The following is a 72,089-nucleotide window of genomic DNA, read 5'->3' as shown; positions in this document are numbered from 1 at the left end:
TTTGTTTCTTCTAGATTATATATTGCATTGAACTGCTGCTGCTAAGTTAACAAATTTCACGACACATGCCGGTGATAATAAACCTGATTCTGATTCTGTTTCTGATTCAAAAATTATCCATTTTCTGCCAACTACAAACTGTGGACGATATTACCATCATCCACAATATTATCTTTCCAAAACTCTCAATAGTTTATTGAAACAAACCCCAATTGCATATTAAATAGACCCCATTCTCTGTCAATTGTGAATTATTTTCAGCAAATGGGAGAATAACAGTAGGTCCAGAATTCTATTCTACATCAACACAGTGACAATCAGCAATAGCAATTTCTCATCTCTCTCTCCAACAGCTCAACAAGAGTTTACAAAGCTAAAAAATAGTTTTCAAAGTCCTGAGGACAAGAATCTATAAAATTATCATCTGATTCTTAAAAGTGGTCAAGCCGTGTCTAGTTATAGTATTTGAAATGGCCTAAAGCCCTGAGAGACAGTGAGGTGCATAATACATTTTCAATATATAAACAGAGTGGGAAAATCATTTTTAGCAATTTCTAAAATGCACACAGTATCCACAAAGGACAACCTACTTCATTTTGTTTCAATGAGTTTTATGACTTGGAAACAATTGCCTAGATTTTTTTAGATTAAGGTTTGCTATGTTCATATCACCCAATACTTATGCTATTTTTATATGCTGTACTATCAGTCACACACTAAAATTAATCAAATTCCACTTTAAAAGTTTGCAGGGAATACAAATTCACTACCCGAGCTCCAACCTGTTCCATGGTCATTTAACCTGTGAGATAAGAAAAGCCCCCTGACTTCCAACTTACGGCTATACTTACATAATGTAGAATAAGCTCAGGTAGTGTTGGATATATTATGCTAGTCAGGTTAGAAGGATGGAGAGAAAATTGAGTGGAGGGTAAAAGTTAATGATCCTTCATTATTCATGGTAAAAGTTGAATATATTTAAGCATTACACTGCAAGTAAATGGCTGACAACAGCTAAGGGGAAGGTCTATGATCAGGTAGCATACAAGAGGGATTGCACAATAAAAGAGGTGATATTGTAAGAAAATACTGATAGTAATGGTGTAAATAAGGAAACAAGAGATCAGTTATGCGGGAGTGAATACACCTTGCATCTTCCTTCCTCTTTGAACCAGGACTGATCTGGAGACTTGATACGAATGGTGGAAGGAAGATATGCCAAGCCATAGGGTTACAGATGGCCAAATAAACCTGTATGCCAATTTTCAATGATTGGTGTGCAACAATCCCTAGATCTGTTTCAGTATCAATATTTACCAGTCTCTTAATTATTTAAGAACTTTCTACTGTTTTCTGTAAAATGATTGAGCTGCCAATATTCTACATTATCTGCTATATACTATTCAGTGAAAGCCCATCTGCTCCCTCCTCCTCGATCATACCATCAGCAAACATGGTGCATCACCTTTATTCATCTCGTTTAGATCAGTGATATAGATTGACAGCAGCTGGGGCCTCAACACCGACGCCTGTTGTACCCCACTAATTAAAGGCTTTCAACATGAAAAATGCCCCCTCTTACTCGTATTTTCTGTTTCTTGTACTGTAAACAATCCTCAATCCATGCTAGTATATAAACTTCATCCCCATACCTCCCAATACCATCCACTCTGAGTGCGACCTTACAGAGACCTTCTAGAAGTCGAAACAGATCAGAAAAACTAGCTTACCATTATCTTCTGCTAGTTAAAACTCATGAAAATCCAATAGATTTGTCAGATAAGTATTTTTGTTCAGTAATCAAAGTTGGCTCAGCTGTGTCCTCTTGTTATTTTCCAGGAAACACTACCTTACTAGTAGGTTCCAGCATTTTTGAAATACTAAATGTAAATGAACATAGAAAAATCTAAAATTTATTTCATGATATGATGCAGTATATTTTATCGTAAGGTGGAAAAGAATTAAATGCCAATTATCACCTTAAGGGATGATTTGTAGTACTCCTTTCCCAATCCTTCCTTTATATGATAATTACGACTTCAACAATCTAATCTTGTAAGATACTGTAAAACAGATGCTATCTATAACCCCTACATTAATGAAGTTTCAGCATATTCACCTTTACCTGACAGAAACAAGGGAGAAGTTAAATTTTATTTGGTGTTGACTTGTCCAAACAACATACATTTTTGCACTCTTGCAAGCACAAGGCCCAGAATAATTTTGTGAGATTGCAGTAATTTAAAAAATCCAGTTATAAACAACTAGAACAACTTCTTTCAATAAAAGCAAAATAAATTATAAAGCAACTGTAGTGAGTATGGGATGACTATGAGCAAAAAATCATTCGCAGTCACTTACAACTGCATATGGTTAACTGGGAAATTAGTCTGTTTTGGAAGAAGATGGTGTCACCATATCCTGTTCCATCATTAAATTGTCAGATCAAAGTCAATGAAAGGTTCTTTTCACTTGGCAGTGTACCTGGTTGGTCTAGCCTTATAAATGGTAGTTCCTTTATGAAATGTGTGAAGATACATCTGTCTTTAACTATCCTAAGAATCTAAGTATGGTACATATTGAGATCTTAATGTAACAAGTGAATCTTCCTCTCTAGGTAAGCATAGACTGCTTTCTGTGTAGATTCTGATGTGTATTTCAAAATAACAAGTTATGCTTTGGTTAATTGCTTTTCATAAAGTAGTGAGTGGTATTTACTATAATAGAATAGCAGCATAATCTGTGTAATTCCTTATTGTGCTCTCATCTTATAAAATGATCATCTTTGCGTAGGGAATTCAGCATAGATTCTTTCTTATCAAGCTATGGTATATGAAAATGCTGTTCATAAGAATGTCTGAAACAGCAATTCAAATATTTCCATTATGCATAAAGTTAGACAATTTTTATGGGGTCACTTATGTATTTTTCATTGTGCTACTAATATAACCTGTTTTTGCCAACTTCTTCCCCAGAGTTCCCATCTATCACTGTGCAGCATCCTCCTGTTTGGTCTGAAATCTGTAATCTAAACAAGTATTTCAGGAATGAGGTTTTCTGAAATCCTGATGGCAACAAAGTGAAACTAGGACCAGGTAAATGTCAAGAAAACCTTGAGCCTGGTGTTGGGTATTAGATCTATCAGCCTTGTGGGTCTAAAGCATACAGACACACTAGGTAAAATGGACTCACATCTGCTTTGTTTTGGCCATGATGAAGCAACCTCTGAGCACTGGGAGTAGCAGGCCTTTAGAATTGTTATTCTCATTATTTTAAGTCACATGAGAAACATTGACTCAGTCTTAGAAGGAGTTTTTAAAGTTGCAGCAGGGTACAATTGTGATAGTAGATGAGCAACCAGAACTCTGAATCATTGATCCGGAGACGCAAGTTTAAGTTCCAGCAGGGCAGGGGGAGAATTTAAATTTAGTAAACAAATCTGCAATCTTTTAAAACAACTTGTACTAACAACTGTGGAATTATTGGATTGTTGTTAATAAAAAGTTCCACTAATTTTGCTTTGTGGATCCAAACTTACCAATAGCATTAACTTTTAATAGGCACCTCACTTCAAATGAGGATGGATAGTAAACGTTCCCATTGCCAGTGATGTCCACGTCCTTTCAATAAGTAAAGATAAGAAAGGTACTGGTCTAAATTTGGCTGAACACTCCTTAGGTAATAAATGGGCACCGTATATCCATGACAGACAAAGGGACATTGTGGCTTTGGAGCTGTGCCAGTGGAACATTCAGAGTCCTGCCATTGGAGGTAGATGATGGAGTTAAGGCAGCTGGTTCTGTTATTGACTTCAGTGTTGAAATTCCTGACAAGATCACAAGTGTCCATGTGGTTCCAGAAGCATAGATCTGCATATAAATTTTGCAACGATAATGTCAAACTTGCATTATACACCAAACCACATCAATACTGTACACCCAGAAACCTTCGTACATGGATCCATCAAAATACAATATAATTTCCCAATGTACATGGAGAATCACTGTTCACATTTACTCTTCAAATCTGTTGCTTTGGGTAACAAATACGTGATAAAACTTCCAGGACTTCAGATTCTCTCCAGCCAAACAGCAATAAATCGATGTTCTTCATAGTGAATGCAGTTCTGAGAGAATGGAATTGATTGAAGAATTCAATTCCTAAAGGAATAATCCATAAAATTGATACATGTGTAATGTTGTGAATGGGAATACACACTGAGTGTATGTTCATGGTCTTCTACTACTAAAGCACAACCACTTTAATGTTCACGTGATGTGCGTGCAGAGATGTTCTTCTGCACACCACTTGAAACTCCTGGTTATCTGAGTTTTTTTCGCCTTTCTGTCAGCTTGAACAGTCTGGCCATTCTACTCTAACCTCTCTCATTGACACGGTGTTTCCATCCACAGAGTTGCCACTCACTCTTTATTTTCTCCACTCCATTCTCTGTAAACTGGTCAAACTGCTGTGCATGAAAATCCCAGGAGACAGCAGTTTCTGAGATACTCAAACCACCCCATCTGGCAAAGTCATTCCATGGTCAAAGTCACTTAGATCACATTTGTTTCCTATTCTGGTCAAAACAACAACTGAACTTCTTGACCGAATCTGCTTGCTTTTATGCACTGAGTTGCTGCCACATGATTGGTTGATAAAGTGGCCACTGTGCACGTTGGTAAGTTGGTTCATTATTGCTCTGTGTACTGAAGTACAGTGAAAAAAGCTTAACTTGTATATTGTCCAAATAGATTAGTTAATTACAACAGCGCATTGAGGTAAAACAATATCAGAATGTAGTATAAGTGTTAGAGGACAAAGATAGTGCTGTGCAGGGAGGTAGTAAGGTGTGAGATCAAGAGTCCATCTTATTGTATTAATAATAATAATAAAGGCATCCGTTAGTCTTGTGAGACCATGGACCTGCGCCTGGAAAGTCTTCACTCTCCAGGGCGCAGGTCTGGGTGAGGTTGTATGGAAGACCAGCAGTTGCCCATGCTGCAAGTCTCCCCTCTCCACAACACCAATGTTGTCCAAGGGAAGGGCATTAGGGCCGATACAGCTTGGTACCAGTGTCGTCGCAGAGCAATGTGTGATTAGGTGCCTTGCTCAAGGACACAACACGTTCCCTCGGCTGGGGCTCGAACTCACGACCTTCAGGTAGCTAGTCCAATGCCTTAACCACTTGGCCATGTGCCCACACTTATTGTATTAGTGAACCATTCAATAGCCTTATAACAGTGGGATAAACATGGTCCTTGAGCCTGGTGGTATGTGCTTCCAGAGTTTTATAACTTCTGCCTGCTGGGGGTTGGTAGGAAGAAAATATGCAGGGTGGATGGGAACTATGATGATACTAGCTGCTTTACTGAGGTATGGAGAAGTGTAGGCAGAGCCCACGGAGGAGAGACTAGTTTCTGTGATGTGCTGAGCTGTGTCCTTGGTTTCTTGTGGCAACAAGCAGAGCAGGTGCTATACCAAACCGTGATGCATCTGGATAGGATGCTTTCCATGGTGCCTTAGTATAAATTGGTGAGAATCAAAGGAAACAAACAAATTTCTTTCACCCTCCTGATGAGGTAGATACACTGGTGAGCTTTATTGGCCAGGGTGATTATATGGTTGGAACCATGGTCACCGCTCAGAACTTGAAACTCTCAACCCTCTTACCCTCAGCACACACAATGTGTGCATTGGTGATCCGTAAGAGGGCTGTAACTTTATCATTAATAGACTTTTAATTCCTCCTGTCTTTAGCTCCATCACAAATCTTCCCTTTCTTTTGTTCTTCCATCCCCACACTTCCTTCCTCAGTGTTTAACAAACTGTTACTAGTCAAACATTTTCTTTGAATGATGAATGAACACAAATCTGGCCTAATCTTTGGAGTATTCAGAGGGTTTTCTAATTTTTATTAAACACAAAGAATCCTTTGCAATTATATCTCAGTAAATGTTCAGAAACATGGGTAAAAGCTGTGATGAATATAACCTCACAGGAACTCCAAAAAATGCCTAATAACCAATAAAAATTCTTTCTAGAAGTATAATTCTGGATCTTATATAGTTCTTTGTTCAAATTTCACTTGCTGGTTTACGTTTCTGTAGATTTCACCAAATGCTTGAAAATTCAGCTGCTTGCCATCACTTTTTCTTCTGGAGTGATAAATGACAATAACCATTTCCCAGTGGTTTTGGTTAGGGAATTCAGAAGGGCATTTCATGACATCTGCTTCATTGTGCCTCTGCCTCTATTTCCTGCCAAAGGATGCAGAGTGATGGTTTTCCCTGTGCAAGCTCCTAGTGCCACACAGCCAGAGGTTGGGCCCTCATGACAGGACGTTGAACAGGAACACTGACAAGTGGATGTCACAGATTCCATTCCATATGCGGATGAGGTGTCCCTAGTTTCCAGTCCAACATTTATCCCCCTATAATTTCAGAATCGGATCTTTGTCATACTGTTGATTTTTGGAAGGTCTCTGACTGCAAATTGGTCGCTGTGCTTCTGACATTTTAAAGAGGCTGACACTTCAAGCAGTGCTGTAAAGTGCTTTGGGATTCCAGTATCTATGTAAATATGACTCCTCATTTCTTCACCATTCAAGTTAACAAACAGGCTACTTAGGAGAAAGTACTGTAGGTTCTATTTCTGTTCCAGCCCATTAGGTGGTACAATGAGCCTGGATTCTCCAAACCAAAGATCATTACACGAATCTTATTATCGTCCTCCATTCTGGAGGAGGGTCCACTGAACCAATGCATTGACATAGTCAACTGGGAAGGCAAATGTTAAATTGTAATTATATTCTTATCATTAATGAGTCAGACTATGTCCTGCTGCGCACAGTAGACATGGAAAGCTTTGGGCAAGTTAATGAGCTTTGATGATCTCATTCTAATATGTACCCAGTCTCATAAGGCTCATTAAAGACAACTGAATTATTAGAAGTAGCACTGCAAGAAGTATGTTTAAATTTTCAATTGAATTTTCTTTCCTTCACTTATGAAGGGATGTGTCAAACTGGGAATCAGTTCCATAGAAGCTGGCTACTGTCCAGTATTTAGCAGAAATATCCATTGTCTTCCCATAGAAGGAGTATTCACACATTATTCTGCTCTTAAAGACCATCACATTCAACTCAACACGACCTTCATTTGACAGTTTTCTCTGGGGAGAAGAGAAGAATTCATAATTCTTCCTGGGGGATATTTTTTACTGGAGAAAGATTACAGTGTAGACAAACACTGCCACCAAGTTTCATACAGCAAGGCTTCACACAAAAACGAATGACCAGATGATTTGTTTGCAGAAAAGTTGGCGAGGGGAAACTGATGAATCTGTTGTAATGCTGTCAATCAAGCAATGCATGGGGGTTTTATGTGCCCATCTGAGCAGGCTGACAAGGCCTCATTTTAAAGTCAAAATAAGTTCCTAGTTAACAGCTTGTGTGACAGACACACAGACTTCCCCCAGGTCCTGCACCATAATGTCAATCTAGATTACATGCTCAAGGCACCGGTAAAACTTAATCCCCCAAATTCTGAGTCATGACTGCTACCTGCCAGGCCAAGTTAATATTACGAACTGGCAGTGGGATATCAGGCTGAAATTTCCAGCTTATTTCTGCTCCATTTCAGTGCCACTGTTTCCCTTAGAGCTGAGATCATCAGCACGGTCCCGGTGTTGAACAAAAGTTTGTCTGAGGTTTGTTTTTATTAGGTTAGTTGGTACAAAGAGCATCCAAAGAAAAGGATATAGTCCTTTGCAATAGCAGGCCAAAGAGAGCAACAGAGAGGTTGGACTTGAGCTATGAAGTGTGCTGAGCAACCCCTCCTCCAGGTGAGCTGGAGACTGAAGTTGCAATCGGATATGGAGAAGGCATTTCTATATGGCCTGATGGCAAATCCAACTGAGACTGATGAGATGTGCTCCCCTTTGATCCTGTAAACTACAAAACTGTGGGATGAACTGCTGCGTAAGCAACTGCTCAAATCACACGTACTGTATATCCAACAATTTAAAAATGCTTTTGATGGATCATTGTATTCATGACATTTGCACTTGCATATGCAGCTTGAGGTTAGGAAGACACTTAACCCATCACTGGGTCCACAGGTTATTCCATATCATCAAGAGCTGTAGGAGTTGGATTTACAATGCCTATAAAAAGTATTCAATTCCCCCCCCCCCTTGGAAGTTTTCATGTTTTATTGTTTTACAGCATTGAATCACAGTGGATTTAATTTGGCTTTTTTGACACGAATCAAGAGCAAAAGACTCTTTCACGTCAAAGTGAAAACAAATCTCTACAAAGTGATCTAAATTCATTACAAATATAAAGCACAGAATAATTGATTGCAACTGTATTCACCCCCTTCAAGTCAATATTTAGTAGATGTACCTTTTGCAACAATTACAGCCCTGAGTCTGTGTTGATGGATCTCTATCAGCTTTGCACATCTGGACACTGCAATTTTCCCCCATTCTGCTTTACAAAACTGCTCAAACTCTGTCAGATTGCATGGGGATTATGAGTGAACAGCCCCTTTCAAGTCCAGCCACAAATTTTCAATTAGATTGAGGTTTGGCCTCTGACTTGACCACTGCAAGACATTAACTTTGTTGTTTTTAAGCCATTCCTGTGTAGCTTTGGCTTAATGCTTGGGGTTGCTGTCTTGCTGGAAAACAAACCTTCTCCCAAGTTGCAGTTCTCTTGTATCATGTTTTCCTCTGGGATTCCCCTGTATTTTTCTGCATTCATTTTGCCTTCTACCTTCACAAGCCTTCCAGGGCCTGCTGCAGTGAAGCATCCCCACAGCATGGTGCAGCTACCACCATGCTTCACGGTAGGGATGGTGTGTTTTTGATGATGTGTGGTGTATGGCTTATGCCAAACATGCATTTAGTCTGTTGGGCAAAAAGCTCAATTTCGGTTTCATCAGACCATATACCCTTTTTCCAGCAGACTTCAGAGTCTCCCACATGCCTTCTGGGCACCACTAGCTGAGATTTCATGAGAGTTTTTTTCAACAGTGGCTTTCTCCTTGCCACTCTGCCATAAAGCTGTGACTGGTGAAGCACTTGAGCAATTGTTGTATGCACAGTCTCTCCCATCTCAGGCTCTGAAGCTTGTAGCTCCTCCAGAGTTGTCATAGGTCTCTTGCTGGCCTTCCTCACTAGTCCTCTTCTTGCACGGTCACAGTTTTTGAGGACAGCCTGCTCTAGGCAGATTTACAGCTGTGTCATATTCTTTCCATTTCTTGATGATTGACTTAACTGTACTCCAAGAGATATTCAGTGACTTGGAAATTTTCTTGTATCCATGCCCTGACTTGTGCTTTTCAATAACTTTTTCGCAGATTTACTTGGAGTGTTCTTTTGTCTTCATGGTGTAGTTTATGCCAGGATACTGACCCACCACAGTTGGACCTTCCAGATACAGGTGTATTTTTACTACAATCAATTGAGATACCTTGACTGCATGCAGGTTCATATATAGCTAGGACACCTTAACTAATTATGTGACACCTAAAACCAGTTAGCTACACCAGTGATGATTTGGTGCGTCATATTAAAAGGGGAAGAATACTTATGCAATCAATTATTTTGTGTTTTATATTTGTAATTACTTTAGATCACTTTGTAGAGACTTTGACACGAAAGAGTCTTTTACTGTGATCAGTGTCAAAAAAAGGCTAGATTAAGTCCACTGTGATTCAATGTTGCAAAACAATAAAACATGAGAACTTCCAAGGGGGTGAATACTTTTTATTGGCACAGTATTTTAGAGATACAGGGCTCAGTAATGGTGTTATAACAACAACATTTTCCCCAATGTCAGCAAAGCAAAAGAAGCTGGTCATTAATTTCAGGAAGGAATGTGAGGAATATGCTCCTGTCTACATCAGTGCTGTTGAGGTTAAGAAGGTTGAGGCCGACCATGTAGATGCCACAGCCAAGAAAGCTCACCGGCGTCTCTACTTCCTCAGGATGCTAAAGAAATTGGCATCTTCTCATCAATTGTTACCAGTTTTTATCAATGCACCATGAAAAGCATCCTCTCCAGATGCATCATGAATTGGTATGGCAACTGCTCTGCCAAAAATCACAAGAAACTCTCAGCATATAATCAAAGCCAGCCTCCCATGAATGGATTCTGTCTATGCTTCGTTCTGTCTCTATAAGGGACCCAACAAATCAAAGACCCCACCCCAGGCATTCTCTCTTCCCTCTCTTCCCATTGGGCAGATGCACTTACCAGCAGGCTCAAGGAGAGCTTCTATGTCAAAGACTATTGAATGGTTTCCTAGTCCGATAAGATGGCCTCTTGATCTCCCAATCCACCTCATTATTGTCTATCTGCACTATATTTTCTCTGTAGCTGTTATACTGCACTGTTACTCTATATTCTGCATTCTGTTATTGTATTACCTTGTACTACCCTTGATGCACCTTGCAGTGAATTGATCTGTATGAACAGTATGCAAGACAAGTTTTCCTTGTATCTCTGTATATGTGACAATAATAAACCAGTTCCAATCCAGATGCAATTCCAATGTCGATTCTTAGTTTGATCTTCACTACCAAAGTACATTTTTATTATTTTTATTTGTCTCAATAATTATGCTTTTAATTAATTAACACCTAACAAGGCACAATGTCTGTGTCCAGTTCTAGTTGCCTCACTATAGGAAGGATGTGGAAGCATTGGAAAGGGTACAGAGGAGATTCACCAGGATGCTGCCTGGTTTAGGGAGTATGGATTATGATCAGAGATTAAGGGAGCTAGGGCTTTACTCTTTGGAGAGAAGGAGGATGAGAGGAGACATGATAGAGGTATACAAGATACTAAGAGGAATAGATAGAGTGGACAGCCAGCGCCTCTTCCCCAGGGCACCACTGCTCAATACAAGAGGACATGGCTTTAAGGTAAGGGGTGGGAAATTCAAGGGAGTTATTAGAGGAAGATTTTTTACTCAGAGAGTGGTTGGTGCATGGAATGCACTGCCTGAGTCAGTGGTGGAGGCAGATACACTAGTGAAATTTAAGAGACTTCTAGACAGGTATATGGAGGAATTTAAGGTGGGGGGGTTATATGAGAGGCAGGGTTTAAGGGTCAGAACAACATTGTGGGCCGAAGGGCCTGTATTGTGCTGTACTATTCTATGTTCCATAAATAATTTTATGGTTATTTATTTATGTCTGCTTCAATTGTTTTAAATGCCTCTCCTCAGACATTTTGTATCAATTAATGAGACCTTCGATAGCAAGCCTTTGGCAATCTTAGGGTCGGCATCTAATTCTACTGCCTGCAGTACAGTTGCAATTCATGAACCTCTCTACTTTGTCTGTCAGCAGGAGCTGTGTAGCTGCAACAGGTAACTACAACCACCCACAAGACCATCACTGGGCTGATACTTGAGACATGGGCTGTCCCAAATAGTATTCAGGCCATTGCGATTAAGTGTAATAAATTCTATGTATATGTCCCAAATATGCGATTAAGCGTAATAAATTCTATGTATAGGAGCTGCTGAAGTTATATGGGGCCCTATTCCACTTCTCATTGAATTGTTAACTTGTTCTTTCTTCTCTGAGTGCTATTTATTTCCAATATTATAACGTTTGTGTAAGACATACACTTTTTTTAGCATTAGGTAACCCATTGTTGTCTTGTTCTTATTAATGATTTGCTGTTGTTCTTCAGTCATTAATTTAAGTCCAACTCTTCATGACCTCATGGGCCCCTGTACACCAAGCCTTCCTGTTGGAAACTGCCTCTCTGAGATCCCCCAAGGTCATACGCATTGTCTGAGTAATATTATCTATCTATCATAGCCTCTGTCGTCCTCTCCTCCTTTTACCTTCTGCTTTACCTAACATGAGAGTCTTCTCCAAGAAATCCTGTCTTCCCATGATGTGGCCAAAATAGTTGAGCTTTTGTCTCATAATTGATCAAGGCTCCTAGTGAGCAGTCTGGCTGTATTTCTTCAAGGATTGACTTTTTGGATCATCTTGCTGTCCAACGAACTCTTAACACTTCCCTCCAGCATCCAAGTTCAAAGGTGTCGATTCTTTTGTATTCAGCCTTACTAATAGTCCAGCTCTCACATCATACATCACAACTGGAAATACCATCGACTGGGCTATACCGATCTTCGTAGGCAATGTTACGTCTCTGCTCTTCAGTATTTATGATTTATTAATGATATATGCATCAAATGGGAGAATTGTCTTGCCTTATGATAATCCAGAAGTAAGTAAATGAAAACAAGATTTTTAGAGATTCTAATTCTCTTGGGCTACTTCTATCATTAATTGTATTGGGATGGAACAGTATCTTCCTTCAATGCACAATGTCTGATCAGGTTATTGTGTGGTTGACTAGCAACTGATCAGAATTTTCATTTTGCCTCGATCTTGTGGTTTGAATTTGTAAAATATTTAAGTGCTTGTGGACAGCAGATGGTTATTACCCCAGACCCTGGATGAATTTTAAGGAAGGCCACATATGAAATATTTAATAAGCTGCAATATTCTGTAAAAAATCTTCTGGCAATTTTAGTTCCTCGTCTGTGCTGAGAGTGTGATAAAGCTGCAATTTCATGAAGCTGCTTCCTCCAAAACATTGTCACTTAGCAAGACATTCTGATCAAACTACCAGATTAGATTGATTTACTCTCTAAAGTACTCTGTTGAGCAGGATATGTTTGGAGAAGCTGTTGCAGGAGTTTGCTAGAGAGACAAAGGCTTACCATGTTTAAATTTTCCTTTGTTTAGTGCAAATTGGAAGGTCCCACATAGCTTCAAGGAGGTGATATGTAAGTCCCCACTATGGCCTAGTGTCATGGAGCTAAAATGCTTATTTCTCATTCACTATTCAAAAACAGTTGGACATCAGTTGACAAAAAAAGTCTGATTGTAGATTATATGTAGGTTTGAGAATAACACATTGTTCACTGAAACACTATCCCTCCTTTATCTTTTCCAGCCTTGCTTTATTCTTACTTTTCAAAGTCATGCATTAAGCATTGAGTTTCATTATTATAATAGAAGTACTGTTCTTCTAGAAGGAATACGCTTCCACATTCCGCAGCAATTGGCTGTACAGGCAGCAATTAATTGCAAATGTGCTTTTTAAAAAACTACAGATGCTAGAAATTTGAAAAACAAAATGGATAGTGGTAGAAACCCTCAACAGGTCAGGCAGTATCAGTAGCAAGAGAAACAGAGTTAACATTTCCGTCAAGATCCATTTGGGAAAGAGAAAAAAACAAATTATTTTGAAGTGTGAGAGAGACTGGAGGGGACAGATGTGGCTAAGGAAAGGATATAGGCTACTGTTTGGGTAAGTTGTTATGGTATCTCAGATGGTGTGGCATTTCAAAGCAATAAACGCCAAGAAAAGAGAGTGAGAACACAAAAAAGGAGCAATCAGGTTGTGAATTACAGAGCTGTGGGACATGCTCAACAGGTCAGAAGAGAGAAATACTGAGCCAATATCACAGATGGATGGCTTGTAGCTGAACTGGACAGAAATAACCGATTACACAGATAGAGTAAACATGTTATTAGAGTTGTGGAATTTGATATTGAGCCCAGAAGACTGCAACATGCTGAGGTGGTAGATGTTTAAGGATCAGCTTTATTCACCACATGCATTTACTTGTACTCAATGTGTTGGTCAGGGAGCAACATGAAACAAAAAACAACAACATTCTACAATTATAAAGATTTCTGTAAAAATAAAGCTCAAGGTTCAAGTATGGATGTGGAATAAAATATGCATAAATGCATAAATACCAGCATGTATTTACAATGTGAACAGCATTATAAAAAGTAGTTTTAAGTGCTTACAGTGCAGGGCTGTGACAGGGGGAATAGACAGAGGATGGGAGGGGGGGACTAAATAGACTGGTTGATTAGGTTAACTGTCTGGGGGAAAGAAGCTTTTAAAATGCCATGTGAAGTTTGTGTTTTAACACCCCAATGGTGGTCTCCAGAAGGGAAATGTTTGCTGGGTGTCTGTCTGCTTGTTTGCCCTGGACTTACAATGGACCTTATTAAAATGGACAGTGCGGAGGCCGGGGGCGGGGGGGGGGGGGATGGAAGGTGAGAACTAAATGAGTTCTCCCCTTGCGCTGCCCAGTGCAGAAGGTCACAAACAGATAGGTCAGAGTGGGATGGAGAACAAAAGTGAGTTAGCAGTGAGCTCTGAATTGCCACTTTAGACTGAATGTAGATGCTCCATGAAGCAGGCGCCCAATCAGTGTTTTGGTTTCTCTTATTTAGAGCTCTCGGTTTTGCAAGCACCAGTTGCACTGCACCAGAGGGAAGAAGTGAAAGTGAATTACTGCTTCACTTGGAGAGGGATTTTTTGGATCCATGGATGGTGGAAAAGGAAGAGATGGAAGGAGAAGACTTGGATTCCTTCTGTTGCATGGGAAAGAGGTGTAAGAAGGGAAGTGATTAGTGAAGTGGACCTGGAAGTTCCCACAGCAATGGTGATGCTAAGAACACAGGGGAAGGAAAGATGGACCTGGTGGTTCAATTTCAATGAAGCCATTGCAAGCATAAACATCAACTTCTCTAAGTTATGGTAATTTCTCCCCCTCCCCTTTCCCTCTTTTTCCATTCCACATTCTGGCCCCACTGCAAAAGATGATCTGTTCAATTCAAAGGCTGGTGGGGTGGAAGGTCAGGATAGTGTCCCAGCTGAGGTGCACTTTCCTTGCTCTGTCCAGGAGGAGAAGGAATGAGAGCAGATATAAGGGAAATTCATGAGAATGCGACAAGTACTCTGTCAACCAACAGGGAGGAGAAGCCACCGTTCAGGAAGACACCTCAGAAACACCTAGTGGAAAATTGCATTACCAGAGCAAATACAGAAAATACAGGGGAACTGGGAGAATGGAACAGACTCCTTACAGGAGGTAGGGAGAGGCAAAATGGAGTCAGGATAATCCCGGGTGTCTGTAGTCGTGTTTGTTACTAGCTTGTCCTCTAAAATGGAGACAGGAAGATGGAGATATGGAAGGGAAGAAGTATGAAAGCTGGGGGAAAACTGACAACAAAAGTGGTGAAATTTTGGATTTCTACATGCATGCAGGAAGCAACAAAGATACAGTCACTAAGAAAACAGTGGAGGAAGTGGTCTCAAGTAATTCTGAAAGAAGCCCACAAATCCCACAAAACATCAGTAATGTTGTGGGCCCATGAAAATTTCCATTGCTATACCTTTGATTTGGAGAAAGTAACCGGATTTAAGGGGAAGTTCTTCAATATATCATAAGTTCACACGTAAATGTGTGTGCTGGTGTTTGAGATCTGGTTGGGCACTCTAGGAAGAAGCATAGGGCCCTTAGACTATCTTTGTGTGGATGGAATTTAGAGGGATTTTACATCCATGGTTTAAATGAAGTGGTTGCGATCAGGGAGTTAGAAACTGTCAAAGCTTTAGAGGGTATTAGAGATGCTGTGGATGTGGGAAGGGTCTAAACCAGAGAGAAAGAATGGAATCAATGTAAAAAGAAGAAAGTTTGATGGGGTAAGAGCAGGCTGAAATAATATTTGAGAAACAAATTAAGCCAATGTCACAATATAGCTTCTTATAGACAGAGAGAGTAAGTTACCTGAAGTTATAGAATTAGATATTGCATCTGGAAGGTTGCATTGAGTAATGACAGAAGATGAGGTGTTGTCTCTCAAACTTATGCTGGGCCTATTTTGACCATGTAGGAGGCCACAGACAGATTGGTCAGAGTGGGAGTGGGTGGTGAAATAAAGTAGTAGGTAACTGGGGATTCTCTGTCAGTTTGGTAAACTGAACACAGCAACAAAACAGTGATCCAATCTGTATTTGGTGACCACATCATTTGCACTGAACACAATGCACTAGGTTGTAAGCACTGTAAGGTGTAGCTTAATCCCTGTCATCTTCCTGAAGCCAACAGCACATTCAAGATTCATTTGAGAAAATCAGTCTCGGGAGAAGCGGACTTAACAGTACATACTTTGAGAACCAAGGTTTCTTAAACTAACCAAAAGGCAAAATGTAACACACACATCCAATGTCAAGTTCACCAAATGCTATGTTTGCAAAGTGATTTGCATGTGCACCAAACTACAAGTACAACGTATAAAGCAAGCAGACTTTGGGTGTTGTTCCATCATTGTTCAAAAATTCAGTGGACTGCAGTCGTGATTTGGCTTATGCTGCAACTTCAAGGATGCAGAGGTCAGTAGCTTCCAGACATGGATGACGTGGCAGGTGTTACCTTCCACATTGACCATGACAATAGATTTTTTTAATCAAAATAAACTTTGTTCATAATAATATGTTTACAAGAATAAACTGTGCAATGCCTTTTCATTCTTATATTCATTGACAAAGAGTTAGTAGTGTTCAATTACATTTTGTAAAACTAATAACTCCATTGCCACTCATGGGACCCCTTTGGGTGGTGCATTACTGCAATAATTAAGGGGCTTCCTCACCCAACCCAGCCCTTTCCTGTCCAGTAGTGGAAGAACCTTATAGTGTAGTCCTTCCACACCGAGCCCTTGCGGTGGCTGCTCCCAGCTTCATTGCATCCCTCGGCATAGACTCCTGCAGCCTGGAAAGTGCCAGCCAGCAGCATTTTTCTATGGACCTCTCAATATCTGGCAGACCGACAAGCTTTGGGTGGACCAATGGGTGTCTTTCACTGAGTCGATGATCTTCCAGCAGTAGCTGAAGTCCAAGGGTGTAGCTATGGGCACTCGCATAGGCCCTAGCTATGCCTGCCTCTTCGTTGGTTATGTGGAACAGTCTGTGCTCCAAACCTATTCTGGTACTGCTCCCCAACTTTTCCTTCGCTACATTGACGACTACATTGGTGCAGCTTCCTGCATCCATGCTGAGCTCGTCAATTTCATCGACTTTACTTCAAACTTTCACCCAGCCTTCAAATTCACTTGGTCTATCTCGGACACTTCTCTCCCCTTTCTCGATCTCTCGGTCTCCATCTCTGCAGGCAGTCCACTGACATCTTCTACAAGCCCACTGACTGTCATAACTACCTCAACTATACCTCTTCACACACTGCCACATGCAAAAATGCCATTCCCTATTCCCAGTTCCTCCATCTCTGCCGCATCTGCTCCCAGGATGAGGCTTTCCGTTCCAGGACATCTCAAATGTTCCCTTTAAGGATCGTGGTTTCCCTTCTGCTGTCATCAATGATGCCCTCACCCGCATCTCCTCCATTTCCCGCACTTCGGCCCTCACCCCATCCTCCCGCGACCACAACAGGGACAGAGTTTCCCTTGTCCTCACCTACCACCTCACCAGCCTCCAGATCCAGCACATTATCCTCCGCAACTTCTGCCACCTTCAACAGGACCCCACCACTAAGCACATCTTTCCCTCTCCACCTTTCTCCACCTTCCGCAGGGATCAATCCCTCCACGACTCCCTGATCCACATGTCCCTCCTCACGGGTCTCGAACCCGGCACTTATCCCTGTAAGCATAAGTGCTACACCTGTCCCTACACCTCCTCTCTTGCCACCATTCAGGGCCCCAAACAGTCCTTCCAGGTGAGGCAACACTTCACTTGTGAGTCTGTTGGGGTCATCTATTGCATCCGGTACTCCCAGTGCAGCCTCCTCTACATCAGTGAAACCCGACGCAGATTGGGGGACCGCTTCGTCAAGCACCTCTGCTCCATCCTCCACAACAGGCAGGATCTCTCAGTAGCCACCCACTTCAACTCTGCTTCACATTCCCATTCAGATATGTCCATACATGGCCTCCTCTACTGCCATGATGAGGCTCAACTCAGGTTGGAGGAGCAACACCGCATATACCATCTAGGTAGTCTCCAGCCCCTTGGTATGAAGATAGAATTCTCCAACTTCCGGTAATTCCCTCCCCCTCCCTTCCCCTATCCCTATTTCACTCTGCCCCCTCCCCCAGCTGCCTATCATCTCCCTCATAGTTCCGCCTCCTTCTTCTACCCATTGTGTTTTCCCCTATTCCTTCTTCACCTTTCCTGCCTATCACCTCCCTGCTTCCCTTCCCTCACCCCTTTATCTTTCCTCTTACTGGTTTTTCACCTGGAACTTACCAGCCTTCTCCTTCCCAACCTCCCCCCACCTTCTTTATAGGGCCTCTGCCCCTTCCCTCTTCAGTCCTGACGAAGGGTTCCGGCCCAAAACGTTGTCTGTTCGTTTCCACAGATGCTGCCCGACCTGCTGAGTTCCTCCAGCTTTGGTGAGTGTTGCTTTGAGCCCAGCATCTGCAGAGTATTTTGTGTTTACGAGTAGCTGAAGTCCGCCTCTGGGTATGTTCCTGGAAAGTGTTAGATCAGAGAGTCTTCTGTTATGCAGCTGATTGGAATGGGCTATGACACATGCCCTTGCATCTTTCTGCACACCCTCAGCGAAGTGAGCAGCCACCTCATCCCCATTACAGTCCTCTCAGAGGCAGAGTACAATAAGTGTGATGTTCTAGGTGTGATGTTCCAGGTATGAAGGAGGAATCTGAATGGCAGGGCCCCCCTCACTGCCAGCCAAGCAAGGTCTTAGTGCCTGTTGGTGAGATCTGGTGATGAGGAATTCTGCCAGATGGTTTGGACAATCTGCTCAGGGAACCACCCCACTGTATCCATTGAGTCTATCTCCTGCGGAGTCTGCAGGATGTTCTGTGCTGACCACTGCCTGATGGACCTGTGGTCAAAAGAGTTATGCTGAAAGAACTTTTCCACGAAGGACAGGTGATGCTGGCTGGGATGTTGTGTGGCCACGGGGCCAAACCTTTCCTTCACAATACCGGGGACTGATAGAACCCCGGCACATAGTGGTACTCGGTGCCCACACAATTCGGTTCCTCACACAGTCAAAGTGGTCATCAGGACGAGGGTGACTTTGGGTACATTGTTGTCCCTAGGATCCGGAGACATGGCTCGTGACCCAAATTATTTGCTCTGTCTTGGATCCCCAGATGAACCAGAAGACTGCCCAGGTGATTTCTAAGCTGCAGGAGTGGGGAACAGGCCACGTCTACGCCAAGTACAGCAGCTCTGAGACACCTCACAGCTGATGACTAGTTCTTCCCATTATTGTGAATCTTTGTCAAAATATTAATTGTTACGAACAGTGAAAGGAGCACTAGCTGTCTGAGGAAATTGTGGTTATTGCTTGGGAGGCAAAAAGTTGGCACATTTTCTGCTTGATAATCAGTAGTCAAAGATTAATTGAGTATTGCAGTCCTGAATAATTATTGGCAATTATTCATTTTAGCACCTGCCATCTAATGCAAAAGTTTAACAACTCGAATTAATGAGCCTGTACAAGTTATACTTGTCTAAAATTTTCCTGTATTTTCTGGGTGCAGTTTAATTTAAAAGCTAAATAGTGCCCCTTAGTGGTGAAAGAAAAGAATTACAAGGATGTGAGAAATAATTCAATAATCATCAACTTGTTTCTAACAATTTTTAATTCAAACTTGAACTCTTAACATGTTACACTTTATATAAAATGAATTATTCTGAAGCACAGTGTGAGAGGGATTAGATTACATTGGAAAATGTGCACTCCACTCTCAATGCACAAGAAATGCAAACCTGTTTAATTTGAAAATTGCTTCCGCAAGTCAGGCGCATGCATTGCACGATTGTATCACTAAGTAACTGCATTGCTTATTGCATTATCACATTTTCATAGGATGCATTTTCAGGATAACTGGCACTAGTCAATCCACGATTACAATACTTAGAGTGGAGCTAATTGCTTCCAGCCGCTGCTGGGAGTTATTTCACGGGTTGTTGGAGGTAGATTGGGAATGAAAGCACATGCACTACTTTCACAAACAGGACTGGACATGTTTGTTGGAGAGGAAGAGAGATGCCCTCTCTCCCAAAGCCCCTGTAATATCCCCAGACCCATTATGAACAGTCATTGACCAGTGGCAAATAGTAAGCTTAACACCGGTTATAATCCCAGCTGTAACGTATAAGAAAGATTAATGAATTTACTCACATGGTCAAGATTGAATTGAATTGAATTGACTTTATTTCTTACATTCTTCACATACATGAGGAGTAAAAATCTTTATGTTACGTCTCCATTTAACGTGCAATGTGCAATCATAGTAATTTATAATAAATAACAGTCAACGTAACATAGAAATGCACTCAGATCAGTGTGAGTTAATCAGTCTGATGGCCTGGTGGAAGCAACTGTTCCAGAGTCCATTGGTCCTGGCTTTTATGCTGCGGTACCATTTTCCAGAAGGTAGCAGCTGGAATAGATTGTGATTGGGGTGACTGGGTCCCCAATGATCCTTCGGGCTCTTTTCTCATTTGTAAATGAATCACCTGAATCATGGGAAGTTCACAGCTACAGGTGCGCTGGGCTGTCCGCACCACTCTCTGCAGAGTCCTGTGATTAAGGGAGATACAGTTCTCATACCAGGCAGTGATATAGCCAGTCAGGATGCTCTCAATTGTGCCCCTGTAGAAAGTTCTTAAGATTTGGGGGCCCGTACCAAACCTCCTCAACTATCTGAGGTGAAAGAGGCACTGTTGTGCCTTTTTTACCACACAGCTGGTGTGTTCAGACCACATGAGGTCCTCAGTGATGTGAATGCAGAGGAACTTAATACTGTTTACTCTCTCAACCCCAGATCCATTGATGTCAATAAGGGTTAGCCTGTCTCCAGCCCTTCTGTAATCCACAACCAGCTCCTTTGTTTTTGCAACATTGAGGGAGAGGTCGTTTTCTTGACACCACTGTGACAGAAAGATGACTTCTTCCCTGTATGCCACCTTGTTATTGTTTGAGATTAGGCCAATCAATGCGGTGTCGTCAGCAGATTTAATTAGCAGTTTGGAGCTGTGGGTGGTGACACGGTCATGGGTATACAGTAAGTAAAGGAGGGGACTCAGTACGCAGCCCTGTGGGACTCCTGTATTGAGAGTCAGAGGGGCGGAGGTGAGACAGCCCACTCTTATCACCTGCCGGCAACCTGATAGGAAGCCCAGGATCCAGCTGCACAAGGCAGGGTGAAAGCCGAGGTCTCTGAGCTTCCTGTCAAGCCTGAATGGAATTATAGTTTTGAATGCTGAACTGTAGTCCAAGAACAGCATTCTCACATAAAGCATCCTTCTTCTCCAGATGTATAAGGACAGTATGTAGAGCAGTGGCTATTGCATCGTCTGTTGATTGGTTGTGCCGGTAGGTGAATTATAGGGCATCCAGACTGGGTGGTAACAAGCTGAAGATGTAGTCCTTGACCAGCCTCTCAAAGCATTTGCTTATTATTGAGGTGAGTGCGACAGGACGCCAGTCATTCAGGCATGTTACCTTGGTCTTTTTTGGTACAGGGGCAATATTGGATCATTTGAAGCAAGAGGGCACTCTACACTGGGAGAGGGCGCAACTTAAAATGTCAGTAAACACACCTGCTAGTTGTGCTGCGCACATCCAGAGTACCTGCTGAATGTCCAAGCAACTTCTAAGTGTACCTCTTCTGAATTACTCTTACTGTGATCTGCACTGTAATTCCCATTAAGCAAAGTATTTTAAAATCAATTTAATTATCTACAAATTTGAGGATCTTCTGAAGACTTGGCAGATCAAGCAGATACTGCACCTTGAAGGTTCATCACCATGGCAGGAGTGGTGGACACCAAGTCAGGCTGAAATGCAGTGGGAAGACGTCCCCTTTACCCAGCATCTTGTTAGCAAATGTGCAGTTGCTTGAGAAAGAAGTTGAGGACCTGAGGGCAAGATTGCTATATCGGAGGATAATGAGAGATTGTTGTATTCTATGTTTGAGCGAGATGTGGTTATCTCCTGGTTTGGTGGATAGAGTGGTCAGACTTTGAGGCTTTTTGATTTATCGAATGGACCAAACTGCTGACTCAAAACAGGCAAAAAGTGAAGGTGAGTGTTTCATGACAAATTCTCAGTGGAGTTCCGTTATGGCAATTTTCCCCCGACCTTATACACCTAATGGTCAAATACTGTCTATTCTATTCACCAAGGGAGTTCTCCTCTCTAAGCCTGACACAGTTTACCTACCACCAGCAGCTGACTATAATCAAGCTCCTGAGATACTGCATGATGCCATCTCCAAACAAGAAACTGTCCATCCCGACGCATATCATAGTGATTTCAAACAGGCTTGAAGAAAGCCCTGCCCAGTTACCATCAGCATATAACCAACAGCACCAGAGATCCCAACACACTAGACCACTGTTCTACTAAGATGAGGAATCCCTACCGTTCCATGACCAGACCATGTCCTTCTCCCACCTGCAGGCAGGCTGAGGCGAAAGAGGAAAGCTCCAGAGATTAGGACAACAAAGGGGTTGTCACCGGAAGCAGTAGAGTGATTACAGGATTTCTTCGAGTTGGTGGACTGGGCCGTGTTCAAGGACTCACCTGTGCAACTGAATGAATATACCATGATTGTCAAAACTAATCAATAAATGCCAAAACCTTGGCTTGAATACCTCTTTGTGCAATTGGATCTTCCATTTCCATACTTGTGGATCCCAGTCAGTTTCAGTTGGCAACAACATTGCCTCCACATACTCCACCAGCACAGGTGCACAGCTCAGCCCCCTGCTCTATGTATTTCACATTTATGACTGTGTGGCTAAGCACAGCTCCAATGCCATATTCAAGTTTGCTGACAACGCCACTGCCATAGGCCGAATCAAAGGTGGTGATCGATCAGCATATAGGAAAGAGACTCAAAATCTGGCTGAGTGGTGCCACAACGACAACCTCTCTCTCAATGCCAGCAAGACCAAGGAAGTCATTATAAGCATCAGAAGGAAACCAGAAGTCCATGAGCCAGTCCTCTTCGAAGGATCAGAGGTGGAGAGGGTCAGCAACCTTAGATTCCTTGGTCTTATTATTTCTGAGGACCAGTCCACGGCCCAGCACGCAAGTGGAATTATGAAGAAAGCTTGGCAGCGCCTTCCTCAGGCGTTTGTGAAGATTTGGTGACATCTAAAACTTCGACAAACCTCTCCAGACGTATGGTGGAAAGTATATTGACTGGCTACTTCACAGCCTGGTATAGAAACACCAATGCTCTTTAATGTAAAATCCTACAAAAAGTAGTGCATATGGCCCAGTCCATCATGAGTAAATCCCTCTCTACCAGTGAGCACATCTACCTGAAACACTGTTGCATGAAAGAGGCATCCAGCATCAGGGACCCCCACCAACGGGTCATGGTCTCTTCCCGCTGCTGCCGTCAGAAAGGAGGTACAGGAGCCTCAGGACTCACACCACCATGTTCAGGAACAGTTATTACCCTTCAACTATCAGGCTCTTGAACCAAAGGAGGTGACTTCACTCAGCTTCTCTTGCCCCATCATTGAAACATTCCTGCAGCTTATAGACTCACTTTCAAAGACCGTTCATCTACGTTTCCTCAATATTTTTTGCTTATTTATTATTGTTGTTATTATTTCTTTCTTGTTGTCTTTTGTACAATGGTTGAATCCTCAAGTTGGTGCAGGCTTTCATTGATTCTGTTATGGTTATTATTCCATTGTGAATTTATTGAGTATGCCCACAAGAAAATGAATCTCACGGTTGTATATGCTGATATATATGTATTTTGTTAATAAACTTATTTTGAACCTTAAACTATACACTAAATATTCTCGCTACTCATGAGGGGGAATACCTTTAGACAGAGTATAGTGAATCTGTGGAATTAATTACCACAGATGGCCGTGGAGTCCAAGTCATTGGATATACTTAAAGTGGTGGTTGATAGGTTCTTCATTAGTAAGGGTGTTAAAGATGACAGGAAGCAGCCCAGAGAATGGAGCTGAGAAGAAAAACATATCAGCATGGCCAAATGGTGAAGACTTGATGGGCCAGATGGCCTAATTCTGCTTCTATATCTTAGGGCCTATGCTTGATCCTACTCACATCCAACACTTAACTAACAACAATCTCCGTCTATCGATCAGTTCATATTTACCATTCATGTGCCCCGTTTGACTTGGACATTTACCATTAGTGCAGCACTCACCCACACAACTCAGCTTACATACATTTCCAGCTATTCACACAGAAACCGCAAAACACTCAGTAGTGCACATTTATCTCTCTTTCAAGACAGTCTATCAACAATAATAGACTGGCATTAATCAATAGCACGTCTATTGTGTATTTAATTTTAGTAATATTTGAGTAATCTTGTAACTATATTGTTTGATTAAGCTTTCTTTATTGTTTATATAATTCATTATGGTTATATGTAAAAATACATGAATTGTATGTCATTACACTATGTGATAAATGCACACCTTGTTTAAAGTAAACATGAACTAAGACTCTCATTTCAGACTTCCATGTCTTCCTTTGTATTTGTTTAAGGTTTTAAAGTTACAAAACGTAACAGTGGTGACAAGGTATTTTTAAAACGAACCCGAGACAGCTACCAATCTGTTGAAGTGCTGTGAGACGTTCAACTTCTTTTAAAAAGCAGCCCAGCATTTATTACTTGGAAGGGAAGGCACAACAGAGTTTTTAAAAAGGTAGTAAATGGAAACCTTCACAGGTTCATAAACAATGAGTACTGGGTGATAATAATCATAAAAAAAGAGCAGAATTGGCTGGCTACATCGGGAAGATGGATATGTTTGATTGCTCAATGGGCAATTGTCATGTATACTGAACTAATTGAATAGAACTTTGAAGCAAAAGAAATAGCCAATGAGAAACAATGATCAATTTTGCTGAGTGTATTAGGTTGAAAGGCATACAGCTTGCTTCAAAGTTTAACTGCTCCAACCAAACCAGGCCAAATGAATTTTGCTGGTATTGTGAAAGTAATAGGTTCATTTAAAACCAAAGCCATAAATGATTGCAGAACGTTTTAGGTTTCATAAGCAGAAATGTAAGGAAGGGGAGACCGTTTCAGTGTATGTAGCTAAATTGAAGAAGTTGTCCGAGCATTGTCAATTTTGTCATGGTCTTAATGAAGAACTGAGAGACCATTTAGTTTGTGGAATCTTGCAAGAAAGCCTTCAAAAATGACTCCTAACTGAAGCACAATTTACATTTAAAAGGGCAGTTGAAATAGTTGTGTCAGTGGAAACAGCAGACAGAGACGCAAATGATTTGCAGTCGGGAATAAAAGTGAGTGTGAACAAAATTGCAATGCCTAAACAGAAACCTTCCTGGCCAAAAGAATTGCTTTCCCATTGTAGCAGGGGCTCACAATCACCAAGCCAATTCAGATTTGAAGATGAAATTTGCAGAAAATGCAACAAAGTAGGACAGATACAAAAGCATGTCGGGCAAACAAAAATAAATGGACTGCTCAGAGAAGAAAAGAAAATTTAAAAAAGTCAAGTTGCAGTTTCAAAAAGAGCACTAATCTGCATGCTTTTGATGAGAAATCTGATAATGAGAGACACGGGACTTGGTAGCCTTGAGATTTTCAGGAAGAAAACTAATAATAGACAAGCAATATGGTTTACGGCAAATTAACTAAAATGGAACTGGTCACAGGTTCACCTGTTTCAGTCATTCCACAAAATGAATTTGAGCAGCATTTCAAAGATACTGAACTGAAGCCTGCAGATATCCAACTAAGAACTTACAGTGGAGAAAAGATAACTCCTGTGGGAATGACTTTCTTAACAGTGAAATATAACAACTAACAAGCCATATTAGGCTCATATATGGTAAAAGCAGGAGGACCAGCATTGTCAGGGTGTGATTGGCTGGATATCCTCCATCATTTGCATTCCACATCACCTGCAATAAACTCAAATGAAAGTGAATTAAAAAGGTATTGGATAATGCCATATCTGTCTCCATGCTGTACACCATGAACCGTTGTCCAACAGAGGACAAACAGGTGTTGGTGCTAACCTCTGTGCCTGTTTGGAAAGCATACTGAACCAAGGAAGAACCATGCTGGTCAGAGGAAGCATTATAGAGACGAAAGCAATGGTCTGACTACAACAGTTTTGTAGGCAACATATATGAGAAAGCTTCTGATATATTAATCAGGCAGTTACTTGAGAAATGTAGCTTGGTTTTAAGCTGGAAGAGAGTTCAAGGAGCTTCAGGTCAGTTACAAGTATTCAGCTTTTGTAAATATAAAGAACAAGAATCTACTCTGTGTGCATTAAAGTTATTGCATGAACTTTACGTGGGAGACAAAAAGCTGCTTGTAAAAGTAGATGCAAAGACTAAAGCCCAGATGGATGAACGGAATGCCAAAAAGAAAGCAGACACTGGAGATACAAAAAGAGAGGATTCATCAACTTATGTCATAGATGAGGAAACCAAGAGGGGAGATCAGATTATAAAGGGAGCAACAGAAGGATTAATACTCCAGTGAACTAAATGCACTTTCCCAAGGTCAAGATGCACTAACTAGAATAAGAAAAAGGAAAAAGAAAGGTGTTCAGAGCTGTCTGAACCACCTCCTGCAGTCTCAGAGTCAACTCCTGCAACCACCAGATGAAACTCCAGAACCTGAGATGGTCTTCACAGCCACAAAATCCCACCTCCCAAGCAGAGTGATTCCCCCTCGTCAGGAAAGATGTTATCCCACAAGAGTAAGAAAGCTTCCACAGTGAATAAGTCCTCAGGCCTGAATGGGACAATTTAAAAATTGACTATGCTGTGGATATCTCTATAGAAGTTGCATTATATTGTATACTGTGTGTATAGTCGAGATGCACTCTCTATTGAGCTGGAATTTACAGCTAAGCAGGAAGGAGTGTTGTACATTTAATATTTCAGTAATATTTGAATAATCTTGTAAATATACTGTTTAAGCATTCTTTGTTGTTTATATAATTCATTATGTTTAGATGTACAAATAAATGAATTGAGTATGTCATGACACTACCACATGATAAATACACACCTCACTTAAAGTAAATATGAACTAAGATGCACAACTCTTCATTCTCTTGTTTTCCTTTGAATTAGTTTAATGTTTTTGAAGTTACAAAACACAACAATCTCCATCAGTTCAGTGGCCAAGTGGAGAAAATAGTGGCCATCATTGGAATAGTTATCAGAGTCAATTAACCCGCGGAAGATGCTTAATTTTCAATAGTTCGGGTAACATCAGTGAGAAGAGAAGTGGTGTTATCTGTTATTTATTTATTATTATTAATTTTTTTTTCTCTCTCCTTTTTCTCCCTCTGTCCCTCTCCTTGCCCATCCTCTGGGCTTCCCCCCTCCCCCTTTCTTTCTCCCTAGGCCTCCCGTCCTATGATCCTCTCCCTTCTCCAGCCTCATATCCCTTTTACCAATCACCTGTCCAGCTCTTGGCTCCATCCCTCCCCCTCCTGTCTTCTTCTATCATTTTGGATCTCCCCCTCCCCCTCCCACTTTCAAATCTCTTACTATCTCTTCTTTCAGTTAGTCCTGACGAAGGGTCTCAGCCCGAAACGTCAACTGTACCTCTTCCTAGAGATGCTGCCTGGCCTGCTGCGTTCACTAGCAATTTTGTGTGTGTGTTGGTTAACATTTCAAGCTGACCGATGAAAGAACTTCAACACTGTTTCTGTCTCCATAAATGCTACCTGACCTATCAACTATTTCTAGTGTTTTTCCAGACTTTGAGTATCTGATGCACGTAACCCATCTGGTTACATCCTCTCACCCACAGTCTCTTGAATTGTAAAATGCAGATATTTTAACCTCTTAGCCCTTTCTGCTTTCAGAAAACCAGGAATATACATTTTGATTTTATTCATTTGTGGATCAAACAACAATGGTATGTGTAGATTGAGAGATTGTGACATTTTTTGCCCTTGGGAAGGTGGGAGTGAGATCCCTTCTCTACGTGCTGTGAACAACTGAGTGAAGAGTCTCCCAGGTTGATATTTTAGTTCTAGTAATGTTGAAAGAACAGTAGTATAGAACGAGTCAGAATAATTTGTAACTTTGAAGATAAATTAAAAGTGATAGGCTTGCCATATGCCTTCTGCCTTTGTCCTTCATAGCAAACCTAACCCTAAGAGGAATACTGTGTTCAGTTCTGGTCACCTCACTACAAGAAGGCTGTGGATATGATAGAAAGAGTGCAGAAGAGACTTACAAGGATGTTGCCTGGATTGGAGAGTGTGCCTTATGAAAATAGGTTGAGTGAACTCAGTCTTTTTTCCTTGGAGCAACGGAGGATGAGAGGTAACTTGATAGAGGTGTATAAGATGATGAAAGGCATTGATCATGTGGATAACCAGAGACTTTTTCCCAGGGCCAAAATGGCTAACACAAATGGGGAAGTAGGTGTAAAGGCCAATTTATACTTGTGCGTCAAATCGACGCCGTAGGTACGGCGTAGCCGCGTACCCTACACCGTAGCCTGACGCGCACCTCCCCAAAAATGTAACTACGCGTCACAGCGACGCAGGCCGCAACAACTGTGATTGGTCCACTTGGTAGCATCACATTTCCTCCTACGCTGCAATAACTTCCCATTGGGCGACTGAATGGCAGGGAAGGAACTCTGGCTGCAATGCTTTCCGTAAAGCTTTACAGACCTCCGAAATTATGGACAACCCTATGCTTGATGCCAGTTTGTAGCTAGCTGCTACAGCCTGTTGACTTCCACCTAAAGCTAAAACTCGAATGGTGATTGCCAGTCTCTGAGTATACTGTGCGTACGCTGGTGCGAAAGAAATTGTTGGAGACGATGAACCAAATAGTTAAATCTACCTGCCGACATCAGAAAATATTTCAAATACATTTCCTCATCCATAACAGCAGTTATAATGGGTGACTTCAATCTACATGTAGATTGGGTGAACCAAATTGGTAAAGATGCTGAGGAAGAGGATTTCTTGGAATGTATGCGGGATGGTTTTTTGAACCAACATGTCGAGGAACCAACTAGAGAGCAGGCTATTCTGGACTGGGTTTTGAGCAATGAGGAAGGGTTAATTAGCGATCTTGTCGTGAGAGGCCCCTTGGGTAAGAGTGACCATAATATGGTGGAATTCTTCATTAAGATGGAGAGTGACATAGTTAATTCAGAAACAAAGGTTCTGAACTTAAGGAGGGGTAACTTTGAAGGTATGAGACGTGAATTAGCTAAGATAGACTGGCAAATGACACTTAAAGGATTGACGGTGGATATGCAATGGCAAGCATTTAAAGGTTGCATGGATGAACTACAACAATTGTTCATCCCAGTTTGGCAAAAGAATAAATCAAGGAAGGTAGTGCACCCGTGGCTGACAAGAGAAATTAGGGATAATATCAATTCCAAAGAAGAAGCATACAAATTAGCCAGAGAAAGTGGATCACCTGAGGACTGGGAGAAATTCAGAGTTCAGCAGAGGAGGACAAAGGGCTTAATTAGGAAGGGGAAAAAAGATTATGAGAGAAAACTGGCAGGAAACATAAAAACGGACTGTAAAAGCTTTTATAGATATGTGAAAAGGAAAAGACTGGTAAAGACAAATGTAGGTCCCCTGCAGACAGAAACAGGTGAATTGATTATGGAGAGCAAGGACATGGCAGACCAATTGAATAATTACTTTGGATTCTGTCTTCACTAAGGAGGACAAAAATAATCTTCCAGAAATAGTAGGGGACAGAGGGTCCAGTGAGATGGAGGAACTGAGCGAAATACATGTTAGTAGGGAAGTGGTGTTAGGTAAATTGAAGGGATTGAAGGCAGATAAATCCTCAGGGCCAGATGGTCTGCATCCCAGGGTGCTTAAGGAAGTAGCCCAAGAAATAGTGGATGCATTAGTGATAATTTTTCAAAACTCGTTAGATTCTGGACTAGTTCCTAAGGATTGGAGGGTGGCTAATGTAACTCCACTTTTTAAAAAAGGAGGGAGAGAGAAACCGGGGAATTATAGACCGGTTAGCCTAACGTCGGTGGTGGGGAAACTGCTGGAGTCAGTTATCAAGGATGTGATAACAGCACATTTGGAAAGCGGTGAAATGATTGGACAAAGTCAGCATGGATTTGTGAAAGGAAGATCATGTCTGATGAATCTCATAGAATTTTTTGAGGATGTAACTAGTAGAGTGGATAGGGGAGAACCAGTGGATGTGGTATATTTGGATTTTCAGAAGGCTTTTGACAAGGTCCCACACAGGAGATTAGTGTGTAAACTTAAAGCACACGGTATTGCGGGTAAGGTATTGGTGTGGGTGGAGAGTTGGTTAGCAGACAGGAAGCAAAGTGGGAATAAACGGGACCTTTTCAGAATGGCAGGCGGTGACTAGTGGGGTACCGCAAGGTTCAGTGCTGGGACCTCAGTTGTTTACAATATATATTAATGACTTGGATGAGGGAATTAAATGCAGCATCTCCAAGTTTGCGGATGACACGAAGCTGGGTGGCAGTGTTAGCTGTGAGGAGGATGCTAAGAGGATGCAGGGTGACTTGGATTGGTTGGGTGAGTGGGCAAATTCATGGCAGATGCAATTTAATGTGCATAAATGTGAAGTTATCCACTTTGGTGGCAAAAATAGGAAAACAGATTATTATCTGAATGGTGGCCGATTAGGAAAAGGGGAGGTGCAACGAGACCTGGGTGTCATTATACACCAGTCATTGAAAGTGGGCATGCAGGTACAGCAGGCGGTGAAAAAGGCGAATGGTATGCTGGCATTTATAGCGAGAGGATTCGAGTACAGGAGCAGGGAGGTACTACTGCAGTTGTACAAGGCCTTGGTGAGACCACACCTGGAGTATTGTGTGCAGTTTTGGTCCCCTAATCTGAAGAAAGACATCCTTACCATAGAGGGAGTACAAAGAGGGTTCACCAGATTGATTCCTGGAATGGCAGGACTTTCACATGAAGAAAGACTGGATGAACTGGGCTTGTACTCGTTGGAATTTAGAAGATTGAGGGGGGATCTGATTGAAACGTATAAGATCCTAAAGGGATTGGACAGGCTAGATGCAGGAAGATTGTTCCCGATGTTGGGGAAGTCCAGAACGAGGGGCCACAGTTTGAGGATAGAGGGGAAGCCTTTTAGGACCGAGATTAGGAAAAACTTCTTCACACAGAGAGTGGTGAATCTGTGGAATTCTCTGCCACAGGAAACAGTTGAGGCCAGTTCATTGGCTATATTTAAGAGGGAGTTAGATATGGCCCTTGTGGCTTACGGGGATCAGGGGGTATGGAGGGAGGGCTGGGGCAGGGTTCTGAGTTGGATGATCAGCCATGATCATAATAAATGGCGGTGCAGGCTCGAAGGGCCGAATGGCCTACTCCTGCACCTATTTTCTATGTGTGTTTCTATGTATGTCTCTCAGTGGCCGGACAAGCACAGAAAATTCACCCTCCTTCAGTTTCAGTCGCCATTGTTTGAAGTTTGAGTTTCTTCGTGTTGAGTTTCAACACAAGGAAACTCAACACAGTGGCACAGAAACCCCACCGCCAACTAGCGTTTTGGTGGCAAATTGCAGAGCGACACAGACACAAGTAAATGCTCACAATGGCGCAGTCCACTTGCGTAGGCTACGGTGTAAGCTAGTATGCACAAGTTATAAATCAGCCTTAAGGCAAAAGACAAACCCTGCTCCTCAGTGTCTAGGGAAACCCCGCAACCAGCCAACTACGTAAGCCAGTTTGTGTGGAGGCTGCATAAACGCCCCATTCACAGATCAGACAGAACACCATAAGCCGTTAAATATGTACACTTTATAAATCTTACTGCAAATATCTGTTAACAAAGAATACACTCTGAAAGAATAAAAGAAAGAAAGGCGCCAAAGATCGAATAGAGTTTTAAAAGTCAGCGCACTTAAGGTTTCATTGGAGCTCAATATCCCGCAGAACCTCAACCCTCTGTCCTTGGCCTCCGACGACCCGCACGGGACCACTCCTCGGGTGGTCGACCAGAGCACTTCCGAATGCAACCTTCCTCCGTCTTCTCCACCTGAAAAACCCGCCAAACAACATGGGCCCCAGCCATATGAGACAGAATATCACCCACATAAAGAGTAACATGGACACTCATTGGTTCGTTCTCTCCCTTATCAATAATATAACCCAAACAAGCAGGGACAGACGGAACTCCTTACATTGCAGTTATTATTACAGAAAAGCCATTTTATATAACATACAAAGAAGCCATTTTAGACACCTCAGCAGCCAGTGTAACCAAGACCCAGTTACATAGGTATGAAGGGGACGTCAGGGCTAAGATTTTCACATGGAGTGGTGGGTGCATGGAATGCACTGCCAGTGACAGTGGTGGAGGTGGAGACAATAGGGTCTTTTAAGAGACTCTTAGATGGGTACGTGGAGCTTAGAAAAATGAAGGGTTATGCAGTAGGGAAATCCTAGGCAGTTTCTAGAGTAGGCTACATGGTCGGTACAACATTGTGGGCCGAAAGGCCCGTAATGTGCTATAGATTTCTATATTCTATGTTCTATGTATGAACAACTATTAAAGAGGTTTTAGTGAATTGCTAAATGTAATGCATAAATAGTTCATACTGTAACTGCAAACAACCAAGGAGAAGATGCCAATCAGGCTGCTTTGCCTCGATATCTTCTTGGCCTGCACTCATCCAAATGAGCAATACATTCTCACTCCTGACTTGTGTCTTGTAGGAGATGGCAAAACCTCGAGATATTAGGAGGCAAGTCATTTGCCACACCTGCTCCTGTAACCATTCCATTTATGTGGCTGATAACCCCAGGATATCGACAGTGGGCACTAAGCAATGACCTACACATCAGGTGGTTAGACTCCGACTTGCCAATTATCAGTCCATATCTGAATGGCATCAAGATCTTTTATTGAATAGACTACATGATTATTTGAGTAATTGCCAGTAGATTTAAAACTATTTAAAGATTTTCACTATAGGAAAGATGAAATTGGATTGGGGATAGACTAGGAATTGAGTGTTTCTTTACAACGAGGGCTAAGTCCGTTTTCCATTGGGAAGGACCTGAAGTATATATTAAAAATAAGATAAAGCAAGGTACTTAGACCTTGGGTAAGGGGAAGAGATCTAGAAGGGAATGGCAGGTATCTGAAACACACTGCCTTGGAGAGTGGTGCAAGAGTCTAGATGAACATGCAAACTGCCTATCTGTAGAAGGCTGTTAGTCAAGTGTCGGAAGATGAGGTTAATTCAAGTGGATCACCGGTCAGCATGGCTGTGGTCGACCAAATAGCCCACTTCCATGATGTACAACTCATTCTTTCAAGGCATTCTGGCATTGTTGTGCTGGGCATGAGCGAACTGACCATCAGTGGCCTCTTTGATTCGCACAAGGCTTGGAACTGTTTCTATGGATCGGAAAAGGTGGTGTGATATGTTTACCAAAATGTGATACACGTTTCTTGTCCTAAATAATAATTCTAGAATTGACTACTAGATTCCTATCTTGTACAATAAAGCATAGCACAATTAAAAGAGCAATGAACTGAATCCATATAATTGAATCTTCTGGGTTTTATTTAGTTAAAAAAACAATTTTGAACCACAAAATATTTACAAGTGAGCTTTCAATATGGAATTTGGATAAATGCCTTGAAAATACAGATAAACATTAGTGTTTCTCTGTGATAAAATGGCACATTGCAATTACAAACTTTGGAATAATTTTTTATGTTCTAAATCTATTTGGTTTCACAGAATAGCCTAGAAATTATGCTGTGCAGTATGATTATAAATTGGGTATTCATATCATAATTTCCTACTTGCATTTAAAATATGAATCAAGAATACATTTTCAATAAAGCACTTTCATGGGTTCAGGATATCCTCAAATGTTTCACAGAAAATAAAACTCTTGGAAATAAAACCACTATTGGAACCTATAAAATGTAACATTAACTTTCACACTACAGATACCTACAAAAAACAATGGGGAGTAAGTGACCTTTCAGCAAATGATGATCTTTCCTGGGATTTTCACATCATCCTAATCCTACATCTCAACTTTAAGACGACATCTTTCACAGCTTTGATAATATGCTTAACTGCATGGTCTAGATTAGACCCTACATTAGTACCTGAAAGCCCTGGAAAAATTACCACCAAAAATCCTAACAAAGGACTTGGAAGATCAGCTGGAAGGATAGACACACTAACACCAGCGTACTGGAGGAGGTCAACACAAAGAGCATCTCCATGTCATTCGGATGTCCAACTCACATCTTCCCAATCTCCCAGTTGAAGGAAAGTCAGCAAGCCCCTGGTGAAAACAAAGGAAACAATCCAGTTCGGCATGGGCCAACAAATCCTCAAGACCTTCTACAGGAGCACCATTGAGAGCATCCTGACTGGCTGTATCACCATCCAGTCTGGGAACTGCACCAACCTCGATCGCTGGGCCCTGCATGCAGAAAGTGGTACGGACAGCCCAGCCTGCAAGATCATCAGGGACACCAGTTACCCCAACCATAAACTGCTTCAGCTGCTTCCGTCTGGCAAATACTACCACAGCATTAAATCCAGAACTAACAGGCTATGGGACAGCTTCCTTCTACAAGCCATCAGACTTTTAAATTCACTTGTCTGTACATTGCAATGGAGTCATAACGGAAAGATTTTTACTCCCTCATGTTGTGGGATGGATGTAAGATTTAAATAAATTCAATTCTATTAAAATCAGCCTGAAGAAACTGAACATTACATCTGAAAACTGGGAAAATGTTGCACTCAATAGATACACCTGGAGGAAATCTGTTTAAGAGGGAGCTGTGCTACAGAGAACGACCAATGTTGTGTCGCACAGAACAAGCAGCAGCTGTGAATGGAGAGACTGAGTAACCAAAAGACTCAACCACTAACCACAGCCACCACTTACCCTTCCTCACACTGCATCAGAATATGTGGATCCTAGACTGGCCTCTACAGCCACCTGAAGACTCAACAATAGACAGCCCCTTAGCAGAGCATCATACTTAACTTGATGGATCGCACTCCTACTAGATTAGACCCACATTATTTGACAAAAGTGCGTGATTAATCTTTGCACCACAACTGGTCACATTAATATTAAAAAAAAAATATTTTAAGCAATCATCGGGTAACATGGCATTGCGTAAGTTCGAAGTTTAGCACCACAAGACAAAATAATAAGCTTAATAAGAGAGTTCAATTTGTGCAGTAGTCAGTATGTGCTAGTTCCTAGCCATTATTCAGAGCACACGGTCTCACCTGGTGAACACGGGGAAACATTTCCTGCTGGTGCTTCATGAACCCCACCATTAGGGAAGATGCGTCTATAACTGGAACTGCTTGAGGTTTGGTTCTCATCTATGGGACGATCTCTTACCTCAGAGGGTGCTAGCTGGCCTCGCCATTCCACGGCTAAGGAATGGAGAAAGCACTGACAATCCTACATCCAGCAAAGTAATCATCGGAATAGAAACCAATTCAACCATGACAATGCCACATCAAATAGTCTGATAGTTCCCACTACTTCATTTGGCAAGAGGCAACACCATCATTCATGGAGGTGTACCCCATGAGGAATAAACATATCAAAATAGCTTATGATTTGTTTGTAGCAACAAATACTTTTCCTTCCCCAAAAAAGTGATAAGTAAAACACAGCTATCAATATGATTAATTTAACTGACTTACTCTATTTAGACAAACATTTAATTGTGATAGGATTAAAATCTACGAGCTAAACATAACCAGGTGTACCATTTTTCTAATATGTCAGGCTGACTATTTTACCATACACTACTTTCAATACTTTTTCTTTTGTCAATTAAATATCTATGAGTTCATATTTAAACAATCTGAAGTTCTATTCGACACTATTTGAAACACATTTTATAGGTAAGTTGCACTGGCATAAGATTCATTTTCTAAAAATTAAAATACAACTTGTGCTTACAACACATGAGAATATAAAATAACTACGTGATAACACTTTAGTTTCCACAAGTAACGTTGCCACATTTAAACTTAAGTCATTTTGTGCACATTTCTATCAAGTTTTTATTCGTCTTGTTTTCTCTTGGGTTTCTTAGGATTACGAGACCGGCTTTTTGCTTTGCAAAGAGGGCAGATAGGAGCATTCCGATGGATTTGCTGATGACAAGACAAGCAAGCCTAAGGATAGAAATAGAATGGTTAGTAATATCTCATAGATCAATCTAGATAGTACTATCAGAGAATCATCACTAGTACATTGCTGGGCTATTACTACGCACGTCACAAAAATGCATTGAAAAAGACATGAAATATAGGCAAAACTCTCAAATTGTCCCCACTACTCATAGCACTTCCAAGATACGCATAATTGCAATGTTTAATGTCATCAGGTCTAAATGGTCTCTTCAGACATTAACTAAGTTACCAAAAATAGAAAAACCAATAACTCTATCACTAAGTGTTTTATTGGTCAAGAACCTATTAAAGACTTTCCACACACTCATCATTCTTTTGTTCATTCTATATTCTAAGAGGAAAGATCTATGTCTTATTCTGGTGAATAACATAAAAAATGTAATGAAGCTACAATCTGGTCTTGCAAAAATCTAACCAGCAGTCCTGATAACTATTTCATTTGATCTAGCTCTGGCAGCACTTTACTACATGGCATCAACTACTCACACACTGTCTCTCACTCACCCCAGCTAAAGGTTAAACGTACATGCCAAGAAATCTATCAGAAGTCCATTCACCATAATCATTCCCACACAGAACGCTCAGCATTACAAACCAGGCCTGAATTCCTAGGCATAAGTACTCACCTTATTCTGCCTTTATAACCTAAGGATATGAGAAGAGCAGGTCACCATTCATCTCCTAATCCCAGATTCACCTTTGTTCTTTTAAGACCATAACACCATTAGACATAGGAGCAGAATTAGGCCATGTGGCCCATTGAGTCTGCTCCGCCACTCAATCAAGGCTGATCCATTTTTTTTTATCTCCTCCTCAACCCCAGTCCCCGGCCTTCTCCCCGTAACCTTTGATGCCATGTCTAATCTTGCCTTAAATACACCCAACGACCTGGTCTCCACAGCTGCATGTGGCAACAAATTCCACAAATTAACCACCCTTTGGCTAACCATGGGAAACATCCTTTTCACATCTACACTGTCTAGGCCTTTCAACATTCAAAAGGTTTCAATGAGATCCCTCCTCATCCAGAGAGTACAGACCCAGAGCCATCAAACGTTCCTCCTATGACAACCCTTTCATTCCTGCAATCATCCTTATGAACCTCCTCTGGACCCTTTACCTCAGTGCCATTTCCCTGCACTAATAGTATATCACTTGTTTCTCTTCATGGTCAAAACTGAGAAGTATCCAAACACCAGATACCATCCCAGCTGGAATTTTCAAAATAAGCAACAGGGTAAGGGGTTCTTCCAACAGGACCACAACCTTATCATTGGGTTTGGAGGCTTGCATGCCTCAACGATCCGGAGAGCTTCGTTGGCTGGTGTCAGGGATTTATGCTTTGGCACTTGGTACGTTCACCTATGCCAAACAGGTCAAAGGGTAGAGGCCAGACTAAGAGCGGTCCACCAGTCCTCCAGGTTCAGGGGTTCAGCTCAGGGCTAACAACCCTGACTAGTAAAACAAAACTGTTGCAGAAACAACAATGAAGAATCTTTCTGCATATGAGTGCGACAGTATTCCTGAGTCTCCATTCAGGACTTGCAAGACCGACAGTAGTGAAAACCGAGAGGAAGCTACTGACAGCATGAAAGAAGCCTGAACACTGCCAAAGATGGAGGACCTTCATTGCTGCCCTAAACGCCAGTGGTGTAACGAGCAATAGGATAAGGGGAAAAAGGCAATTTGTCCCTACACCTCCATGGGGCCAACACGATGCAACCTTAATCATAGCTAGCCTCCCAAGGGAGACGTAGGGAAAGAGGAAAACTAAACATATTCCAACTTATGCAGAAAATAAATACAACAACAACGTACCAAATTAGGTATTAACTTAACAAAAGGATATTCGCTAGTGAAAGCAAAAGCACCACAAAATAGGGGCTTTAATTCTGACCTACAGAATACAAAATGTACGTAAATCAAATTCTTAAAATTTCTTTTCAGTACTGATTACCTCATAATTATTGTCAATGATATGAAAATCCAAATTCAAACTCGTTCTTGAAATATATGTAATCTTCCCACTGAAAATTATGTGTGCACAATCAGAATCAGGTTAAATATCAATGGCATATGTTGTCAAATCTGTTGTTTTGTGGCAGCAGTACATTGCAGTACATAATAACTATAATTTACAATAAGGTCCATATTTACTGTATAAAATGTTTAAATTAAATAGGTAGTACAGGAAGAGAGGAAAAATACTGAGATAGTTCATGGGTTCATTGTCCATTCAGAAATCTGATAGTGGAGGGAAGAAGCTGTTCCCGAAATGCTGAGTTTGTGTCTCCAGGCTCCTGTACCTCCTCCTCAATGGTAGAAGTGAGAAGAGGGCATGTCCTCGGGGCCCTCAATGATGGATGCCGCTTTTTCGAGCCATTACCTTTTGAAGGCGTCCTCGGTGCTGGGGAGGTTGGCCGAGTTAAGTTTCTGCAGCTTTCTCCTGATCCTGAGCAGTGGCCCCTCCACACCAGACAGTGATGCAACAAGTTAGAATGCTCTCCATGGAACAGAAATTTGCGAGTGTCTCTAACATACCAATTCTCCTGATGGAATATTGTCCCTGTCATGTTCTCTTTGCAATTGTATGCTGTTGTGTGCTGGTGCAGCAGGCTGAAGGTAGCAGACACCAACAGAATCAACAAACTCATTCGTAAGGTCAGTGATGTTGTGGGGATGGAACTGGACTCTCTGACGGTGGTGTCTGAAAAGAGGATGCTGTCTAAGTTGCATGCTATCTTGGTCAATGTCTCCCATTCACTACATAATGTACTGGGTGGGCACAGGAGTACATTCAGCCAGAGACTCATTCCACCGAGATGCAGCACAGAGCGTCATAGGAAGTCATTCCTGCCTATGGCCATCAAACTTTACAACTCCTCCCTTGGAGGGTCAGACACCCTAAGCCAATAGGCTGGTCCTGGACTTATTTCATAATTTACTGGCATAATTTACATATTACTATTTATGGTTCCATTACTATTTATTATTTATGGTGCAACTGTAACGAAAACCAATTTCCCCCGGGATCAATAAAGTATAACTATGACTATGACTATGAACATGTTGAGCCCAGGGTACATTTTCAGAGATGCTGACACCCAGGAACTTGAAACTGCTCATCCATTCCACTTCTGATCCTTCGACGAGGAACTGGCTTACCTTTGACTTACCTTTCCCGAAGTCCACAATCGCTCCCTTGGTATTACTGACGTTGAGTGCAAGGCTGTTGCTGTCAACACCACTCAACCAGCTGGTCTATTCCACTTCTGTTAGCCTTCTTGTCACCTTCTGAAGCTCCCTGCCAACAATACTTGTGGCATCGGCAAATTCATACATGGTGCTTGAGCTGTGCCTAGCCACACGGTTGTGGGTATACAGACGAGTAGAGCAGTGGGCAAAGCACACATGCTTGGGGTGCGCCACTGTTGATGATCATCATTGATTTTGATGTGATCATAGTTGAATTTAAGATATTGTCTTTTCATCTGGCATCCAATATTCATGAGATTTCTCTTCATCTGCCTCCTCACACTCAATTCCTGACCACCTCGATCTCTGCGAGCCTCCACGTTGCTCATTTGGCTAATTAAGTTTGTTCCCATTCTCTCATCTCTCATGGAGCCACGAGAGATTGCACAGGCTGGAACCTGGAGCAACAAACAATCTGCTGAAGCAACTCAGCGAGTCAAGCTGCATCAAGCTGTTAACAGTCGGGCTAAAATCCTGCATTGGGACTGAGAGTGCAGAGGAAAGACAGCCACTATAAAAAGGAGAGAGGGAGGAAGCAAAAGGCAGATTATGCTGGTTGGCAGAGCAAAGGAGAGGTGCTGGAGTGGGACAACAGAGCCAGGTATGATAGGTGGAGGCAGGCAAAATAAAAGGCAGGTAGAGCTACTGTAAGTGGGGCTAGTAAGGGTGAAGGCAGAGACGGCTGCTGGAGGGTGGTAAGTGGGAACACAATGCCATCAGTGTTGGAATCTGATCATGGGAGCCATTAGGGAAGAGGCTGATAGATAGAACCAGATGGGACGCAGGGGCATCCAATGGGTAAAATGTGTGGGTAATGGCTGGGGGGAACCAACAGGCAAGGGAAAGCAGATAAAAATGGAAGGACCAGAAGTGGATCAGGAGGAATGAGGGATTGGGATGGGGTGGAGCAGAGAAAAACAGGAGATAAGTGTTACCGGAAACTGGAACTATGATGCTCAATACCATGCAGTTGTAGATTACTCAGTTGGAATACAAGGTGTTTTTACTCTAGTTTGCATTCACACTTGCTCTGGCAGTGGAGAAGGCCAAGGACTGACAGGTTGTTGTGTGAATGGGAAGTGGAAACCGTGCAACCAGGAGCTCAAGATGGCCACTGGTGCCCTGCAATGACTGCTTAGTCTCTCCATTGTACAGGAGGCCACATCAGGAACAGCAAATGCAGTAGCCACACCCGATTCCCTTTCCTCTTCAAAACACCCAAATCTGTTATTCACCTCATATACATGGTCATTTCTGTTATATAATTTATTTGAGTTCTTCCAGTCAGATAATCTTTTCTCTTTCCCCATCAATAGCAGGGAGTTAACCCTAATCAAAATTACAAATATTACCTTGTGACTAATGGCTTTATTCTCCTTATACTGTACCACTTGACAGCATTCCGCACAGTTAACTCAAAGCTGATCTTCCCTTCTATTGTTTCGCTGTTGAGTCTGGCCTCATGCTGTTCTGTTCTTTTCTGTCCCCCGTACAGAGGTCATCTCTGGAAATATCTTCTTCAATGTACACCACTTTGAGACAGGATTTTTTTTTTTTTCTTTTCCTCACTTATATTCTCTTCAATTTTCTTTTAATGTATGTTAACACTTGACTCTAGAATGCACAAAGCACTTTAACCTCTGCAGTGCATCAGCTATTTGGAATGCTGACAATAACCTTATGCCTTCCTTAACCCCTGCCAAGGAGTCATTAATAACAGTTTAGAGACCTCCATATAAGAGTACACCCAATTTAATCATTTCCTATTCAAGCTTATTTAGAACACTGCCAATCATATTCTCGACTACTGGACTTTTTAATGGGAATACTCAAAGCTACCAGGGTTCAACAGTCCTGCATGAGCTTGTTGGATTGGTCTGTATCATTTTTATTTTCCTGTAGTTTAACTTTCTTATGCCTGTTTGTATTTTTATATAATTAGCTATGTACATGTAATTGTTCAGTGAGCTTTCTATGGTTTCAGTTGCCTCTGTAATTTGTCTGGAAACATCTTAGTTTCAGTGGTGGGTATCACATCACTTGAACAGGTGTTATCTTATTAGTTAATTTAAGCATTGGAATTTCCAATGGAATGTGAACTATCAGTAGTTAGGTAGAAGATCAGACTAAGTTTTTTGGTCTCTTTTCTCTTCCCCTGCCACTAAGCTCTTTGCTTTCTTTCCTTTTCCCTCATTTCCTTTGATCTTGTAACACTAAATGAAATGATTGTAAGCAACAAATTTTACACCTCGTTCTTGACTTCTGAAGAACTTCTGACTTCACCAAAACATCAGGATCCAAGAAGCTTCATGGGGGCAAGTTAAAAGATGCCATCTTGAGCAGGACCAAGCCCAATATTGGGAACACAGTTGAAAAGAGAGTATATTCTGTTTTATTTCTTTGCCTGCTCTTAGAGTTAACCACGTAAGCATCATACTGTATGGCCCACAAACCCATATCACAACCGTTGGACTACTAGCTCTCAGACCACAACTCAATACATACACGCACGTGCTTTCCAGGTTCTGATCATTCACTGTCCCTCGCAGATCTCTGTCAGGACCTCAAGCTGAATGTGTGCCACTGAATGTGCTTGTTAATTTCCTTTGACTACGAAGGGAAGATCAGACCATTGTGTAAGGTCGTTCAGTGTACTCAGTACTGCTGAAATTTCCAGTGGTATGTCACAATAAAAAGGTCTTCAGCCCATCACACTGTGACCACTTGACTGGGCTGCTGCAGATGCCAGTGAATTTCTAGGCTACCCTCTCTATCTAGAGAGAGAATGTCACAAAGACAAGGCAGATTTTGCTTGTTGTCCCATTTCCTCATGGAGATTCAACGTGCCTTACTGCTAGCAGCAAATTAATATTCTTATAGGAGAGAGAGGTGTTGCATTTACTCTGTCCTAAAAAATAACATATCCAGAACTTATAACTGCCAGGAAAATATGGCTTTAATTAGGCTGATGTTTTCTTTTAGTGAGCACAAGCTCAGAAGGGTGCAAGATGGATTCTGTGACCAGCAGATACTTAGTTTCCTATAGTGTTCACTGCACACCCAAGCCCAGTGGTACAGCCTGTTTTTCCCAATACTAAAAGCTGATAGAATAGCTACTGTGTGCAGCCATGTTTGAACGTTGGTCTAGGCTCATCTATTAAAATGTCAAGAGAAGCTTTCACTGACGTTACCTTCATGGGAGGGGGTTGCTGCCGGAATGTGGCTGTTTGCCGTGCGTCCTGTTTCCTGGCCACCTGTAGCTGCTGGGCAGCGGCAGCAGCTGCTGCGAGTGACTCTGGTATCGGTGGCTCCTGAGGCTCTGTCTGCCATTCTGCCTTCTGCTTCTCAAAGTAACTAAACAGCAAAAACATAGAAATTCTCATTGACAAGCATTGCCAAATATACAGCTTTCGGGTAATATCAGATATGTGCAAAAACTATTGATCACCTAAGTAATAGGTATTTCTGAACAGTCTCAACACAATGTTATTCTTTTTATACTACTTATTTTGTAATTTATAGATATGTACCATATAACTATATAACAAATACAGCACCGAAACAGGCCATCTCGGCCCTTCTAGTGTGTGCCAAACTCTTACCCTATCCTAGTCCCACTGACCTGCACTCAGCCCATAACCCTCCATTCCTTTCCTGTCCATATATCTATCCCAATTTAACTTTAAACGACAACATAGAACCTGCCTCAACCACTTCTGCTGGAAGCTCATTCCACACAGCTACCACCCTCTGAATGAAGAAGTTCCCCCTCATGTTACCCCGAAACTTTTGTCCTCTAACTCTCAACCCATGTCCTCTTCTTTGAATCTTCCCCACTCTCAATGGAAAAAGTCTAACCACGTCAACTCTATCAATCCCCCTCATAATTTTAAACACCTCTATCAAGTCTCCCCTCAACCTTCTACGCTCCAAAGAATAAAGACCTAACTTGTTCAACCTTTCTCTGTAACTTGGGAGATGAAACCCAGGCAACATTTTAGTAAACCTCCTCTATACTCTCTCAGTTTTATTGACATCTTTCCTATAATTCGGTGACCAGAACTGTACACGATACTCCAGATTTGGCCTTACCAATGCCTTATACAAATTCAACATTACATCCCAACTCCTATACTCAATGCTCTGATTAATAAAGGCCAGCAAACCGAAAGCTTTCTTCACCACCCTATCCACATGAGATTCCATCTTCAGGGAACTATGCACCATTATTCCTAGATCCCTCTGCTCTAAAGCATTCTTTAATGCCCTACCATTTACTGTGTCCTATTTTGATTAGTTCTACCAAAATGTAGCACCTCACATTTTTCAGCATTAAACTCCATCTGCCATCTTTCAGCCCACTTTTCTAACTGTCCTATATCTCTCTGCAAGTTTTGAAAACCTACCTCATCATCCACAACGCCACCTATCTTAGTATCATCTGCATACTTACTAATCCAATTCACCACCCCATCATCTAGATCATTAATATATATTACAACCAACACTGGACCCAGTACAGATCCCTGAGGCACACAGCTACACACCGTCCTCCAATCTGTGACACAGTTATCCACCACTACTCTCTGGCATCTCCCATCTAGCCAATCCATGCTCTAAGCTCATCCACCTTTCTTACAATGCTCCTAGCATTATAATAGATGCATTTAAGAAACTCTCCACCTCCCACTCTCTGTTTATCCTTAATTGAGCAAACAACTTTGTTATCTTCTTCTTCTTGTTCCCCTATATCAACCTCCCCTCTCCTAGTCTCCTTAATTTGATTCCCTCCCCCCAACTATCCTAGTTTAAAGTCACTTTAGTAGCCCTTGCAAATCTCCCCGCCAGGATATTGGTCCCCCTATGATTCAAGTGCAACCCGTCCCCTTTGTACAGGTCATGCCTCCGCCAATAGTGGTCCCAATGATCCAAAAACCCGAATCCCTGCCCCTTGCTCCAATCTCTCAGCCATACATTTATCCTACATCTCATTGCATTCCTACTCTCACGGTCGCGTAGCACAGGCAGTAATCCCAAGATTACTACCTTTGTCGTCCTTTTTCTCAACTCCCTTCCTAACTCCCTATATTCTTCTTTCAGGACCTCTCCCCTTTTCCAACCTATGTCATTGGTACCTATATGTACCATGACCTCTGGCTCCTCTCCCTCCCATTTCAAGATCTCTTGGACGCGATCAGAAACATCACGGACCCTTGCACCAGGGAGGCAAACTACCATCCGGGTCTCCTGACTTCATACACAGAATCATCTATCTGACCCCCTAACTATTGAGTCCCCTATTACTATTGCCCTCCTCTTCCGTTCCCTATCCTTCTTACCTACAGGGCTGGACTCTGTGCCGGAGGAACGGCCAGTGTTGCTTCCCCCAGGTATGCTGTCCCCCCCAACAGTACTCAAACAGGAGTACTTATTGTCAAGTACTCACAGGCCGATAATTGCCAGGTTTACTCCTAGAACCCTTTTTAAACAATGGAACCACATAAGCAATATGCCAATCCTCCGGCACCATCCCCGTTTCTAATGACATCTGAAATATTTCTGTCAGAGTCCCTGCTATTTCTACACTAACTTCCCTCAAAGTCCTAGGGAATATCTTGTCCGGACCCGGAGACTTATCCACTTCTATATTCCTTAAAAGTGCCAGTACTTCCTCTTCTTTAATTGTCATACTTTCCATAACTACCCTACTTATTTCCTTTACCTTACACAATTCAATATCCTTCTCATTAGTGAATACCGAAGAAAAGAAATTGTTCAAGATCTCCCCCATCTCTTTTTGCTCCACACATAGCCATCCATTCTTATTCTCCAAGGGACCAATTTTATCCCTCACCATCCTTTTGCTACCAACATAACTGTAGAAACCCTTTGGATTTATTTTCACCTTACTTGCCAAAGCAGCCTCGTATCTTCTTTTGGCTTTTCTTAAGACTTTCTTTCTTAAGACTCTTTTCACATTCTTTATATTCCTCGAGTATCTCATTAACTCCAAGCTGCTTATATTTATTGACGATCCCTCTCTTTTTCTGAGCCAAGTTTCTAATATTTCTTGAAAACCATGGCTCTCTCAAACTTTTAACTTTTCCTTTCAACCTAACAGGAACATAAAGATTCTGAACCCTCAAAATTTCACCTGTAAATGACCTCCATTTCTCTGTTACATCCTTCCCATAAAACAAATCGTCCCAATCCACTCCTTCTAAATTCTTTTGCATCTCCTCAAAGTTAGCCTTTCTCCAATCAAAAATCTCAATCCTAGGTCCAGTCCTACCCTTCTCCATAATTACATTGAAACTAATTGTATTGTGATCACTGGACCCAAAGTGCTCCCTAACAAATAGCTCCGTCAAGTACTTATTTATGTCTTTGCACTGTTTCATCCCACGTCAGTGATAGTCTGATTTTGATTATTACAAATAACAATTTAAGTACTTTTTGCCCATTTTTATTGCAGTGCAACCTCAATATGACATGCCTCAGCTTTAGTTGCACTGTATGTGTTAACTTTATTCCCCAAGAAGGCAATTACCTTTAAAGTTCAAAAGTTGAAAGTAAAGTATTTCACCAATACTGCCTTGAGATTCATTTTCTTGCAGGCATTCACAGTAGAACAAATAAATACAATAGAATCAATGAAAAAACTACACAGCAACAAACAAAGAATGCAACTCCAAGATGCATATCCCTTATCTGAAATGCTTGGGGCCGAAAGTATTTTGGAATATATAATGAGATGGTTTGGGATCGCCATCATTTTCAATTCTGAATTTTACATGCTACCAGTAAGCAATCTTTGTCTTACGCTTGTTTATCAAACATACCATTAATATAATGAAAATATAGTGTGTCCAGGGTAACAAAAGCCACATAGCGGCATCAAGAGAGAATACCGGAATCAGCAGTTGAACGGCAGGCTTTCAGTCTCCACTTACGATGCCATGTTTTGATTAACAGGTTGCAGTACACTATATTTGTATTTCACTGTTTTTTAGGTTTTATGTAAGATATAAAAATAATCAGCATCGTAGACTTGTTCTGAAGTTAGATTTTCATCAGCGATGCTTTAAAAATTTAATGCTGTTATGTAAGGTATGAGAACATTCAGTATCGTAGACTTGCTCTGCTGTTAGATTTGTGATCAGCAGATGCGTTAAAAATTTAATGTCATGCCTGTTCTTACATTTCTTCAACCAGTCTGCCGAATATTCACAATCACCTTCAATTTTCAGTTTGTCGTGAAAGATTTTTGCTTGTTTCATGATCAGCATACCGTTAAGCAGCATATGTTCACTCTGACACTGGCGACACACAAATGAGGAGTTCGCTTTTTGCTTTATGCAGTTTTTCTATTTTTTATTGTCTTCTGTTTACTATCCGAGGACACTTCTCAGAACTGTCTGTGGCGCACAGAGACCTGCACATTGCCTGGAACCTTCCCAGCGTCTCGTGGAATTTTCCATTTGTGGCGTCATGTCCATGCTCAAAAATCAATCTGAATTTCAGAGGTTTTCAGATTTTGAAATTTCAGATAAGGGGGTACTAAACCTGCATTACCATTACTTATAATAGCTTCTGAATTGTTTCTCAGTAGCTGTATGAAATTTCTGCACTTCACCTTGAATAAATATAATTCTGAAAGCATCAAGCAATTCATTTTCTAAAGCCAAATTTACATGCTTTCTCCTGAAGACATTAATTCTTGCTACGACATATTTCTATAGTTTCCAGCAATTCTCCAGCACCTCACACAACTCTATGGAGAACCTATACAGACATCCTTTTCTCATATCCATCAACAACATTCATAGACTTTGCATTCACAAGTACTATGCAAAGCTTGCAAATTAGTCTCAGGAAAATACCAAGCGTTGTATGGCGTATTTTCAAGCACAGGACAAACCAAATTCTGTTGCACCTTCTGCCCCTTGCTGGAAGAACAAGTCTCGGGTATCATTTCATCATTTAGCTCAAGACTAGCCATCTTGAGTATGGATCACAAACAAGAGAAAATCTGCAGATGCTGGAAGTCCAAGCAAACACACATCTCAGGATGAGGCTTTTCATTCTACATCTCAGGATGAGGCTCTTCATTCCAAAAATGCCAGCCCCTTCTCTCATTTCCTCTGTTTCTGCCACATCTGCTCTCAGGATGAGGCTTTTCATTCCAGAACTAAGGAGATATCCTCCTTCTTCAAAAAAAGGGGCTTCCCTTCCTCTATCATCAATGCTGCCCTCACCTGCATCTCTACCACTTCATGCACGTCTGCCCTCACACCATCCTCCCACTACCCCACCAGGGATTGGCTTCCTCTTGTCCTCACCTACCACCCCACCAACCTCCGCATTCAGCACATAACTTGCTATAATTTCCGCCATCTCCGAAAGGATCGCACCACCAAGTACATCTTTCCCTCCCCCCTCCCCCCACTTTCTGCAGGGATTGCTCCCTGTGTGACTCGCTTGTAGAATGTCTACGAGATGGCTTTTTAGAACAGCTTGTTCTTGAGCCCACTAGGGAATCGGCTGTACTGGATTGGGTATTGTGTAATGAACCAGAGATGATTAGAGAGATTGAGGTGAAGGAACCCTTAGGAGACAGTAATCATAACATGATTGAGTTCACTGTGAAATTTGAGAATGAGAAGCCGAAATCCGATGTGATGGTATTTCAGTGGAGTAAAGGAAATTACAGTGACGTGAGAGAGGAACTGGCCAAAGTTGACTGGAAAGAGACACTAGCGGGAAGGATGGCAGAGCAGCAGCGGCCGGAGTTTATGCAAGAAGTGAGGAAGGTGCAAGACAGATATATTCCAAAAAAGAAGAAATTTTCCAATGGAAAAAGGATGCAACCGTGGCTGGCAATATAAGTCAAAGCCAAAGTTAAAGCAAAGGAGAGGGCATACAAGGAAGCAAAAATTAGTGGGAAGTTTTTAAAAGCTTGTAAAAGGAAACTAAGAAGGTCATTAGAAGCTAGCAAATAATAGCAAAGAGAATACTAAAAGCCTTTTCAAGTATATAAAGAGTAAAGGACAGGTGATAGTAGATATAGGACCGATAGAAAATGATGCTGGAGAAATTGTAATGGGAGATAAGGAGATGGCAGAGGAACTGAATGAGTATTTTGCATCAGTCTTCACCAAGGAAGACATCAGCAGTATACCGGACACTCAAGGGTGTCAGGGCAGAGAAGTGTGCGCAGTCACAATTACGACAGAGAAAGTACTCAGGAAGCTGAATAGTCTAAGGGTAGATAAATCTCCCGGACCAGATGGAATGCACCCTCGTGTTCTGAAGGAAGTAGCTGTGGAGATTGTGGAGACATTAGCAATGATCTTTCAGAAGTCAATAGATTCTGCCATGGTTCCGAAGGACTGGAAGATTGCAGTCTTAGACTCCGCTATTTAAGAAGGGGGCAAGGAAGCAAAAAGAAAATTATAGACCTGTTAGCTTGACATCGGTGGTTGGGAAGTTGTTGGAGTCGATTGTCAAGGATGAGATTACGGAGTACCTGGAGGCATATGACAGGATAGGCAGAACTCAGCATGGTTTCCTTAAAGGAAAATCCTGCCTGACAAACCTATTACAATTTTTTGAGGAAATTACAAGTAGACTAGACAAGGGAGATGCAGTGGATGTTGTGTATTTAGATTTTCAGAAGGCCTTTGACATGGTGCCACACATGAGCCTACTTAACAAGAGCCCATGGAATTACGGGAAAGTTACATACATGGATGGAGCGTTGGCTGATTGGCAGGAAACAGAGTGGGAATAAAGGGATCCCATTTTGGTTGGCTGCCGGTTACCAATGGTGTTCCACAGGGGTCCATGTTGGGACCGCTTCTTTTTACATTGTACATCAACGATTTGGATTATGAAATAGATGGCTTTGTGGCTAAGTTTGCTGACGATATGAAGATAGGTGGAGGGGCCGGTAGTGCTGAGGAAACAGAGGGTCTGCAGAGAATCTTGAATAGATTGGGAGAATGGGCAAAGAAGTGGCAAATGAAATACAATGTTGGAAAGTGTATGGTTATGCACTTTGGTAGAAGAAATAAATGAGCAGACTATTATTTAAATGGGGAGAGAATTCAAAGTTCTGAGATGCAACGAGACTTGGGAGTCCTCGTGCAGGATACCCTTAAGGTTAACCTCCAGGTTGAGTCGGTGATGAAGAAGGTGAATGCAATGTTGGCATTCATTTCCAAAGGAATAGAGAGTATAGGAGCAGGGATGTGATGTTGAGGCTCTATAAGACACTGGTAAGACCTCACTCAGAGTACTGTGCGCAGCTTTGGGCTCCTTATTTAAGAAAGGATGTGCTGACATTGGAGAGGGTACAGAGAAGATTCACTAGAATGATTCCGGGATTTCAATCCTGAGAAGAAGGTGACGGTCAGGATTGAAATGTCTAATACCAGAGGACATGCATTTAAGGTGAGTGGGCGAAAGTTCAAAGGAGTTGTGCAGGGCAAGGTTTTTTTTGCACAGAGAGTGGTGACACTGGAATGCGCTACTGGGGTAGTGGTGGTGGCAAATACAATAGGAGTGTTCAAGAGGCTCTTAGATAGGCATACGCATGTGCAGGAAATGAATGGATATGAACATCGTGGGGATGGAAAGGATTAGTTTAGTTGGGCGTTTGATTACTGCTTTAATGAGTTTGGTACAGACTGTGGCCTTGTTCCAGTTCTGTTCTGTTCTAAGTTCTACTTAATAAAGATGTTGAAGGCAGTAATAATGATTTCAATGGCAGGTGGGCTGAAATAAGGAGAGAATAAGTGATATTTTGGTGGTGAAAATAGACTGCTTCGGCAATGAATTCTAAATGCACAGATGGGTTGAAGGTTGCAATCTGTAACAGCAAACACCTCTAGGCCATTCTATTGGCTAAGGTGTTTGACAACACAAAGGCAGCAGGGGGATCCAGATAACATTCAGAAAAGCTATATTTGGGAACTAAAAGTCTTTTTTTTTGTCACTTTTGCTAAATGGGTGATACTTTGTACTGCACATACTTCTTTCACTTCACTGACAAACGAGTAACAAATAACGGGCTGGCACAGTAGCATAGTGGCTAGCGTAACACTGTCACAGTGCCAGCAACCTGGGTTCAAATCTGCTATTCTCCGTAGGGAGTTCGTACATTATCCCCATGACTGTGTGGGTTTCCTTCCAGGTGTTTCAGTTTCCAAAGACGTACAGGTTAAAAGCTTGATTGGTCAATTGACCACATGGGAATATCTGGGCACCGCAAGCTCATTGAGCCGAAAGGGCCTGTTACCATTCTGTACCTCTAAGTCAGTCAATACCTAAAAGTTATAGTCCATCAAATCAAAGATGCTTACTCAAGAGAAAGCTTTTCTTCTTCTTCACACAAGTCTGGTAATCGCTGCAGACCTAGAGTCATTCTCAAGGCATCCACGTGTTCTTTAAGGGGCTTGTATTCCTCATGCAGACGCCGTGTAGATTCAAGAAGTTTGTTCAAGTCATTTTCAGATTGTTTTATTGTATTTTCCATCTACAAAATGAAGAAGAAAATTCTTAGTGGAAGTGAATGATACTACAGCGGATTCTGGTTATTCCGCTATTGGTTAATCGCGGCACCTGATAATGGAGACAATGTTTAAAAAAAAAACAAAAACTAATCAAGAAAATTGTTGGGATTCCCTTCATTTATTTGGTATGCTATGCTCTTTAATTGGGGCAGGACATTGTAGCTGAACAGGTTCCAACTAGCGTCAGTCACGCACACTTATGTGGCTATTAGACACCACACATGCTTTGAGTGAACAGTTTTTAAATGGTATCAGTTGTGTGTGTTTGTGTTCAAACACAGTGTTGTGGCGCTGATAGTTGGTGGGAAGTAAGCAGTAAAACGTTCAGGCTTGGAGATGCCAGAAATGGCCAGGTGCAAAAGTGAAACCCTTTCACCATTTCAACAAGTTAAGAACTATGAAGAATTCGAAGGCATCAACAAGCATCTTGAATTTTACATTAAAAGTGAAGATTTAGAGGATGCAATCGTCAATAGCATTGTAGGAAGGCAGTCCATTATCTGCTCCAGGTGTCTGTGCTGATTCGGTTCATTGTGAACACTGGATGAATTTCTCTGTCGATAACTATTAGGAACTAATGCACAGTTTTACAGTGCTGTAGTACAATGGTAGTTTCTAATTTGTTCTGTATTTCATCTAAATACATAATTTGTTACTCAGTTTGTCTTTTTTATACCTTTTTAACTATTTCCATGAGATTTCGGCTAACTAGGACATCAGTTTAATTGAGCAAAAATGTATTGGTCCCAATGTATCTCAGTTAACCAGAATTCACTGTGTTAACAAGTATCTTTTCCCCTGTGCCATTTTTCTTGTGGAGTCGCCTATTAGTGAGTGGGTAATGGTATATAATACCAAAAGCCTTGGAAGCAATTACAAAAAAATGCGTGGAACTGAAAACTCCTTCTGTGCACAAGGTGAGACTGATCTCTACCATCCAAGATGCAAGTTAGGTTAATTTTCCCATTCCTAATGCTTTAGACAGACTCACTGCTTTGAACAAATTTAGTGGAGAAATTGGCAAGAAGCATATTTTCAGTTGATAAGAAGTCAATATTAGTTCTCTATTTCTCACCACAAAGAATAGAGCTTGTTTGCTGAATTTTTTGTTTAAATAGCATTTGCTGTTTTAGAGCTGCAGTAATTTATTTTTGGAACAAATTAATTGACTGCTAAATTTAAAAATAAACTATCAAATAGAAATTAAACTATTTAGTTTAAATGCTGCCTTGAGCACCTGGCTAGAATCCATTGTTGCAAATGGATGGAAAATAAACTGAGACAGATTTAATTTGTTTTTTTACTTATTTCGCTTGATATACACAGACTTCAATAATATATCGCCTCAATGCCCAGTTTTGTTATGGTCCTATTTTTACAACTAATGCTCTACAATTAATGCTCAAACGGTTGCAATTTTCACCAAATAAAACTCAACCCAATGTTAACATGCCTCCAACCTACCACGTTGATATCTGCATGGATCAGTCGGAGTTCCTCGACATGAGCCATCTTCTCCTGCAGCAAGAGATCCATTTCATGCTTATAGTCCTTCAAGTGCCTTTCTTCAGACTCCAGTGCGTCAAACTCAGCTTTCAACCGAGCTTTAATTTTTTCCATTTGCACTGTCTTAGCCCTGCAATTTCACATGAACATTTAAGGCTTCAGAAATCTAGCAATATTGATAATTTTGTTTCACAGCTCTCTGAACAACTTCTCATAGCATACTAAAGCTTTTGTAAAATAAATCAGCTTTTGTCCACCTACAGTAGAAGAAAACTATTTTATTGAAGCTAATGTGTTTGAGCTCATCTCATGGCCTAGTGCAGTCCACACGGCTTTCCTCATCTGATACCACATTTGCCGAGTTCGGGAAGGACAGATGATCCTACTGGGCAGATCCTATTTACATATATTAATATGAATCACCAGGGTTAACTATGATACCCAGGCCATTAAATATCACAAAAGAGGTAATATTAGTGCTATTAATGAAAAGATTACAAGATAAGTAATATTTAAGTTTGCTGACGGCACCACAAACATTGGCCGAATCAGAGTTGGTGATGAATCAGCATATTGGAGGGAGATTGAAAATCTGGCTTAGTGTTGCCACAACAACAACTTCTCACACAACGTCAGCAAGACCAACGAGCTGATAGGAGGAGGAAACCAGAACTTTAAATTCCTCGGTGTTATCATTTCAGAAGATCTGTCCTGGGTCCCGCATGCAAGTGCCATTACAAAGGAAGCACGGCAGCGTCTTTACTTCCTTACAAGTATGTGAAGATTAAGTGGGTCATCTAAAACTTTGAAGAACTTCTATAGGTCTGCAGTGAACAGTATAACCAACTGGATGCACTACAACCTAGTATGGAAACACCATTGCCCCTGAACAGAAAAGCCTAAATAAAATAATGGATACGGCCCAGTCCATCACGGGTAAAGCCCTCCCCACCATTCAGCACATCTACATGGAGCACTTTCACAAGCAAGTAGCATCCATTACCAAGGACCCCCACCATCAAGGCTGTGCTCTCTCCTCACTGCTGCCATTAAAGAGGTGGTACAGGAGCCACAAGACCCACACACCGATTTCAGGAACAGTTATTACCTCTCAAACATCAGGCTCTTGAACCAAAGGGGATAACTTCACTCAGCTTTACTCACCCCATCACTTGAGCTGTTCCCACAATCTATAGACTCACTTTCAAGGACTTTTCATCTCATGATCTTGATGTTTATTGCCTGTTCCCCCCCACCCCCCTTTTTTCCTCAAATTCTCAGTTTTATTGTCTTTTGCACAATGGTGTTTGTCTTACTAGTTGGGTGCAGTCTTCCACTGATTCTGTTGGTTTTCTTTGTACTTACTCTGTAAGGCCTGCAAGAAAATGAATCTCAGGGTTGTATATGGTGGCATATGTGTACTTTGATAATAAATTGACTTCGTACTTTGAACAATGTAGAATTCCTGCATCAACATTTACAGGAGACAACTTAGGGCAGCAATGATGTTTAAAATCTACCTGAAGTAACCTGTCTAGCTAATAGTTAATCAGGATATCTTAGTAAAAGAATAGTACCTCCCCCACTGCACTAGTACATCAGAGAAAAATACATGCTTAGGTCTTGGTGTTGAGCTTGCATCTGCAACTTAATTTGGTTCTAAGTAGTACCAACTGTCCTCCCACAACATGCTCCTACAGATTTTACCTCCTGTGATAAAATGGAAGCCAATCTACAATAAATATTTATAAAGTGAAAACTCCAATTGAGTAGTACCCTGAAAAACTAACGGACAATGGTGCATTGTGCAGAAACTGTGTGAGTCCAGTCCAGGTCACTGCAGACTGTTTATTCACAGGGATCTAAACAGAGGTTTGTTGAATATTTGCAGCCTGGAAATTCAGTTCACTGAATCCTCATTCACTGTTCTTCTTATACATGTGCTTCTTTCCCTGTTGATTTCAGTTGTTTGAATATCCTGGCTGCAGGGCAGTTATGAACTGCTCACCAACGAAGCAAAACCACAGCTTGACTTACAAACGGAATACTTAACAAATTCCTTCCAGCTCCCTGTGTGGTTTCTAGAATTCGGTGACAAAAACATCTGTAGGGACCAATGTTCCCTCTAACTTTTAGTAGTCAGCGTGCGCAAAAATCTTACGTTGTGCAAATTTTTTTCCTGCGACAAAAGTATGTGCGCACTGAATGCATGCATTGCACAGTTTATGTAGGTTTACAAAATATTTGACTTAAAACTGGACAGAATAACAACAAAATAACATACATTTTTAAGTCACTGAGTTATTTTTTCTCTCTCCTGTCTTTGGCATTTACCCATTCTTTGTAAACTCTTATCTAGACTAATAGAACTTCCATCCAATTGATAGCTTTTGATTCTCATTAACATATCCAAATGACATTCACCTAAACGGTTTCTCAGCTTGTTTTTGAGTTAATTCATTAGGCTAAAATCTCACTCACAGTCTGCACTAGATGCAAGAAAGGTTCCCCCAATGTCCATCAACTGTGCAAGGTCACAAAACTGTTCATTTTGAAGTACAAATGTCACCATTTGAGCAAAGTTTGAAATCATTTGGATTTAATTTTTTCTTGCACGGAAAATTTGAAATCATTAAACTGTCTAACTATTACAGTATTTTCAGCTAGAGAATCATGATACTTTAGTCATAAGGCATTAACTTGTTCATCGCCAAATGTGAAGACACAATCTGCAATTGTGGAGAAATCAAAAGCTGACCATTCTTATACCTCATCTTAAGGAAACCTTTCTTCTAAATTAACACAAAGACTATTTATAAAAGTCAACAGTGAACTTATATGTACTGTGACATTTTCTTCACGTTGTTGGCTTAGCAAAACTTTAACTTTGTCACTCCATGAAACATTGTCTCCCAGATACTGCTTTCTTATCTTGTTAATTTTGCCTCGCGCAAAATGAAGTGAATCAATCGGTGTCAGGCCACTCTTTTGCAGAATCTTGCACAGTGCAGCCAGTTCATCAAAGACATCACTTAAAACCTGTAAAGCTACTTCGTATGTGATGTTTATCAATTTATTGCGACAGTATTTAGCCACAGGGTCATTTGACTGATCTTTTTCAATAAAAACTTAGTAAGCTATCCACAGGATTTGAAACAGATCTTTGTAAACTTTACGATATGAACACTGTCCGCCAAAGATGGCTGCCGCCGTGATGCAGCTGTACAAACCGGAAAAGGTGACGTAAATTAGTGACGTGCATTGTGGTGTTTGAAAAACCAACTAGTTAACAGAAACATTTAGCTAAAAGATTATTTTCAATAAGTATAATTATTAATTACTACATTATTTTAGGTAACTAACCTTTTGTGCGCACATTAATTTCCTTTGTGCGCTGGTTGAAAAACTTCTGCGCGCACACACGCACAGCTTAGAGGGGACATAGGTAGCGACCCAATACAAAGTCTCAGTGAGATGTTTCAGACTAGTGCTTCCCATAACAAAATGCAATTGTCCAATCTCAATCCATTTCCTGGCTGGAGTGGACTGACAGTAAAATCGAATGGCAGTTTACTGTAGTGGTAAAGCTGTGGCTGCTATCTATTGGTATTCAAACTTCAAAAACTTGTTTCCCAAAACCGAAATTCTGCCACCCCCTACCACCCCTCATTTGGAGTCTCACAAAAGCTATTCCTTTAGAACTAAAACAGGCTGCAGAAGCCAGTCAACTAGCTTTTACAGAACAGTTCAACTTATTTATCTGCTTGCTGCATCGTTTATTGCTTTAACAGCTAAAACAAATTGATTCAATGGTCACAGGTTTTTAGATTCTGTTTAAGAGTTGAGCCTGATCTTCATACAATTTGTGTAGTAACCCCCATTCTATGACTAAGGTCTGTTGCTTATTAGTGAAGTTAATGTCAAATAATTTCTTAGTCAATGCTATACCTGCTGACTAAGCTTAAAAAACTGCTTATTAATTGTTTGGTCAAGCATTTTTTTGCATGGCTTATAAAGCTACACAAAAGAAGTTCAAATGAAAGTTACTAACTTGAAATATTCAAGATTCAAGATTGGAGTGCATTTATTATCAAAGAATGTATAAATCATATAACCTTGACATTTGCTTCCTCACAGGTAATCAATCACAAAGTAGGAAACCCGAAAGAACCCAATTAAAGAAAAAGAATAAAAATAAAAGACCAACACCTGAGGTGCAAGAGAAAAAAAGACAAATCATGCAAACAATTGAAGTGAACAACAGCATTCCGAACCAAAATTGAGTCCTTAGACCCAGACCTCGAAGCAGCCCAGAGTAGGCCCAAAACCTCACTTATTAGATCATCATATTAGCAGGCATAGAGCACAGCAGCCGGGGCAGTCTTCTCAGCCTCAGTGCTTTGGAGATGACTATTGCAGAGAACAAACAAAATTACCTCTTGCCCTCGATCCCAACACCCTGTCTTTTCAGTATATCTGGGCCAGCGTTTACATTGAGCAAACAACGGAACAGCAAAATGTTCTGACGCCCTGGAGAGAGGAGTAAAGATCGCGGAGAGCAAGCGAAGTCGGCTGTCTGGGCCAGTGTTTAAATTGCTTAAACGGCAAATCGTACCTCACACTAGGACCCAGGCAACACTGCAGCGAAAGGCTCCAGACCTAGACCACGCCAGTGACGCCACCCAGCAACTCGCTCTGAGCTCAGATTTCATCGCCCAGCCCAAAGTCGCCCTCAAGCTCTTCAAATCAACTTGGCACTCAGAGCAACCCAACCTCACACCCAGGCCAGTTGTATAACCACCAAATCTCCCGGGCCCAAGTTCCAATTTGTCTTGGCGCCCAGAGTAAACTAACTTCACACCTGCACCAATTGAATGAGCATCCGAACTCCATCTGCAATGACTCTGCAACACGCCATTTCAGCTGATCCCCCAAACCCTCCTCACCGTCGCTCGCCGCTTCACTGTCTGAGGCAATAATTTAACACAATTTACCTCAGAAAAGGCATATTTATTGACGTTTTTAGCTGGGATTTCTTAGCTTTTTAACTACCAGAATGTATTGCACATGTTCAGTAGTAACATCTTAACCGAAAGTATTAAAGATGCATGTTTATTCTATTTCTATGCCATGGAAGAGAAATGAGAATGCAAATCACTTTTAACACCTTTACACCTGCTGCCTGACCAGCTGAGTATTTCCAACACTATTTTTGCTTACATTACACTTTCAAAATCAGTTCCTCCAGATTGTCACAGAAAAGAGAATCAAATACTACATAAGTTTAATAATTTTAAATATAAAATAAAAATTTAAATAAACAATTAAGAAATATTAAAACATTTTATTTGTTTTCTACTATCAATATCTTACCTTGCCATGTATAAACTTATTTGCATTGCTCTCATGGTGTAATTGTTGTGAAGTGAAAATATCTTGCCAAAATTATTCAGCTTCACACGAACTACATTTGACAAAAGTAGCTAAAACATTACAAAATCTAAGCAAATATTTTAACACATCTCAAAGTTCACAGAGTGAGAAGCAACCTGTACCAACATTGAATAATTCTATTGGTGTTACTTTTTATTTCACCTGCTTCAGGATAAATATATTCTTGGTTACATAAATTGACAGAGTGAATTAGAATACATTTGCTGAAGAAAAGCAGTATTTGAAGTGTGTTGTTTATTGATTTTATTGTTCGTTAAGACTTCCAATCTGCACCTCGTAAGGCATGAAAATGCCCGACACAGGCCTCTCATGGTCTGAGTCGACATTCCCTCCCCTAAAAAGGTATTAAAAATGTTGAATTATAATTTTATAACACTTAAAACAATTAAAAACATTAAAAGTCAAGTTATCTTTTTAAAAAGTGATCTGCATTTTCATTTCTATTACATGCCATGGAAATACAATTCCCAATGCAATCAACATGATTTCAACTCAAAATCAGAATCAGGTTTAATATCACTGCCATACATTGTGAAATGCGTTGCTTTGCGGTAACAGTACATAATATGTAATAATAAAAAATATGTATAAATTATAGTAAGGATATATGAGAAATAAATTAAGTAATGAAAAAAAAGAAAAAGAAATGGATGCATTGTCCATTCAGAAATCTGATGGCGGAGGGGAAGAAGCTGTTCCTGAAGCGTTGAGCGTGTGCCTTCAGGCTCCCGCACCTCCTCCTTGATGGTAGTAATGAGAAGAGGGCACGTCCTGGGTGATAGGGGTCCTTAATAATGGGTGCCGCCTTTTTGAGGCATCGCCTTTTGAAAGTGTCCTCGATACTGGGGAGACTAGGGCTCATGATGGAGCTGGCTGAGTTTACAACTTCCTGCAGCTTTTTCAGATCCTGTGCAGTGGCCCCTCCATCACAGATGATGATGTAACCAGTTAGACTTCCTTATATAGAATTTCTGTAGAAATTTGAGAGTGACCTCGAACTTCTAATGAAATATAGCCACAATCATGCCTTCTTTGTAATTCTGTCAATATGTTGGGACCAATATTGGCCTTCAGAGCTGTTGAAACTCAGGAACTTGAAACTGCTCACTCTTTCCGTTGCTGTTCCCTTAATAAGGATTGGCATGTAATCCCCTGACCTCCCCTTTCTGAAGTCCACAATCCATTCCTTGGTCGTACTGACATTGAGTGCAAGGTTGTTGTTATAACACCACTCCAGCAGCTGATCCATCTCACTCCTGTAAGCCCCTTTGTCACCATCTGAAATTCTGCCAACGATAGTTGTGCCATCGGGAAATTTATAGCTGGTGTTTGAGCTGTGCCTAGTCATGCAGGCATGAGTGTAGAGGCAGTAAAACAGTGGGCTAAGCAAGCATCCTTGAGGTGTGCCAGTGTTGACAGCGAGGAGGAACTGTTACTGACTGTGGTCTACCGGTGAGCAAGTCAAGGATTCAGTTACAGAGGGAGGTACAGAGACCTAGGTTTTGGAGGTTGTTGATTAGAACTGAGGGTATGATTGTATTGTACACTGAACTGTAATGAATAATCAGCAGCCTGACGTAGGTATTTCTATTGTCCAGGTGATTCAAGGCCAAGTGGAGAGCCACTGAGACTGCAATGGCTATAGATCTATTGTGGCAATAGGCAAATTGCAGTGGGCCCGGGTCTTGCTTAGCCATGACCAACCTCTCAAAACAGTTCATCACAGTAGATACGAGTACAGCTGGGCAATAGTTATTGAGGCAGCTGACCTAATCTGAAGTGTAGAATTGAGTGCTTCTTACTTGAAATGCTTTGACCCAAAAGTGTTTTGGATTTTGGAATATATAATGAGAGAGCTTGGGATCGCTATCATTTCCGGCTCTGAATTTATGTTCTACCGGTAAGCAGTCTTTGTCTTACATCTGTTTATGTACTTAACAGTAAAAATTATTATGTACCATTAGTATAATGAAAATATGTGTGCAAGGTAACAAAAACAGCATCAGGAGAATACTGAATCAGTGTTGAACAACAGGCCACAGCAACTTTTCAGTCTCCACCTATGAAGCCGTATTTTGATTAAATGGGTTACAGTACACTGTATTTGTATTTTAATTTGTTTAGGTTTCACGAAAGGTATATAATTTTTAAATCAGCTTTGTAGTCTTGTTCTGGTGTAGATTTTCACCAGCGACTATCTCAGCAATGAACTTCTCTGCTGCTTTGTGATCAGCAGATACTTTATCTTCAAACTGTTTAAATTCTTTAAAAAATTAATACCAAGTCTTTTCTTGAATTTCTACAACCAACCTGTTGAATATTGATAATTACCTTCTATCTTCCATCTGTAGTGATAGATCTTTGCTTGTTTGATGCTCAGCATACCGTTAAGCAGCATATATTCACTCTTTCAATATATGATCGCGATCTTCATTTTTCGTTTTATACAGTGTTCTATTGATAAAGTTTAAGGGAAAGGGGGATTCTCAAGATCCCTGTAAACAATGAATTAAGTACTGACTATGTCTGTGACTGCAGTGTGTTTGAATAATGTCTCACAGCAGCCCTCTTTGGAGCAAGATGATTAAAGTTCGCCCAGATCCACATAGATGTCTCTGGGCTTTTCACACCTTTTGATTTTGACAAAATGCAGTACCTGATGGAAATCAGACAGAACATTCCTTTCTTAATTAAAGCATAAATTTGACGGATGTTCTTATCTTTGTAATTAAGTTGTGGCTCCAGCAAACCAGGTGGGACATTCGTTTCTTTAATTAAGGTGGCTGGAGTGTCTAACAAATTGATGGTACTTTTGTATCAATAGTCCATTGACTTGGCCGGAATAGTTATCAAACTGATTGTTCTCTGTATCAATAGTCCATTGACTTGACCGGAATGGTTATCGAACTGATTGTTCTTTTGTATCAGTGGCCTTATAACTCCTGACAATTCTGACATCGGGCAGTGAACTTGTAGAACCGCCGGGGAGATGAGAAAGGGTCTCTTCCTGATGTCGGGTCCAAGTTCACTCGCCGGCTGAGCTCGAAGAAACAAACGGGTGGAAAGATAAGTAACAATCTTTTTATGCTGTCGTTATTTGATCTAGCAAAGTTACGTTTACACTATTTTTCATTAACTTCTGCTCATTACATACATGAGGTCACTTCCCAGAACTACTTGGGGTGTGCAGAGACCTGCACATCACTTGGAACCTTCTGAGCATTTTGTGATATTTTCCATTTGTGACAGCATGTCAAAAAAATTTCAGACCTCGGGGATTTTCATATTTTGGAATTTTGACTAAGGGATATCAGCAAAACTCAGTACAATTCAGCCTACAATCTCAGTATCAGCTTATGACAGGCTTTAACGGGAAGGCAGATGGTGATAAATTTGTGAGCATAGAAGATTGAGCATTCACAGAACAATGAGTGGAGATTGTGAACAATGGCAGTATTCAAAGCAGAACAAATCCAAGTGCTTATTCATTTTCCAGGGATTCACATTGAAAGTGATTTTGGCAATAGACCAGAACAGATGCAAATAATCTACACCATTCTTCATTATAATTTTATTACAATTGGTCCAAGTTCAATCTGGCATTCAGTTCCCTGACGTACTTGCTTTCTTTTTGATGTATCTAATGATCTGTGGAGTACTTTCTGTTTTCAATTTACCTCAATTCCATTACATAGTATGATAAACAGTCCCTCAATGACCAAGTGGACACATGATCCAATGTTGATGTATCCACAACCAAATTATAGAGACTTTCTCACATAATGTGAGAAAACTGTATTAAATTGAGTCCAAAAACCATCAAGAGGCAGTAATTAAGAAAAATATGGTCATTTAAGAAGCAGCAGTATATAGAGATAATTAAGCAAAAATATATCTCACTACTGCAAGAGTAGTACAAATTAACTTATTCAATGAGTTGAGGTAAATTAAAGATAGCTCTCTCAACTATTAGTGCTGTTTCCATTTCCTTCAATTCTCTCAGGGATGCTGCCATTTAATCACTACAGTTTCATTGAGTCAGTAGAGTGGCGTCGGATAATTTTCAATGCACAATCAAAGCAGCAAGATTTTCATGATCAAATCCTTATATTGAATGTTTACAGGCACCTACTGGAAGCTAAGCAAGGATGATAGATCTGAAATGATGAATCTGACAGATTTTCTTTCCTCCATCTCAGGTATAACAGACGAAAGTGTGCTCTTTTTAATAGACCCCCCACTTATTGGGCAAGTTCTGTGCTTTGGTTCTTCATACAACTGAATACATTTTGTTTTCTTTTGTTCTCTAACCTACAATTCAAAATGAGAGAAATGCAACAGTTCAGGCATTGCGGCTCCATTAGGAGTGGTGTTCTCATTCACTGCTTTACTTCACTCAAACTGTTTATAAATCCAGAAGTTTTTGTTTAGATATAAAAATAGAAAAGTTACTGAATGCTGAAACAAATAATTTAGCTAATTAATATCAGAAATGTTTTAACGCGTTTCCTCCCATCTGAGTCCCTGTCTGGGGCTCAGGAGAATTACACCTTTCATCTGGTTTCTGGAGAACAACAGCACGGCACTGACAACCTGGCAAGGAATTTAAACTACCAACTACGTGGAACAAATGGGAATGGAGAAAATAAATTTTATGCCTATTGCAGAAATATTGATTTCATTCTTTTTTTATTAAATAGGTATTCTGAGCCTTTGGTTTGTTTGAGTTGTGGATTATTTTACACTGTTGAGAGAGGGAAAAGAAAACGTTTACTTCAGATAATTTGATGCCAGGTGTAGGCACTGACACAGAAGCTAATCCTCTTCATCTGGATCAGAACTGGTCAGTAAAGCTGACATAGGGGATTGTTTCCCAAATATTGAGGGTACCCTAGTGACGCAGCTCATAGAACCACTGCCACAAAGTGCCAGAGACACAAGTTCATGACTAACCCTGGGTGCTGTGTGTGTGCCGTTCCCAATTTTTTCCCTGTGAAGATGTGTGCTGTCCCTAATTGCTCTAGCTGCCAAATAGGTTGTCCTTAGTGTTGAGGTCAGTGGTGGAATCTAGGAAGCGTTAATGAAAATGTGGAGAGAATAAACCATTAATACAGGATTTGCATTAATGATGTCTGAGGATTGCTGCAGCCTCAGTAGGCTGAACAGCCAGTTTCCATGCTGCGGTTCTACTCCACAGGCAGCTTCCAATCGTAAATCTATTATGATTTAGATAATAAGGTCTTAGTTTATAACTTGGAGCAAGGCTTTGACAAAATGTGAAAAAAAAACTCAAGCTAGAACAAATTAATGTATTTCAGAATGCAAACAACTTTAAAGACCAGATGGTGATGGGAATTGGCTTCAGGTAAACATACATTTGTTTAAATCTTAAAACAAATTCTGCAAATTGTGACAAAATGGCATTGAAATACATCTCAGACTCATGGTGTGTAGACATTTTCAATAAGGGTATTTTTGTAATATGTTTAATGCACCTTAATTCCCAAGATGTTTAACTGGAACATCGTCATACAAAACCTACCATAGTCCCATGTAAAGGGACAAATATTTTTCTCTTCATGATAGATTATGAGCATCATGGAAGTGGAAAGCATAGCAGAGAAGTTTTGAGATTCTGCTAGCAATCTATAAAGCTTAAAGACACAGCCACCAAGGACAGTGATAAATTCAATGGTGCTCAAAACCCCAGGTATCTCAAAGGTGTATTGGGCTGTTTGGTCAAGGCCATGGAAGTGTATGAAATGTTAGAGCAAAAATCTCAAACTTGTCTCACTATTTGATATGATTGTGCCTGCTCTGCTCCAGACCTCAACACCTTTTCCATACCAGATCCCCAAAGGATTAACACATCAGGTCGACCATCATCCACAGGAGGAAAAGAATTGTCAATTGACAACGACCACATGAAACATCAACAATTCCTTTCCTCCTACAGATGCTGCTCGATCAGCTGAGTTCCTCCAGCAGATGGTTTGTTGCACCTGATTCCAGAATCTGCAGTCCTTTGTCACTCCAGTTCACTGTATGCCTTAATGACATAACCTTTTAAAAACTTAATCTACACCCTTTTTAAATACCTCCAAGGATCAATAAACTCAGAATGGAGTTTATCACTGGGGAGCTGAGTTTGTGGTATGGACCTCATAAAACAAGATTATTCGTCCCAGCACTAAGTTGGTAGAAATTTTTGATCCTCCAGTACAGAAGATGCCTTTATCTGCTAAATATTTCCACCACTTTTCTATTTCTGTTTTACAGTGTTTGCAATTTTTTTCAAATTTTCATTTCAAATAATTATTTGACAATTTAAAAACAGTGGGGTAATCGCAGAGAGGGGTCCCCGAAGACTCATGCAAATTTCTAAAGTTGCACTGTGGAGAGTATTCTGTCTGGTGTATCACTGTCTGGTAATGGAGGCTCCAAGGCACAGGACTGAAACAGGCTGCAGAGGATTTTAGACTCTGTCAGCTCTATCATGGGCACCAGCCTCCCCATCACTGACGGCAACTTCAAAAGGTAGAGCCTCATGAAGGCGGCATGCAACACTAAGCACTCTTGCCATCCAGGACATGCCCTCCTCTCATTATTACCATAAGGGAGGAAGTACAGGAGCCTGCAGACACAGACTCAACCTTTTAGGAACAGCTGCTTCCCCTCTGCAATCAGATTTCTGAACGGTCCTTGAACACAACCTCACTATTTTGCTGTCTTTTTGCACTTATTATGTATTTTTATATCTTTCTGGTTCCTTAAGGTTGTTATCGTTGGGGCAGGGCGGGGGGGGGGGGTGTAGAGCTGGTAATGGGGATAAGCTCCCACTACCTATTAAATGCTCTCAAAGGCATGCACCTCAAATAGCCTCTGACAACCAAGTCGAGCTCCTATCTTTGACGCAAGGCTTAGCTTCTAAGCCCAGTGGAAGTGCTTCTACTGACAGGAGGAGTAAAGGTGGGTTGCTGGCACCTTAAAATTAGTCGCTTCGGGCAGATGGGAGTCATCAGCCGTGACTGTCAGCTCATCTGAAAGAAAGCTCTGATTGCAAACCTCTGCTGCCTTCAGCTATACCCACTCACAGGAAAGGCTTCGGGGGTAAACCCAAGGAAATGTACGGAGTTGGGATCTCTGAGGCAGTCCTACATTAAGTTCAGCTCTCTCTGAGACTCGCTTGGCCGACGAAGAACAACTGACAGAAGCAGGTGGCTGCCACACATTCTTCTGGAATGGACACAGCAGCACTGAACATCGCGAAGTAGGAGTCTGATCTGCTATCAAGAGCCACCTTGTCCAAAAGCTTACCAGTCTGCCAAAAGCATTCATTGATCGTCTACTGACCGCACCACTATCCTCTAGGTGCTGATCAGCAAACGCAACGTCACGCTGATCAGCACCTAGAGGATGCCAAAGCCAAATTCTATGGAGAGCCTGATTCCCTGATTGCGACTGTACCAAGGTCAGACAAGCTCCTTGTCCTGGAGACTTCAACGCTCGAGAGGGAAGAGACCATAACACCTGGGATGGAGTCCAAAGACACTATGGGGCAGCCAACAGCCTGCTTCTTCTGAAACCCTGTGTCATGCACAACTTCATAATCACCAACACGGTCTTCCGCCTGCCAAACCATAACAAGATGCCTTGGATGCATTCTCACTCTCAGCAGTGGCATCAGATTGACTATGTCATCACCAAACGGCTGATGGTCGCAGTGCCAGAGAGACACGGACTTCTGGACAGATCACTATCTGATCATTTCCAAACTTAACACCCACATCCAACCCAAACGATGTCCACAGGCAAGGAAACTTGCCAAAAAGCTCAACGTCAGCAAGCTGAAATTGGGTACCATAGCTGACCACCTGGTTAAAAGCCTCCAGTCACATTTCACCGATGTTCACCTTGGAGGACATATTGAAAAAGAGCAGGCTGCTTTCAGAGATCCTGTCACTCTGCCTCCTTCGAGGTCCTCAGCCATACAACAAGGAAGAACCAAGACCGTTTAGATGAGAACGATAAGGAGATAAAAGATCTCCTACGGGAAAAGCACAGGCTACACAGAGACTATCAGATTGATCCTTCCTGTATCTCTAAGTTAGCATTTCCCAATATGCACATAATAGTTCAAGCCAAACTCAGAAAGACGCAAGGATCTTGGCTCTGCAAAAAGATCGATGAGATTCAGGGCTACATCGATACAACTAAACACTGTGTGACCCTCAGCCTTCTGGGACCTTGCCACTCCTAACTGCAGATGGCACCACACTCGTCACTGAGAAGCCCAAGATTCTGGACAGATGGCCAGAGCATTTTGAATCTGTGCTGAAGAGACCATCCACCACAAACGAGGAAGCAATCAAGTAGTCATCAACCATGAGGTGGCCTCTCTTCCCCAAGAAGAGGAAGTCAAGGAACCAATAGGCCAGCTTGGGATCATATGGCTTGGGATCACTACAAGTGTAGACACTTTCTTACTGTTGATCCTTCAGATCCCTGCACAAGCCTCTAAGTTTATTTATATCAATACATGAAATTAGCTGTCCAGTCTTATCCCGCTTTCCAACTCTTGTCCACAGTATTGAAGGTTATAATAACTCATGTGCACATTGAAGCATTTTTAAAAATGTGATGGCATTTCTCCTTCCACTACCCTACCACCTAACAATGCTCATACTTTCTCCATCTGAAAGAAATGCTCATGTCTAATTCTTCCAGCAAAGATGACAAATCTTCACTCCATATTGATTACTCTATCATGGGAAATTACAGTTGAGGACCAACTTCAGTAATAAACACCAATTAAATCTTTCCTCACTCGCTTACAAACAACCCGTCCAAATAAAAATGCTCCACCACGGCCCACCACTGCAAATTTCACCACAATACGTTTTCCTTTCCTAAGTATGCGCTATAAAGGAACTGTGTTTGTCTGGATCAATGCAAACATGAGGAAATCTTGCAGATGCTGGAAATTCAAGCAATAGAGCAATACACACAAAATGCTGGTGGAACGCAGCAGGTCAAGCAGCATCTATAGGAAATACAGTTGACGTTTAGGGCCAAGACCCTTCGTCAGGACTAACTGAAAGAAGAGATGGTAAGGATTTGAAAGTGGGAGGCCGTCCCATGATCCTCTCCCTTCTCCAGCCTTGTATCCCTTTTGCCAATCAACTTTCCAGCTCTTAGCTTCATCCCTCCCCCTCCTGTCTTCTCCTATCATTTCGGATCTTCCCCCCCCCCATCCTCTCAAATCTCTTACTAACTCTTCTTTCAGTTAGTCCTGACGAAGTCCTCAGCCCAAAACGTCGACTGTACTTCTTCCTATAGATGCTGCCTGGCCTGCTGCGTTCACCAGCATTTTGTGTGTGTTGCTTGTCTGGATCAAACTGGCTCTGGGGGAGTGAGAGGTACTGGAAATCAGTACGGGACGGGGCGATTATAGCAGTGGAGATTAACACCTCCATTGGGAGTCGGTAGGGTAACTACACTGAGGGGATCCTGAGTATGTCACGAGGAAAGAACGGTTGTCCTGGTGACCAGTGACCGTTGTTCCTGGGATAACAAGGTCGAGTTTCCCTATAAATACCCCCAAAAGTAAAACCAACACAATTTGATGAAATTTGTCCAAGTGAGACTCACACTGGTAAGTGCCCAGTCGATCAGAGAGGCACGGTCTGTATAGCATTTCACTCTGGAAGAGGTCTGTATTGGCATAGATTCTGGCCATATCACCACTGAAACATGTTCTACCTATCATTTTTAAGTTAAGAAGAGTCTTTACTAGAGAAATATTCCTAATGTTATTAACTGCATTTCAACTTCATCATTTCTTAAAACTTTCTCTTCCTGATAACATTATTAAGGACAGAACTCGCTCAATCGTCTGCGTGGTTCTTCTTCTTCTTAGAGCCCACTTAGAAATCGTAGCTCAGAGTTCAACGAAAATTCCCACAATTACAGTAGTCAACTCAAGAAACTCCTGCGTTAGCTTTTTCACACTTCTCGGATTGTAGGTTGCATTAACGTGAACTTTCTAACTTGTCAATGGATAGCATATTTTATTTCCGCTCACTCTTAAAAGATTTTGCCTAGCGGAACCTGTGTGCGTTAACGGAATACACAGCCTAAAGCCGAAAGATTCAAATACAAAACACGACAATATTTCGGCTGCTATTGATGTGATCAAACAATTTGTCTTTACCTTGGTTGAAATTAATGGAAAGGTTACACTCCGAACTATCAGTATTGTTAAAATGCTTGAAGATTAAATTTAGGAAATCAGAACCCCTACTTGAAACAAATTTTTCAAAAAACGTTACATATTTAAGGTTTCTATATTCATTTCATTCACGTTAAAGGTATGCATGTTGAATAAGCTGCACAGCTTTTTTTTTAAAGAGGAAAGTCTAGACTGGATACCACCATTGTAGATAGGTATGATGCACCAGCCCCACATTGTTTGGACCACATTCGAGATGCTAAAGCAACGTATTAACAGAATATTCAAGTATGTCGTCTTCACCTTATTTCCTTAATGCTTTCCAATTTGCACATGATCTCCTGCTCTTCGGTCATGTTGCTCGCAGCAGATGTGCAGTGAGAATGAGAATAACTGCTAACAAAAGAAGTCTCCCTGTAGCAGCTTCACACATCTCACAGTGAGCGAGCACGCACGCAACACTGGACCTCGGGAGTTGCAGTTCTTCCCAGCTAGAACAGAAAGAAAATTCCCGAGTACAAACTACTACTCCCGTCAGGCCCTGTAAACCCCCTCACTTCCTGTTATTCAGGACTCCTCTGGGAAAGTAGGGAAAGGAAACCCTCTGAATGTTTCATTCTCTTTTAACACTTCGAGGGAAAAAAAAGTACTCAGAGTGAAATTTAACAAGCTGAGATTTTTTTTACTTATTCAAATGTTTACTCATGAGAATGAGCGTGTTTAAAATATTTTTCTGAAAAATAGTTAAGTCGAAACGGTAAAAAGCTGTGCTGTGTGTAAAATACGTCTTCGAAATATAAAAGGAAAATATTTTTTGGAGTTGTAGTCTTTTCAGATTCAAATCCTACGTCAAAAATATTAGCTTGCATGTTTTCTGGTGTGGGTATGGTAATTTTTCCCTTAAATGAACTGTTACATTTTCTCGCTCTTTTTTTTGTTCTAAAATATTCTTCACAACCGTTCAAAGTAATTATCGTCACAAAAAAGAGAACCGCCAAAATCGGGAAGAATTATTTTAAATTGTTAAACAGCTGCACAAGAAATCTAGCCAGCAAGAGAAGGCTTGATTTTTTTTAAAAAAAAGTCAACAGGTCAAGTTGCATCTTTAGGTACATGAACAAACTTAATTTTTCAGGTTGAATACCTTGCATTAGAAGAGAAAATAAAGTGGTATTGGCATGTAGGGCTGGAACGAATAGTACAAAGGCATCATTGATAGGTAACACCAGGTTTGTCGTGGGATCAGAAGGAAATGAGACCATGTGTTTGACAGGTTAACGGAGATGGAGACAAAAAAAAACTTTGAAGTGAGAGCAGTTTGAAACTGAGAACAGACAGAGGAAAGTAAAAGTTATAACATTCAAAATAAACTGTTGTGGCTTCAGGATAGTATCCAGCAGATCAAGTTGTGATCATGGAGGGAGAAAATTGGAGCCACAATCACATAGGGATCGCCTAGTCCATTCTGATACAGGCATGAAAGGTTCACAATTGTTTAATGCTGTTTTCGTACACAATTTTGATGGGGAATAAAATAATCGTTACTCCAAATTGGATGCAGTAGAAAAAACACAAAAGATAAGAGCGCAATAATAAATATAAATATGTAAGATGCTTTGTTTATACATTGATTGTATGTCCATAAAGTGGTGCTAGGCACAGGAGTGTTTGTACATAAGACGACTGACAGGAAATAAAGTACTGCTGGTGGGTTAGTTGGGTAGTGGTGGTGATCAGCCTTGCTGCTTGGGGGAAGTAATTATTTTTGAGTCTGGTGGTCCTGGCATGGATGCTATCTAGCCTCCTCTCTGATAGGGGGACAAACAGTCCATGAGCAGGATGGGAGGGATCCTTCATGATGTTACTGGCCCTTTCCAGCATCCTTCTGTATATAGTTAAACTGGGCACATCAAGGCCGGTGCATTTGGACCCAATTAAGCAGTTGCCCCAATTAGCCAAAGTTTCATTGGACTAATTAAGGTATAAAAAGACAAATTGCCATTTAATTGAATAACAAATAGTGTATTTAAATAAAATACAGAACAGATTAGAATGCTATCAATAATACTACAGCACTCTAAAACTGTATTAATTCCTAACAGTTATCAATGGAAGAATTCAGCATTCACTCTCGTGTTCTTCCAGCTGACTGTAAATGAACAAAATCAGCACAAGACACCTGGTGTAGATAATGGACAGCCTTCATGTAATGCTATCAATGATTGCATCCTCCAAACCTTAATTTTCATTGTAACATTCAAGATGAATGTCCATATCTTCAGATTCTTCATAGTCCCTAACTTTCTGAAGTAGTGAAATAGTTTTGTCTATTGCTGGTATCTCCAAGCCTGAAAGCACAGTGAGCTAAACAATTCCGGTTTGTCTTGCTGCTTATTCCTCACCAACTATCAGTGACAAAAATCATGGCTTTTTGAAAACAAGCACACACAACTGACACTATTTTAAAAACTGTTTATTCTGAGCACAGTGTACTATGTAACGGCCACAGAAGTGCAAGTGTCTGAAGCCAGTTAGAAATTGTTCAGTGACAATTTCAATTAAATGGCGTAGTATCCAAAGTAAATGAAAGGAATCCCAGCTATTTTCTTGATTAGCTTTTGTGATTTAAGAGATGTTCCAATTAAGCAGCTGTTCTGGTTAACCGATGGCCCAATTAACCTGAATCCACTGTATATGCTGGTGCCGGTGAAGCATTAGGCAGTTTTGACTACCTGTGTAGAGCCTTCCAGTGAAATTTCCGTACCATGCAATGATGCAGCATGTTAGGATGCTCGCTACTGTACACCTGTAGGACTCGAAAATAGATGTGCATAGTCCAGCTCCCTCCAGCCTCCTCAGAGAGTAGAGACATCGGTGAGCTTTCCCAATTGTACCTGAAATAGAATTCAATATTTAGCTTGTAAGGCTGCAGTGTGCCCAGAAGGAAGATTAGGTGACATTCCTCAAACTTGCATAAGCAGGAGTTCACAGACAAGTTGATCAGAGCGGGAGTTACAGTGCCAGGCATCGGGAAGGTCAGGATCAGAATTGTTTACTATCTCTGTTTTATAGGACATGCATTTTGTTCTGAGCTACCCCTATCGGCAGAATACAAACTTTAGTGTAGACTGGGCTCATGCAAGTCTGCAACATTGTCCTGATAATGGTTCAGCCTTTCTTGGGGCATGCCGAACCTTGCCCCCTTCAAGCTTCCTACTGGGGTGGAGCTAATATACATCTAATGAGAAACTGTTCAACCTATAGTGCCTACATCCCAAACCAAAGTTCACTCCAGTCTGAATCACTGAGCCGTTACATGCAGACAATGTTTGCACTGATACACATTCGGTGGTCTATGTTCAAGAAATCATCAACTCATTCACAGAAACAGACCTGTGGATAGTGCTTACACTCAGCATTAGCAAGACACTTGTACTTTACCAAATTGTCTTCTCTGTACACTGCCCTCTGATATCAAAGATTCAGGGCACGACCTTGTGGAATGTTGTACATTTCAGGCATCCCAGAAGCCTTTTTGGTAAAAGGAACTAAATGGGGAGAAGATTCAAACACCAGAGGTGCAACGGGACTTGGGAGTCCTCGTGCAGGACTCCCAGAAGTTTAATTTACAGGCTGAGTCTGTGGTAAAGATGGCAAATACAATGTTGGCATTTATTTCAAGGGGAATAGAATATAAAAGCAAGGAAATAATGCCGAGCCTTTATAAGACACTAGTCATGCCACACTTGGAGTATCGTTTTGGGTTTTGAGTAACAGTTTTGGGCCCCATATGTCAGAAAGGATGTGTTGTCATTGGAGAGAGTCCCATGCAAGTTCACAAGGATGATTCCAGGAATGAAGGGGTTAACATATGAGGAGCATTTGGCACTTTGGGTCTGTATTCACTGGAATTTAGAAGAATGTGGGGGGGGGGATCTCATTGAAACCTACCGAATGTTGAAAGGACTAGATAGGATGGATGT

General features: G+C 41.2%; 1 protein-coding gene across 1 annotated transcript; it reads right to left on the bottom strand.

Moving 5' to 3' along the window:
* Nucleotides 1–33,429: 33,429 nt before the first annotated feature.
* Nucleotides 33,430–68,570, bottom strand: zc4h2 (zinc finger, C4H2 domain containing). The gene is made up of 5 exons (XM_072270817.1): nt 68,410–68,570; nt 52,380–52,551; nt 50,706–50,878; nt 42,531–42,693; nt 33,430–36,066 (listed from the first exon to the last, which is right to left on the bottom strand). Exons 1-5 carry the CDS (start codon nt 68,460–68,462, stop codon nt 35,953–35,955), a joined length of 675 nt encoding a protein of 224 aa, XP_072126918.1. The 5' UTR covers nt 68,463–68,570; the 3' UTR covers nt 33,430–35,952.
* Between the last annotated feature and the right edge of the window lie 3,519 nt (nt 68,571–72,089).

The sequence above is a fragment of the Mobula birostris genome, chromosome 10 (assembly GCF_030028105.1).
Source record: "Mobula birostris isolate sMobBir1 chromosome 10, sMobBir1.hap1, whole genome shotgun sequence".
Classification (NCBI taxonomy): Eukaryota; Metazoa; Chordata; class Chondrichthyes; order Myliobatiformes; family Myliobatidae; genus Mobula; species Mobula birostris.
This window is presented reverse-complemented; position numbering and strand designations above follow the sequence as displayed.

Coding starts and splice junctions, on each gene's coding strand:
- zc4h2 (XM_072270817.1), bottom strand. CDS start 68,462: ATGACCGAAGAGCAGGAGATCATGTGCAAATTGGAAAGCATTAAGGAA. Junction 42,694..50,705: donor GAAGAAAAGCTTTCTCTTGA/GTAAGCATCTTT, acceptor TTTGCTGTTTAG/TTACTTTGAGAAGCAGAAGG. Junction 36,067..42,530: donor AGCAACCCCCTCCCATGAAG/GTAACGTCAGTG, acceptor TTCTATCCTTAG/GCTTGCTTGTCTTGTCATCA.